The following is a 72089-nucleotide window of genomic DNA, read 5'->3' on the forward strand; positions in this document are numbered from 1 at the left end:
TATTGAGATAGGATTCGATATCTTATAATCTTTGTTTTTTTTTAATAATAGATTTTAGGAGTTATTATTTATAAAAAATTTGAAAGTAAAATATGGTTAAAAAATAAAAAAAATTTAATGAAAAAAATAATAAATAAAATTTATTTAAAAAAATAAAATTAAGGAAGTAAATAAGATTGAAAAAAAAATAAACGGTAAACTAAAGAAAGTAAATAAAATTGGAAAAAAATAAAATGACTTGTTATTTTAAAGGAAAGGGTAAAAAAATCATTTAACAAGGGAGAGAGAGGGGAGTGTGCTGTCATAGGGTGGGAAAAGTAATTTACTAATTCTAATAATTTTCCATTATATACTTTTAAAAAAAAATTAGAAAATCATTTTATAAATATCTTATATTATTTTATACTTTGCGATATTCCTCTATATTCAATGCTCTTAAGCAAATGACTCAATTTATGTCCTCGGTTGATAAAAAAACTATTTTTATTTTTTTAATAAAAATATGTTTTATAATGTTATATGAATCATAATTACTAGTAGCAGTCTAGCAGATCTCGTAACTGATACATCATCATATACCCGTTATAATTTTATAAATAAATATTGATTATAATATGATATTAATTAGTTAGGAATAAATTATTATATTATAACTAGTATAATATAATGATTCTATTGGGAAGCTAAGAAGACGGAACGATCGAAATGATATGATTAGAATACTGACTAAGTCGTCATGCCCTAAAGGAAAGGGTATGATGAGATGTTCTCTATATTAACTAAGTCGTCAGAAAGCCTTTAGTCAACACTGTCTACAAACAGTGATCGGATTGCCCCGATCCTTACCACCCTGATGTTCGAGGTAGATCCTACGAATATATAAGGAACGGACTAATGGTAAAATAATGAAATGAATAAAGAATGAGTACGATGATGTATACTGACCCAGGGGGTGCCCTATGGTATATCGGTGAGCTGGTCATAAAGTCGATCGAGTCGTCGTGACCCGGAAGAGTAGATGAATTTGAACTGGATGAGGAGTTGGGTCCGGAGGCGATGGCACGGAGCTGAATGCAACATAGATCTGGAAGGCGGCACGCAGCCAGAATACGTACAACAGCAACACATAGGTCGGATCGTAATAACAGTTCACAGGCCGAATAATACCAACAACTCATAATTATAATAGTGGTGAGAAGGTCGAAACATAACAACGGCATGGAGAGAACGAAATAGTAGCTTGATGGCCGGAACATGGCAGTGGCTCGAGGGCCAGATCAGTGCCGAAAGCCCACGTCAAGGTGGATTGGATATCAGATCGGCGTCGAAAGTGCATGACAACGCAGATCGGAGCCGTCTACAACGATGGGTACGGTTGTGGCTTGGAGGTCGTCTATGACAATGGGATCTGACTACGGCATGGGGTTGATTTTGCACTGGCGCGGTCAATCGGTGACCTAGCAACGACAATAAGGTGGGTGATGACCTCAAAGGGCAGCGTTGGCTGGCTGTGGTCGGCGAAGAGAAGGGCACCGGTAAGGAGGGAGAGGGAGTCTGCGCTGGGCTGTCGGTGACTGTTGGAAGCGGTTGTGGACCCCGACGTGCCAAGAGAGAGGGAGACGACGTGCATGGTAGCGGGCTGACTCGCAGTGAGGACTACGAGGCGGTTCATGGCAGTGGTCGGAATGCTGCTGCGGTGGCCGAAGGTGATCGACGGGCAACGTGGGAGAACGGGGAGGCGACTGCGGTGTTGCAAGAGGAAACGATGACCACTAGAGGTGGTAGGGGACGACTGTGGAGAGGGCGGTGCTAGTATTGGCGTTGGAGAATAGGCGACACTGGCCAGTTCGACGAGCGACGGAGGCAGCGTGAGTGTTCGCCCTCTTTGTGTGTGCTGTATTGGAGAAAAACACGAAGAAGACCCTTGTGAGGAGTGCCTCCCCTCCCCTCTTAACCTTAAATAGTAGAATGACAAAAATACCCTCACTCTTTCCCTAATTACCATGGCCCCCTCAATACATCTGCATCATATAATATTAATTAGTATTAATGAGGAATGACTTTTATTTATTTATTTATTATTATTATTATTATTGATAAGAATTTCTTATTATTTCTAGTGATCCAATTATTTGTTTGAGTGAACACCCTAATTTCGTGAACCACCCACTAGATAAATTCGAGCACCCACTAAGTAAATTCGAAAAAGTACAAGTGGGCCACAAAGGGGACCCTAGCTGATTCTAGCTTTTATAATCCGATTAATTCTGAAAATGACCAGCCCCGATCTTCATGGAAAATTTCCACGTGTCACTAAGGTAAATCGACAAGCATAGATCAATCTTAGCAAATAAGCTAATATCACAAGTAATTCAAACTCTTCAATAATATGTCATAGGTAAAATTTAAATTCTCGACGTAGGAAGTTCATCCCACCACTTACTATCGCATGATAGCCCTAGGAGTTATCCCCTCGGGACGGTCTAGTGACTAGCATATGAGGTGTTGCCACCATGAGGTCTAGGATTTGAATCTCGACAAAGACGAGGTAAATGACTCCCTTATGTGCTAGTCACTATTCCAAAGGCTAGTAGCCACTCGTGATTTACCTCCTCCGTGTTGACCCTAGGGCGGGTTGACGGGGGCGCTGGGGGTGAGCGTATTCGCCTTTGCCACCATGATAGCCCCAGGAGCTGAATGAATGTTTATCCCGTCCGGAAGCTGAGTCGGACAAAGGTTGGTTGCACTGTCGCTGGTGTTGACGGAAAGTCGTTGAGACGCTTGGTTGACCTGGTACCTCTTGGAAAGGTTCCCACGGGTGAATGACGGGGGGTGATGACAGGAACGACAAGGCGAGGGCTCTGCACACACTCAGACAAGCCGCCCTCACGTTAGAGACCAAGAACCAGGGAAAAAGTCCCCGGGTCAGATCTTCCGACGCTCAAGTCAGGTATTTTTCCCCTAGAAGCACAGTGAAAGGACGAAAAGTAAAAGACGAGAGTGAAAAGATAAGTGAGCGTACTTGCGTAGAGACAAAGTCTCCCTTTTTATATGGCAGTGGGTACTTCTGAAGTCTGACGAGTGTTAGGGAATATCGAGTGTCAGGATTTGTCTAGCGGTGAATGACACATAACATCTTCCTATAGGTTTAAGGAGGAATCGGTGGGCAATGAGCCCTAGACCATTAGCATATTCCCTGACATGCGGTGATTATTCTCTGACGGGTTGTTACGATTCCCTGCCTTGATTGTCATATAGTGTATGCTCGCCCCGGTCTGTTGACCTCAGACTGGGTCCTCATACCTACAAATCTTGACCTGTAGGCACAGACCTGCATTCCCTGGCGCATTCCCTGGCTTGTGTTTGTTGTCCCGTAAATCCAGATTTGTACGTCCAACCCTGCATTTGTCATTCGGTCCATCCCGATAGATCCAGACCTGCTCCTACTGCCTTGCCAATCTAGGCCTTCGCTTGTCATTCTTCAAGTCTCGTCCCGTATGCACAACCCTGCTCCGTATTTTATCCTGTACGTCATGAAGCGTATATCTTAGCCCTCATTTCATGTTCTGCCTATTTCGGCCTGTAAATCCAGACCTGTAAGCCTTAGCCCGCATATCCAGACCTGTACGACCTGGTCCGTATATCCCAACCTGTACGTCCTGGTCCGTATATCCCCACCTGTACGTCTTGGTCCGTGTATCCTGTTTCGCAAGTCTGTAAGTCCTGACCTATAATCCTTGGTTTGCATATCCCGACCTGTACGCTTTGGTCCATGTATCCTGTTCCGCAAGTCTGTAAGTTCTGCCCTGTAATCCTTGGTTTGCATATCCCGACCTGTACGCCTTGGTCCGTGTATCCTGTTCCGCGAGTCCGTAAGTCCTGACCTATAATTCTTGGTTTGCATATCCCGACATGTAATCCTTGATTTGCATATCCCGACTTGTACGCCTTGGTCCGTGTATCCTGACCTGTACGCCTTAATCCGCCTATCCCGACCTGTAAGCCCTAGTTCACATATCCCAATCTGTACGCCTTTGGTTCGCGTATCCCGACCTGTACGCCTTGGTCCACGTATCCCAACCTGTACGCCTTAGTATTCCTTCTTGCCATGTAGGTCTAACCCCAGAATGCCACTTATGCCCGACCGGGACCATCCTGTAATCCAGATCTTTTACCACCACGTAGGCTCGACTTTTGACTCCCACGTAGGCTGGACTTTTGACTATTACGTAGGCTTGACTCCTGACCGCCATGTGAGCTTGATTTCTGACCGCCTCGTGGGCTTGACTTCTGACTGCCCCTGACTTCCGACCACGTCAGATATCCAACCCCCCAATCATGCACCATATCAAATGTCCTTATATTTTTTTATACCATGTATCTAGATCTTACAACCTAGACTGATCTTGAGGTAGACGGTTTGACCCCACATTCCACGTACCAAGTAAATCCAAGAAGTATAGTAGCTCCTATCTGACTAATATTAGGGTAAATGATTTGATCCCACATTCTGTCCACTAAGTAAATCCAGGAAGTACGGTGACTCATAACGTGGCGCCCCAGCTTTACCACGAGTTCAATCATTATAAGTGTGCTCTGTGTGGGAATTGAATCCTGATTACTTGAGAAATGTATCATGCCACTTACCACACCAAGCCTTGGGCATCAGATGAATGCCCATTTTTTTTAGCACTAGGTATCCAACTCTTCGGGCTAACTAATCCTAAGGATGACCGACAGAACTTACGAAAGTTTCTCACAGGCCATCAGGATAAATTTTGAAGTGACCACTCATGGAGGCCCACCACACGGCTGACTCCATAGTCATTTATAGAGAAGTAAATCAAGAAACTGAAGTTGATCAACATGTGGGAGGGCTTACATGGTATTTACCGAGATTCGATCAATGCCCATTGCAATAATACTACCACATGCTAGTCAACTCAATCATGTCCTTGGGGTACTATGAATGTTCATAATTATAGCAATTATAGTAAAAAGATGATTACGCTTACCTCAGACGACCCTTACAATCTGTCTCAGATGATGCGAGGGGAGATAAATCATGAGGACAACTTATAATCGACCACCAAGTAACAGGAGGGGGGGGGGGATTTTTTTTTTTAAGAATATGCACCTATTAAAAATTAATCTCTATCTCATTATAATAAATGTATCTCACTCTCTAATCAATTGAGCATATCTATTTGATGGATTTATAATAATAAATCCAGTTAGCCTCCTTGACTCTACTTGTCACTAAGATAAATCAGGAAGTACTCATGGTAAGTGGCCAAGAAATTTAGTATCTTTTACTTGTACGTTCTATTTAGAGATTTTTTTTTTTGATAAATTTATTATAGCGGGGGTTGAAGCACCTAATGAGACGGATTAAAAGAAAAATAGTTTTCATTTATTTTAATCAGCAGTTGTTTTTAAGTTTAAATAATAATAATAATAATAATAATAATAATATTTTTTTTTTATTGATGAGTGCCCCCAAACTTACATCTCCGCATGACATTTTAACAGAGATAATAAAAAGTCATTTGGAATTAAAAATAAATTATTGTGCTAGATTTAAAAGATTTTCAAACTTATATTTGATTTGGAAGATCATTAATAAATGTTAGAACAGAACGATAAAAGTTTGAAAATTACATAATATTTTGGCGTGAAATTCATGGAGCAATTTGAAAAGAATAAAAAAATTTGGCATAAATGGAAAATTCGTCCACGTAGAGAATAGAACGATGGGTCGGATACGAAGCGAGAGAGAGGCGCGAGAAGGAGAAATGCAGCGGCAGGCTATGAATAGCCATCCCGTTCCTTTCTCCGGTGACAGGAAATAGGGAGTAACGGAGTATCACGATAAAGGAAGAGGAGCTCTCCTTAAAGTTAGGAGCTTTTCAAGGCTTGACAGACTCTCCCAGGTCATGGCCTTCTCTTCCTGCTCCTCGACTTGCTTCTCGCCTTCCCATCGCACCAGAAGCACCAGGTCAACATATAGCCTCCACGGAGCTCCAGGACTTGCTCAATGCACCGAATGGAGACGCTAGGTGATCAAACGAGGGATGATTGGTCCAGACATTGATGCCAAAATGGGTGAGCGAAACTCCACGCTTTCGTTTTCCTCTTTTCCCCCAATTCGCAAATCTGAATCTCTTTCGTATTTAGATAAGAGGCGATTTGAAGTGATTGGTTGGCTCAATGATTTGTTTCCCAACCTCAACATCCCAATTGGTGCGTCTGAGGAGGAACTTAGTGCTCGATTGCTCGACGGTTCCATTTTGTGTGGGATCATAAAGAAGTTTAATCTTGGCTGCTCGAAGGAGGTTGGATCGCTGTTACCTACGTTTTCATATTTTCATATTTATTCTTCATCATAGTTGAGTTCTTTTTTCCCTTTTTTTGTGTGTGTAGATCGTATCGACAACCAATCGATTGGAGAAGATAAGAACATTTATTGAAGTTGTAGAGCAAATGAGATTGCCCAGTTTCAAAATAGAAGACTTAGAACAGGTAGAGAAATCTTGTCTTTTACATTAACGTTGCTCTAGGGTTGATGAATTTTGTGTTCTTTTCCGAACCAGGGAGCATTATCTACGGTATTGTATTGCCTTTGGTCTCTCAAGGATCACCTTGTGGGTGACCATGAAGATTTGAGCGACATGAACTCAGCGAGAGAGAGATGGAAGTCTCTTGAAAGCAGGTTGGACATCTTAAGAGGGGGTAATATTTCAAGCAGACAGGCCTCTTCTCTCTTTGGAGAGGAGAGAAGTCACAGTTTTCAGGAGTCAAGACTTCAACGTGTGCTTCAAAGTTCTATTTTGTCAGGTATGTGGATTCTTCTTGATGTTTAACTATTACTGCTACTAGAATAATCCTTCTTGGTTTAGAATGGAATCTGATGCATATTTGATATGATATTAAATTAAGATTGCCTTTGGTCTATGCAATGGTGTACTATGAAATTGCATTCTCAGACATGGGGTTCTCATCAACTAAACAGCAACTTTGTTCCTTATTGAAAGAATGAAACATTGAATTAAACATTATCTAAAATTGTCTGGGTTTTACTTTCCAACTTTAAACTTTAATGGTATTTTATAGTGCATATAAACTTTGATAATGTTATGGTTTTTGTATTTGATGTTATTATTGTTTGCATTTCCTTTGTAGAGTCATCAACACCACGAGTTCATATGGGTGGCCACAAATTCCATGAGGTTTTCCAACTGAGACCAGGGAATTATTATGATCTTCCAGCAGCCAAGATCACAGAAATGATGAAATCAAACAGCCTAGACGTAATAATCTTCATTTAATTCATCAACCAATATGATTGATTATTCTTCCACAAACTTTAGACTATTTTCATATTTACTGCAGAATGCTCCTACTCAGTCTCTTTTAAGTGTCGTAAATGGCATTCTTGATGAAAGTATTGAACGGAGAAATGGTGAAATACCACATGTGAGCAATCAAATATGAAAATATTTCTTATAGTTCATGTTTAGTTACTTGTGTTTCTCTAAAATGCTGCAGCGTGTGTCATGCTTGTTGCGAAAAGTTGTGCAAGAGATTGAACGTCGTATATCAACTCAGGCAGATCACATACGAAATGTAACTTCTCATCCATGGTTACTTATGTTCCTTTTCCAACACTTTTGTGACTCACTCATGGATCTGCAGCAAAATAATCTCATTAAAGCACGAGAGGAGAAGTACCAATCACGAATTAGGGTGCTTGAAACATTAGCTAATGGTACAATCTGTGAGATTCAGGTATGTTGTTACACATTCTTGTTTGCTATTTGTTGTTCTTTGACTTGGTCATTGCATATGCAGACTGAAAAGCAGAAAATGGAGGAGAGAAACAATAAGTATGGTGAAGAAGATATGACTGCTAAGTTGACAAAGCAGAAGGAAAAGAATGAGCAGTCAATTTCAGAGCTTAAGCGAGAGCTAGAAATCACGAAAAAGTCATATGAACAACTACTTCAAAAAATGGAGATGAACAAAGCATCAAGCGAGTATTATGTCGAATCAGATAAGGAAAAGAATGAACAAATTATTTCACAACTTAAGAAGGAGCTTGAAACAATGAAAAGGTCGTATGAACAACAACAACAACAAATGGAGACCACCAAAGCAGCAGGGGAGCACCGTGTGGAACTAGACAAGGAAAAGAATGAGCAGACTATTTCACAACTTCAGAAAGAGCTCGAAATAGTGAAAAGGTCATACGAACGACAGCTTGAACAAATGGAGACCACCAAAGCGGCAGGGGAGCATCATGTGGAACAAGATAAGGAAAATAATAAGCAGAGTATTGCACAACTTCAGAAAGAGCTCGAAACCGTGAAAAGGTCATATGAACAACAACTTAAACAAATAGAGATCACCAAAGCAGCAGGGCAAAAACAAATGGAACTACACAAGGAAAAGGATGAGCAGACTATTTCACAACTTCAGAAAGAGCTCGAAATAGTGAAAAGGTCATACGAACGACAGCTTGAACAAATGGAGACCACCAAAGCGGCAGGGGAGCATCATGTGGAACAAGATAAGGAAAATAATAAGCAGAGTATTGCACAACTTCAGAAAGAGCTCGAAACCGTGAAAAGGTCATATGAACAACAACTTAAACAAATAGAAATCACCAAAGCAGCAGGGCAAAAACAAATGGAACTACATAAGGAAAAGGATGAGAAGACTATTTCACAACTTCAGAAAGAGCTCGAAACTGTGAAAAGGTCATACGAACGACAACTTCAACAAATGGAGACCACCAAAGCGGCAGGGGAGCATCATGTGGAACTAGATAAGGAAAATAATGAGCAAAGGATTTTACAACTTCAGAAAGAGCTTGAAACTGTGAAAAGGTCATACGAACAACAACTTGAACAAATAGAGATCACTAAAGCAGGGCAAAAACAAATGGAACTACATAAGGAAAAGGATGAGCAGACTATTTCACAACTAAAGAAAGAGCTTGAAACCACGAAAAAGTCATTTGAACACCAACTTCAACAAATAGAGATAAACAAAGCAACAGGGCAGAAACATGTGGAACTAGATAAGGAAAAGAATGAGCAGACTATTTCACAACTTAAAAAAGAGCTCGAAACCGTGAAAAGGTCATACGAACAACAACTTGAACAGATAGAGATTGCCAAAGCAGCAAGGCAAACACAAATGGAACTACATAAGGAAAAGGATGAGCAGACTATTTCACAACTAAAGAAAGAACTTGAAACCACAAAAAAATCATTCGAACACCAACTTCAACAAATAGAGATCAGCAGAGCAACAGGGCAGAGACATGTGGAACTAGATAAGGAAAAGAACGAGCAGACTATTTCACAACTTAAAAAAGAGCTCGAAACAATGAAAAGATCATACCAACAACAACTTGAACAAATGGAGATTGCCAAAGCAACAGAGCAGAAACATGCAGAACTAGATATGGCTAGGTTGGTAGAGGAGAAGGAAAAGAGTGAGCATACAATTTCAGAAATTAGGCAAGAGCTTGAAATTGTAAAAAAGTCACACGAACGAGAACTTCATCAAATGGAGAATCAGGCAAGGGAACATGATGCAGAACTAGAGCAAAAGCTAAAAAATGCAGATTCCTCGTTAGCCAAATCAGAAAGGAGATTACTAGAGCTAAAAAAAAATTCAGAAACCAAGTTTCAGATATGGAATAGAAAGGAACAAGCTTATCAAAGTTATATAGATATACAATTCCAGTTAGTAAAGGTAATTTCATCCTTAATCTCATGACTTATTATTCATAACATCCAAGAGTGAGCTTCATTATTCTCCTAGGAGTTGAGGTCATCCTCTCATTCCATCAAACATGAAGTTGTAATAACACAAAAGGGATCGCGTGATGAAATCATCAGTTTTGGTAAGAATGATTTTTTTGCACTAAATTTTAATAGAAATTTTCAACTTAAACTCTTTAAGTATAAACTTTTTATTGATTCTACTGTGCAGGAAGACAGCTCAAAGTATTGACTGATGCTGTAGAGAATTACCATTCTGTTGTTGCAGAAAACAGGAAATTGTACAATGAGGTTCAGGAACTAAAAGGTACCCAATTAGCATTGAAGTTATAGCTTTTCATGCTATTTTTATTCACATAACTCTTGCTTCATGTGCAGGAAATATAAGAGTTTATTGTCGAATAAGACCATTTCTGCCTGGGGAGAACAATAAACACACTATTATCGATCATATTGGTGGTGATGGAGAAGTTGCAGTCTCAAATCCCTCCAAATCTGGAAAAGATGGACAAAAGATGTTCAAGTTCAACAAGGCATATGGTCAAACTGCTACTCAAGGTCTTTTAGTTCAGAAACTCACATGAAAAATTTTCCTTTGAGAGAACAATAGATATGAAATTTATACCTTCGGTTTGATTTGTGCCAGAGCAAGTTTATTTGGATACTCAACCATTAGTTCGATCAGTTCTTGATGGCTTCAACGTATGTATTTTTGCATATGGTCAGACTGGATCAGGAAAAACCTATACCATGGTCAGCATGCTTTGTACTGATTGGTTACATTTGTATGAATGTTGTGCTGATTATACATCTTTGTTCAGACTGGACCAGATATAGCAACTGAAAAGGAATGGGGTGTCAATTATCGAGCTTTAAATGACCTATTTCAGATATCACTCAAAAGGAAAGATACTTACATGTATGAAGTTGGTGTTCAGATGGTTGAAATATATAATGAACAAGTCCGTGATTTACTTGCAACTGGTGGCTCACAAAAGAAATATCCTTTTCCTTCTAAAGAATATTCATGTTTTATTTATCAGATCACTTCATCAGATTTTAGTTGCTAACTAAATGTTGAATTGTTTGCTCTTTAACTTTGCTCACGCTTGGAGTATTGACTACTTCCCATCCTACTGGGCTTGCTGTCCCTGATGCATGTATGCTTCCTGTTAAATCTACTTCTGATGTTATGGACGTGATGCAAACAGGACACAGTAATAGGGCTGTGAGTTCTACATCGCTCAACGAAAGAAGTAGCCGATCACACAGGTTTTTTTTAATTGCTTATTATCCTGAAACGAATTTGTAGGTTTAGACAATTTAACATTGATTGTCTAGGTCTAACACAACCCTCAAACCGTTTTTTCTTTGGTCTTGGCAGCTAATTGACAGTTTGATCTATATACTTTTTGTGCATATGCAATAGGCATTTCTTCTTTATTGTGTGTGTATACGCCTATGTGAGTTTCAACTTTGCATCGCCATTGTTTTACAGCGTCGTGACAATTCATGTCCGAGGTACAGATCTGAAAACCGGAGCGACTTCACGAGGGTCTCTACATCTGGTAGATCTTGCTGGAAGCGAGAGAGTTGATCGATCTGAAGTAACTGGAGATAGACTCAAGGAAGCACAACACATCAATAAATCTTTGGCAGCACTTGGAGATGTTGTTTTTGCTCTCTCGCAAAAAAGTGCTCATGTACCTTACCGCAATAGCAAACTAACTCAAGTATTGCAAAGTTCTTTAGGTACTAATTCTCTATTAAAATTAGTTGGTACTCATAAGTTTTACATGTTCTTTAATTGTAGAATTGCGTCCTTTCATGATGCAGGTGGGCATGCTAAGACACTGATGTTTATTCAGATAAATCCAGAAATAGCATCTTTTACAGAGAGTTTAAGCACCTTAAAATTTGCTGAAAGAGTGTCAGGAGTGGAGCTGGGTGCTGCAAAGAGTCAGAAGGAAGGAAAAGACATCAGAGATTTGATGGAGCAGGTTGCATCTCTCAAAGATACTATTGCAAGGAAGGATGAAGAAATTGAACAGCTTCAACAGATAAAAGGCAGTGTTTCGAAACATGGTAATGTTAGCCCATTGAGGCATTCATCCTCTCCTAGAATTTCAGTTCTCGACGGTGAGGATCCCGACCAGAAGGAAAATCTAGATGGAGAGGTAGCGGATCAAAATTCTGCAGAACTCGAGCTTTTAGGCTATGATGATGGAGATTCAGAGGAAAGATTAAGTGATATATCAGAAACTGATCAAACTGATGGTTCTGTTGGCAGTTCGGATAATCCCTTGCTGGAACAAGTGAAATCATCAGAAACTACCAAAGAGAAAATGTTAGTATTTGAATTTGCATATTCTTCAAATTAATTAGCTACCAAGCATGTGCTCACTATTATGAAACTGGTTCGTATTCCTTTTCTTCCTCCTGAAATTCTTCCTCCTGAAACAAAACTGAACTCTGCCCATAGCATCATAATCAAGTAGAACGGATGAGAAAATGCAGTGGTAGAATCATCCTTATTCAAGGTGCATTTCATATACTAAGTACTCTTCTGCTTTTGCCAAACAAAAAAGTAGTTAGTCGTCTTAGAATTCAAATGAGTTTTCATTTTGAACATAAGGAGTCAGAGTCCTTCGTGGGAAAATTGTAGTATTTTTCTAGCAATGTGAGATGATAATCAATGCTTACTTTTTTTCTACTTCAACTTTTTGTGTTTTTTCAGTGTATAACAGTTCCAGCTGATCTTCTACAGGCCCAAAATTTCATCACGAGTGTCTAAACCATTGGGACTGAAGACAATACAAACCACAGCCACATCCAGAACAAGACTAAAAGAGACGTTGAAGTCTCCAAGTAAGTCTCATACTATAGATCTACTGCAAATTAAATCTCTCTAACCTAAAGGTAGACTTTTACACATCTGTTTAGGTTGGTTCTTGATCAGAATCTCAGAATCCTGCACTGATTAATTAATTCTTTCTACAGTAAAATGCATAAGATAGCACGAATTAGCTAATTCTAATTTTCTTTTTTCTTTTTTCTTTTTCCTTTTTTTAGCAGCGTCAAGTGTAAAGAGATCTACAAGTCAAACAACTTTGTCTTCACCCAGGCCTTCAAGGCTTCAAGTAAAAGCACCAACTAAGTGATCCAAACCTTCAGTGAAGTGCAAGTAGATCTACTAGGCCCAGCTAGTGTTCATAGAATTGTAAGACTATCGATGGCAACTAATGCCTGCCAAGATGACTGAAGTTCAAGTTGGTGAGCTGTTGTTAATAGTTTAATTTAGCACACTGTTTTTTTTTATACTGGTTCAATTTTGTTAGTCTAATTACTGTATAGGTTAGTTTTGGCACAACTGCCCCAATGAAACCATACTTGTATGTTAAAATCTACAATTATATACCTTTACTTTTTGAGAGTTTTTAGGCTGGAAAGATGCACCTGTCTCATCAAGCTTCAGTTTTAGCACACTGTCTAATCATGGGTGAGTAGTACGATAACCAAAAATTAGATATTTCAATAGACATTGTCGTGTGGAAAAGATAATAACAAAAGGCAGAAATGAACAATACAGAAGATAAAGGTGTCTGAGTATTCTGGAGTAAAACAGAAACAAGTTGTTGGAAAAAAGTGAACAAAGATATGCTCTGTGGTAACTAGATACCATGTTGCACCCCCACAATTTGAAATGAAGGAATGGTTACAGAATTAGGGAGAGTGGAAGATTCACTAGTCATCCTTTTGAGGTCATCCTCTTTTCCAATTGAAGCAGTTAAATATATGGTTCCACTGAGATATTTAGATTGTTCTTGAATGATCGTATAGGCCTTCTATTCAAGCAAACGATTTGAATTGTGTGGCTGATCCAAGATGCACATGAATCTGTTTTAGTAAATACTTTTTTTTAGCATTTATAGAATGATAGTCTGTTCTATGAAAATAAAATTACATTAACGTTTTACACTAATCATAATTCATAAATGAAGTCACTGGGAACATCCAAAACAATTATATTATTTTAGTAAATATTAAGTTCGAATCTTAGTGGTAAATATTGAAAGTAAAAGATTTTAAATTTAGTACAGTAAAAGAGAGAATATATTAACTTTAAGTTTAATATTAATAGGTAAAGTAAGACAATTATTAAATAGGAGATGATGACTTATAACTAAGAACTTTATGTCTGTAGATTTATTTTTATAAGAAAAGGTTAAAAGCAATATGATTGAGACACAAGAGAGTCAGGATTAGAATCATAGAGGACAGAGAGACGTCTCCTTTCTTTTAACTTCCTCTAATCCACTCTGGGCTCTCCGTCCATTCCCTTCCATAAATCAAGTCAGAATTATTGCTTCACAGCTATGAAATTAAAAGCTTCCTAGATTAAGGTCCCAACTCATCACCCAAAATTGACCAGAACACTAACCACATTTATTGGCCCATTTCATTTCATGACCCTTGTGCTTCCAATGGTTCTGGAGATTTTATGGAACTTGTGTAGGGGACAACTTTTTCACCACATTTTGCAGCTGTGTTTCCTGTTGACGTGCGTGGAAAATGGATCAAAGCTGCCAGTGACATCTCGATGGAGACAGTCATGGACAAATTGTGGTACTCGTTGTTTAGTGGGGTTGCGAGTCCTTTATATAATTTGGTGTGGTAGGAGTCCTTTATGACATTTCCTTCCCTACCACTTTTGTTGAAAAAAAAAAAAAGTTTTTCGATGGCGAAGGAAACTTAAGCACTGCGGGCACCTGTACAACCCAGTCAACGACGCTTCTCGTTTATTATTGCACCTCCCCATTACGAACCAACAAGAAACAAGGAGGAGGAAACTAGACAATTACTTAAGAAAAGGAAGAAGTTGAGGTGTTGCATCAACTACAGAGAGAGTTTTAACCAAGAACTATAGGTACAATTGAGTTATTCATAATTATAAAAAAGGGCAAAGGAATGAAAGTTGGGGTCTGTGGCCTTTGTGGCGTTCAATGGCCCTTGACAGGGTAGCTGTCGATGCAGTCGGTCCAGGGGTTGCAGCCGCGGGCGGTGGGGACGTCGCGCAGCGCCCGCCAGACGGCGCTGTTGCACTTGAACCCGGATCCGAACCCGATCTGCCAGACCCGGTGGCCCCGGCGCACTCGCCCCTTGGCCTCCGCGTACGCTAACTCGTACCACAGCGAGCTGCTGCTGGTGTTGCCGAACCGGTGGAGCGCGGAGCGGGACGCCTCCATGTCGGACGGAGCGAGGCCGAGGTTCTTCTGGATCTCCTCCAGCACAGCCCTCCCGCCGGCGTGGACGCAGAAGTGCTCGAAGGCCCGGCGGAAGTCGGGGATGTAGGGGCGCACCCCGCGGAGGCGGAGGACGCGGCGGCCCGCCAGAGATGCCAGGAACTTGAGCTGCTCTGACAGCGGGAGCACCAGCGGGCCCAGGGTGGTGATGTTGGTCTTTAAGGCGTCGCCGGCCACCGCCATGAGCTCCCTCGCCAGCGACACCCCCACCGAGCCGCGCTCGTCCTCCCGCTGGTACACGCACCCGAAGCACCCGTCGTCGGCGCCCTTGTGCGTGCGCACCGCGTGCACGAGCCGGTACTTGGCGCGCCGCGCGTCGCGGCGGCGGTTGGAGAGAAGCAGGGCGGCGCCGCCCATGCGGAAGATGCAGTTGGAGAGGAGCATGGAGCGGTCGTTGCCGAAGTACCAATTCAGGGTGACGTTCTCGGTGCTGAGCACCACGGCGTAAGAGTTGGGGTGGGCCTGGAGGAGGTCCTTGGCGAGGTCGACGGCGATGAGCCCCGCGCTGCAGCCCATCCCACCGAGGTTGAAGCTCTTCACGTCCTCCCGCATCTTGTACCGGTTGACAATCATGGCAGAGAGCGACGGCGTGGGGTTGAAGAGGCTGCAGTTGACTATGAGGATGCGGACGTCGCGGCTCGGGTCGACGCCGGTGGCGGAGAACAGAGCGTCGAGGCAGCCGAACATAACAGCCTCTGCTTCGAGGCGCGCCTCCTCCATGCAGAGGCGCGGCGGCCGGGCCTGGATTCCCTGCGGCAGGTACGTCTCGTCTCCGAGGCCGGAGCGGAGGGTAATCTTTGTCTGGAAATCTAGCGACTCCCTATTGAACACGCCGGTGCACTCGGTCATGTCGAGGAATCCTTCCTTGGAGATCTTGTGCTCGTCGTCGGGCTTGTAGCACGCAAAGTCGACCAAATAAACAGGGCGCGGCCGCTTGAGGTAGTAAGCGGCGAGGAGGAGCAGCGCCAGAGCAGCAGAGGCGATCCCGGTGGCGGGGTCGACGGACACCGGCCGGGGCGGCGTCAATGCCAAGCGGTCGAGGCGGAGCGCCGCCGCGAGGGCGGCGGCTAGGACGGGGACGAGGACGGCGGCGGTAGGTATGGAGGCATAGCGGAGGCCAAGCTTGACGTACTTGAGGTTGACCGACTGCAGGAAGTCCGGGAGACGGCGCCGGATCTTGATCACAATAGAATCGTCGTCCCTGAACGCCATGATCTCCGCCGTCAGCCGCTCCCGGTCCATCGGCGCCGGTTCCAGCACCGCCATTAACTACCAACTATATATTTATATCTATAAATATATGTATATGAACATTAGCAAGCAGCTAGCATTTGAGAATGGAGCGGCTTGTGATTGTAAGATATATAGAGTGATGGACCTGCCAATCTGCAAGATTAAAAAGAAGGAAAAAACCCAACAGAACAATTAAAGAAATACAAAGATGAGAGCGAGAGGTAGGAGAAGCAGCGGCAATAAATTGATATGGTTGGAAAGTGAGGAGGGAGGGATTTTGATCTTGTGCTGGTGAATGGATGGAGAAAACGTTGAGGTGGTCGAAGCGGTGAAGTCATAGGGCTGGTGTGTCTGCGTGAGAGAGAGAGAGAGAGAGAGAGAGAGAGAGAGAGAGAGGATGTGGTTGGGTGGAGTAGTTCGCCAGAATTAAATGGACGAGGGGAAGAAAAGCGCTCAACCACCGGGGAATTAAAACCCAGGCAGCAACAGCATCAGCAACAGCAACAGCAACAGCAACAGGCACGCATAAGCCATTGCAGTGCAGTGATGCGTACGTATTTAAGCATGCAGCGCACGCGGCCTATATATATATATATATATATATAATCTTCTACAGTGATCATCCTGTAGTTTCGTGACGTGACAAGTTCCACGTTGCATCTGCTGTGGTGTGAAGTCGTTAACGCGTGCAGAAAACTTTTGACGCGTAGAAATCCTTCCTTGCGTTTTCCTGTCCGTAGAACCCTAGTCGTCGCTCCTCTCTCTTGAAATCACCTCTCCCGCCGTGATTTATTGGTGATCTCTATTCTCGCCTACCCAAACTCTCCCTACGCCATGATCAGCTCTCTGCGCCAAACTGCACATCTAAGTTTTCTTTTGTCTTGAAAATCCTTCTCCGATAAAAGTGTTTTATTGAGTGGTGATTTTTTTTAGGATTGTCGTCGGTAAAAACACCCTCTTTATGTTTAGTGTTGATTGTGGGTATTAGGCTTTATGATTTTGCCAGTAAAAGCTCCTATTTTACTATCTATTTTTTCTTTAACATATTTTATGTTTGGATCATCTTCATTCTCTGATTTAACAGTAAGAAATTTATTTGGATCATGCTTTCTAATTTGTGTCACATACTTCATGTTTAGATGATGATTTAAATTAAAAGAGGACTAGTTCTAGATTTCCCTTCCTTCCCGCATTTATATTTTCTAGCCTCATCTGAACATGTAGAGAGCAATGAGAAATTGCTTGAATCATTTTTTTTTTTTAGAATAGACCTTGTAGTTTTCTTTTGAACGTTGAATCCAAGTGGCTCTGCAATCTCTTTGATCTGGAATTTGTTAACTTTTAGATGTTTGAACGTAACCTTTGCATTACTTTACTATTTCTTTCTTGAGAATTTGTTTTTGAATATCAGAATCGCTTCTATTTTATACCGACATCAATACTCTCTCGCTTCTGTTTTATTCTGTTATTATGCTTTAGACAACTGTTAGAGTTTAGTGTCTCTGTCAAGTTAATTGGAACAGTTTTTATTTATTTATCTATTATCAAATATAATGTGAGGGTGTCCAAAAATGAAAGAAAATAGAGTTGATGATCAAGAATTCATTCCCCAAGTTACAGATGATCGAAAGTCAAAATTGGAATGGAATTTTCATCTCTAGAGGATGCATATTCGTTCTATAACTAATATACACGAGAAGCCGAATTTAGTTCAAGGAATAGCATGAGCAGGAAAAACAAGATGACAAATGAAGTGACGTGCAAACAAATTGTATGCTTTAAAGAAGGACATACAGATCTAATGCGGTACAAGGGAAAGACCACGTGGTGCAGTTAGAATGGGCTATAAGTAAAATATTGTATTTGTCAAGAAACAGACGGGACCTGATTGAGTTGTCTGTAACTTCATAGAAATCTATAATCATCCACTCTCGACTCCATCAAAGGTGTATTTGCTATGCTCACATCGTAGTATTTTGACAGCTAAGAAGCATTGACAAAATAGTTTTCAGAGGTCAATGTATTAACTTGTCAACAAACGCGTTTATTGGAGATAGAGTATAGAGGCCCGGAGTCGGTAGGTTGCACAGAAATTGATATTAGAAACTTTGAAAGAAATTTAAGGGATGAACAAAAAGATATTGATGTCGAAATATTGATCGAGTTATTTACATCTAAGCAAGAGAAGAATTCAGTTTTTTTCTTTAATTATGAGATTGATTCAGATAACAGATTTTGTAGATACTTTTGGGCTGATCATGTATCAAGAAGGGCATATAGTATATTTGGTGATGTAATTATATTTGATACGACATATAACACCAACAAATATGGTTTGATTTTGGCACCATTTGTAGGAGTTAATCATCATCATAAAACAATTCTATTTGGTTGTGAGTTTCTTAGTGATGAGAAAATTGAGTCTTTTATTTGGTTGCTTGCAAAGTTCTTAGAAGCCATGCCTAAAGGTGCACTCAATATTATCATCACTGATCAGGATCCTACTATAACAAAAGCTATTGCACTGGTTTTCCCTCAAATAGTACATCAATATTGTTTGTGGCATATATTGAATAAATTCTTAGATAAATTAGATCTTTTTACTTTTTGAAACCACTATCACAGCATAAAGAATGTCATTTCAAATTTTACAACACCTGATGATTTTGAGAAGTCGTGGGAAGAGACTATCAAGTGTGCTAACTTAGAGAAAAATAATTGCTTGTCCTTGATGTATGAATTATGACACAGATGGGTGCCAACATATTTTAGTCATATATTTTCTGTAGGAATGTCAAGTAGTTAACAATCTGAATGTTCACATGCATTTTTCAAGAAATATGTCTCAAATAAGAACTCATTAATGAATTTTATCACCTATTTTAATAGAGCACTGAGACACCAAAGACACAATGAATTAGTTATGGACCATATTGATATGAATGAGCATCCCAAGATTAAGACAACCTGGCCAATGGGAACTTGAATGGTTAAGCTATACACAAAAAAGAAATAGCCGAAGTTTCAAAATGAAATGACTGAGAGTCATAGTGATTATGTGCAATAGACATTTATAGGAGTTACCTCAGCGATTTACCATGTGATGAAATTTCAAAGTTCTTTTTCCTCAAAATCAAGAGTGCTCACGCATGACAAACAAAGGGACTACATATCAAGTAACTACATGAAATTTGAGTTTGAGGGAATTCCATGCAGACATATATTAGTTTTTTTTCGTATCAATTCAAGTGTTTCATTTTCTTGATACATATATACTCAAACGATTAACACGAGATGCAAAAGTTGGAGCAATATATGATTTAGGGGAGCAAAATGTCTTGATGATCCAGAATCAGAAAGATATTTGATGTTGAGGCACTCGAGGTTATCCTATAAAGTTTCAGTATTAGTTGATGATGCATCTATGAGTAATGGGAGGACAACCTTCTTGGATGAACAATTCGATTGTATCTACAATAAAATGAAAGAGATGTCCATTAATACAACATGCAATGATAGAAGTAAAAAAAAAGAAATCCATTGATGAGGGTCTTGGTATTATTAATCCTTTTGCAGTAAGAACTAAGGGATGCGGAAAGAGATTGAAATCATCAAAGGAGAAAATTAACCTCAAATTCCAAGCTTTGTTGTGGATGCAGACATCGAGGAGTGTCACATAACAAGCGTAACTGTCCTAATTTGCATCAAGGGCATGTGTTGATTCTATTTTACATTTTTATTAAATTTTTTCTTGCAAACACAAATTAGTTTTATTATATTTTGTATATAACAATGTGTCAATTATCAGATCAATTGAAGATAATAATCATATTAGTCTTGACGACACATATGAACTTGATTCGGGATCTATAGTGGGTAATATTAAAGTTTTATTTTGTTAAATTATAGTGGTTTATTGTTTATTGAGAAAATGAAATTAATAAATTATCTTTATTTTGCAGGTTCTAACAACATGTGATAGAATGTTGTAATTATCTATGATTGGTATTCATCTATTTCCTTTCTAGCAAATTGTCTTTCTTTTTCACTGAATTCCTAGTCTTTAACAAATTATCTTTCTAACAAATTATCTATGCATACTGTCATTTTCCTTCTTGATGTAAACACTTACATGGTTATGGATCACATATTATGTGAAAAGTTAATCTTTCTACAACCCTCTTAGGTTAAGGCTTTGCTATATCTAATTTCACTTCAAAATGATCACATATGAATGACAAGAATTCTGGAACCTCATGGAGGGATGATTGAATTGAATTCTTTGGTTCCAAACGGAGGACAACCTGAGTGAAAGACTATTGTTATTATGCAATTTGGGGACTTTGTTTTCAACTGTGCTGTCATGGGTTGCTGATTTTGTTCTTATTTAAGGCATAATTGTATTTTACTTCTTGCAAGAAAGATGTACAATGTTGGCTTGTAAGGAGGGGGCATAAAACACTAATTTTACCTAATTGGTAGTTTCTACCTTCTCTGATATTTTGGTTGAGCTGATGAATCAATTGACATTTACCACATCTGTAACATAAATTTGCATCATTACTTTTTGAATTCCTTTTATTCACATCATGCTATCTCTATAAAACTATTAAGTTGTTGTGCTTTGTGTGTCAATCACTATCGTTAAACTATTACTTCTAGTTGCATCCTTCTGTTAAGTGTTTGCTCTGTGAAGTCCATTAGTTCCATATAAATGATAAGCTAAAGTGAACTGTTACATCTACTTCCAATAAAAAGTGTAGGGTTTACTAAATGCTAAATACAGGCAAACATTTAATAGCTCAACTTGATCCAAAATTACAAGGGTGACAATTGTGGATGGGGAAAAGGTTTAGATTGTGGTTTTTAATGAAAGGATTGCAAGCACTCATGTGGGTCTTCAAGAGTCGATCGAGATTCATGGAGAAACAAGTACTCAGCCTGAGCAAGGAATTATAGCAGTATACAAGTTGAAATTACAACACCAATATTATTCAACAGTGTTTAATGATATAAACTAATAAATTAAGTTTGCATCCATAATTATAAACATATAGTCAGTTACATTACAATACCAACATTACTTAACACTAACTAACCAGATGAACTAACAACTAAATCAGGATTATCGCTAAGAGAATCAAGTCCACCATCACTAATATCCAAATGAATTTCGGTACTTTGATTATTCCTGGATTATGTTCATGAGAAGAAATGTGTTCACTTTCAATTTTACAGGATGAACTAGTATTAGTAGTCACCCACTTTTACCATCCATGTTGCCCACATCTGTAATACTATTTTCCAGGATTCTTGGTTGATTTAGAAACACACATAAATGTTCTTTGCCTGCAGCCCCTACATATTATAGGTTGAAGTCTCATATTGTCGATGATGCTATAACTTGATGATGTCATAAAATAGCAACGTAATAATCAAACTTTCATTAATTAGATTAAGTTTTTTTTACAACATTCATAGATTAAAATTTACAACATTCAAATGAAGGAAGGGACTTATGTTCATGTTCAATCTCTCTTAACTATCACATTCATTACTGGTTGAACATACATCTTCAAGTCTAATCAATTTTAAATACAAGGATAGAATCAAGTGAGACATCTAAACTTGCAAAGTTAGAGTTAATTTTAGAACTTCAACATTCATAGAGATTCAAAGTACTATATCCTTAGCTAGATCTATTATATCTCAATAGCTAACATTCTGATCTATTCTATCTCAATAGCTAACATTCTGATATATTCTATCTCAATAGCTAACATTATGAAAAGAAAGAGCATTCCAAAGCAGAGGAGCAGAGAAGCCACAAAACTTTGAAACCAGGCACCACAACCATTCAAATCAATGCTCTAAGTTGCCATACACTTGACGACACATCCATCAAAAAACATATCCATCAAACAGTAGCAATATCAGAAGAAGCTAAGTTTCATGAAAAGTTAAAAAAATTGAATTTGCAAGGGAGAATCCCCAAGCTCAATCCCTTAGCACAATTAAATGTTTGGATCATATGTTTGACAAGGCACCAAATGAACTTCCTGCATCAATAAATGAGAGGAGATTTTACCAATCAACTTCTTGCTCCATTGAGGCGAAACCGTGGTTCGGCGGAGAGTGATGCCCTAGTTCATCGGTGAGTGATGAGAGACAGGAAGGAGAGGGTTCGCGTTGAGGGCACGAAACCGCTGGACTATCACCGCAAGAGATCAAAATTATATATATATATATATATATATATATATATATATATATATATATATATATATATATATATATATATATCATTTTGCTCTGTGCAGATGGTTTACTGTGCGTTTGTACGGAACTAGGGCACCTGGATTGATTCAGGCGCCCTGGGTTGAATCCAAGCACTTGGATTCAATCTAGGCAACCCTGGATTCAATCAGAATATTATTTTTTTAGGGTTCAAAATTCCAGGATTTAGGTATATATATATATATATCATTTTGCTCTGTGCAGATGGTTTACTGTGCGTTTGTACGGAATTAGGGCGCCTGGATTGATTCAGGCATCCTGGGTTGAATCCAAGCACTTGGATTCAATCTAGGCACCCTGGATTCAATCAGAATATTATTTTTTTAGGGTTCAAAATTTCAGGATTTTGGTGTTGGGTTATAATGAGTTTGAGCCAATAAAATTTTTCCTCGAGGGTTCAGGCTTCCCTTTTGGATTATAATATTCAAAATTAAAAATTTTAGATACTCACGGGGTATATTATATGTATTTAGAATTTAAGATTTTAGGATTTAGGGGTTGAGTTATAATGGGTTAAAATAAGATTTTCCCTCTCAGGTTTAGACTTCCCTCTTGAGTCATAGTGTCTAGATAAAAAATGTTAGATGCTCACAAGGTATAATGTTTTATGAGGAGATGTTGATTTAAAAAAATAAAAAAAAATTAATGAATCCAAGTGCCTGGACAGTGGTCAAGGCGCCTGGACCACTGTTGCGCACGGGCACATAGTGTACAGTCCGCAACATAGTTAATCTCTATCTCTCTCTCTATATAGGCTTGATAGCCTGGGCGATGCCGGTGGGCGTTGCCCATGGGCGCCTCTCACATTGGGAGGCATCTTTGATGATTGGAGACACCTTCGCATGTGAGGTGCCCATGAGTGTCGCCTAGCAATGTCGCCCAGGCTATTAAAGCCATATATATATATATATATAGCCGGTTGTTAGCGTGCACATCCACGGTGGGCGACAACTATGGGTGCCTCTCATGCGCAGAGGTGCCTCCAATGATTAGAGACGCCTCCCGATTGTTAACCTGCACACCCATGGTGCGCGACCACCATGGGCACCTCTCACACACTGAGGTGCCTCCGATCACAATTTACTGTACTATGGTACACAATTGAGACATAACAAGTCAGATTTTTTAAAGTTTTTTTCTCTCCTCTCTCTCTATATACTTGCAACTTCTCTTTTCTCTTTTGAATGCATGCAATAAAAAAACTCTCTTTCCTCCTTTCTCTCTTTTGCATGCATGCAATAAAAAAATAGTTTAGTTTCGAAAATCAACAATATTATGTTACTGATTTTCGAAAACCAACAACACAATATTGCTAATTATTGTTGGTGTTGTTGGTTTTCAAACACCAACAACAATGTATTGTTTTGTTAGTCTCGGTAGGTCGGTAAGAGGGGATGAATTGCTTGAAATCATAGTTAGAAAAATATCTCTTGCTTTTGCTTTAGCAAGGATGCACAATTAAATTAAGCAAATATAAACAATTAACATTAAGGAAAACAACTTAAAAAGAATAGGTAAAAATGTCAGAGTTTACTTGGTCACAACCTAGGTGGTTGTTAATCCAATGTATTGAAAAGCTCACTAAAACTTCTTTGTTGAAGGTGGAGAAGCCCTTTACATACGTTGATAGCTCAGAAAAGATTAGGAAAGTTAATACAGAAGTTGTTGTTCAAGTGATGTCTAATTCCTAGTTCTAGGGGCTTTTTATAGCCTTTTGGATTAAGTGGTCGTTGATTTTTGTCGCTTGGAGGTGTCTCCAAAGAGGTTCATGGCTCCTCCAAGAGGATAGAGTTTATCCTCTATCCATTGGAGTTTTTATCCTCTCCAATGGGTGCTTAACGACTGTTGGAGGCACCTCCAACTAGCTTGAGGGCGCCTTCCATGAAGGCACGAGGGCACCTTCAATCTTCCTTGAGGGTGCCTTCCATGACGGTGTGTGGGCGCCTTCCATCTCCCTTGAGGGCGCCTTCTATAAAGGCATAAGGGCACCTTCCATCTTCCTTGAGGGTGTCTTCTATCAGTCAGCTTGATTAGTTAACCTTCAAGAAAGGTTAACTCTTCCTAGTTCATCCTTTTGGGTGATTCTTCAGCCATCTAGAGTTGAGCTTGTTGGGGTTGCAAGGTTGCAAACATAGTCCCATATTGAAAACACATGGAAAAGATCATGGGTTTATAAGAAAAAGATATCTCCATTGGCATGAGGCCTTTTGGGGAGAGCCCAAGAGCAAAATCATGAGGGCTTAGGCCCAAAGTGGACAATATCATGCAATTGTGGAGATATATAAATTCTTTTCGATCCTACAATTGGTATCAGAGCCCGGACTGCCAGAAGGTTTAACCGCCGACTGTGCACAAGAGCTATGGTCTGATTGAACCATGTGAGTACAATATTGACCTCGAACAAAGAAAGTGGGGGCTCCTATGTTCGGATCAAGAGGACCAGACACCAGGCAGGAAGTCCTAGTAGGTCGGGTGGACCGAGGGGCAGGAAGTTCTAGTTGTGGCTAGGCAAGGAAGTCCTAGTAGGTCGGGTAGACCGAGGGGCAGGAAGTCCTAGTAGGTCGGGTAGACCGAGGGGCAGGAAGTCCTAGTAGGTCGAGTAGACCGAGAGGCAGGAAGACCTGGTGGGTCGAGGATCGGACGTGGGAAGCCCATGGTCCTTTGTTTGAGGGGGGGATTGTTGGGGTTGCAAGGTTGCAAACATAGTCCCATATTGAAAACACATGGAAAAGATCATGGGTTTATAAGAAAAAGATATCTCCATTGGCATGAGGCCTTTTGGGGAGAGCCCAAGAGCAAAATCATGAGGGCTTAGGCCCAAAGTGGACAATATCATGCAATTGTGGAGATATCTAAATTCTTTTCGATCCTACAGAGCTCACCCGAACCCAACTCCAACCTTCTTCGAGCAGACTTTCTCCTCGAGTACTTCTTGCCCCTCGAACGTTGCGGTTGCATTCTTGTTGTTCACTGGTATACTCTTTCACAACCTCTTCGTCCCTCGAATGCATCTGTTAGCTAGAGCCCTAGAGCCAATCATTTGATGATTGTATTTTGGACTTGTTGTATCATATTCTATATAAATAAAAGGCATTTGTTTTGGTTATTATACTTACTTGTATTGGTGCCAGATAAACTAAGTATAATAGCGTCCTTGAGTAGAAGGTTCTCACCTATATCAATCGGTTAGTTGAACCGATAGTGAGATGATATAGGGAACACTACTCTTAATCATTCCTAGTCGAGTATTAACATTCAGGGACAATGTTAATGCAATAAGACTAGCATGTAGGTCAACTCGATGACTTGATCTCACAAGTCATGGATATAGAGATATCAAGTTGACACATGGGTATGCATTAGAGAATGTATACTGAATGACCCGCCATGAGAAAGTATCATGGATCGTTATATGAGTGTCATATACTTTCTCATGTGACTATTAGTATGACTACTAGTCCTTAGACCTGAAGTCACCATGGATCCCTACATAAGGAGTTATGTACTTTGGTTTCGTCAAACGTCACCCGTAACTGGGTGGACTATAAAGGCGATTACTGGGTATGTAACGAATTATGCAGAGGGATGTGAGTGATGTAGATGAGATCTATCCCTCCTATATGACGGGAGTGACATCGATATTCTTGATAGAGTGAGACCACGAAGTGTATGGCCATACCCAAATGAGTCAATATAAGATATTGAGCTCATTTGATTGAGTCTACTTGGAGTTCAAGATTTAGATTGGTCAGAGAATGACATGGTCTATGCCTCACATTGATCAATCTAGATGTCTAGGATAGAAGGACACTTGTCATATATTGTGAGGAGTCACAATTAGTAGTCACAAGGTGATGTTGGATCTCAACATTCTTGTAACTTGGGTAGTAATGATGTATTGCTAGATGCCGCTCATTGCTTATGTTTTTAAAGGAGTTTAGAAACATTGCCAACGTTACAAGAACCTATTGGGTCACACACAAAGAACAAGTGGATGGAGATTAGGTTCATATGATGAACCAATTGGATTAGGTTCATATGATGCACCAAAGATTGGATTCAAATTAGACTTATTGAGTTAGACTCAATTAGATTCAATTGTTGAATGAGTCTAATTTAAATTTGATTCATTAAGTCAATTTATATTAATGAATTGAGATTCATTAAATTGAAATTGACTTGAATCAAAGGTTGGATTTGACTCAACAAGGAAGAGAATTGGTCAATTTGACTTGACCAAATGGAAGTTGAAACATCAAGTTTGACTTGATGCATTGCCACATCATGAAGGTTGACTCATCCTACATGGCATGACTAATCTTGCCACATCATCTCCACCTCATGAGGTGTGCCACCTCATGGAGGTTACAACACCTCCCATTCCATTTAATGTGGCCGACCACATTAAATGAGGGAGTTATGAGTGTGTGGCCGGCCACACTAAAGGGTGAGAATGTTTTCATTTAGTTGTATTGATGTGTGGTAATTGTCTCATCTTCTTCCTTGCTTCTTCCTTCTCTTCTCTTGTGGTTGCCGAGAGCTTTTGATGAAAAGAGAAGGTGGTTGAGTGGGTTCCAACACAAAGGAAGGGTGAAGGTCACAAAGGAGGATACTACTTCTTGAGTGTAAGAGATTCTTTTGCATCCTCTCTTTTTCTTCCTTTCAAATCCTACCCGAGAGCTCTAGAAAGTGCTAGCACACTTGGGGTGCTCTCCTCTCCATCCTTGAGTGTTAGAGAACACATCTTGTTCGTGTGGATATCACTAGAGAGTTGTCTACGTTGACAACTTCGAGATCCGGCGTACCTTGGACTTGCGGGATTGCGAGAGCACGCATCGAAGGTATATAACTCTTATCTACTGTAGATCTAGAGTGTGAAACTCATATTCGTAGTTTTAGAAATTTTTCTTTGCACGGATCCGTTGGCTTTGGGGCTTTCGGGGTTTCCGCGACGCGAAAATGCGGTTTTCGCGGCCCGAAAAACCCAACAGTGGTATCAGAGCCACGTGCAAAGATGAATACGAGTTTATTTTGTGTTTTATGAAAAATTTTCAGTTCTGTAATATTCTGTAAATTTAGGTTTTTATAGTTTTTATGGGTAATTTTCTCGTAGAAGCGAAGCACAAGTGTTTCGGCGTTTGTAGGCTTCCGCTACCGGGAAGATTTTTCTAAAACGGCCAAGTTTCGCCCCAAAACTTTTTGGGACAGCGGGCTAAGGCGCTGTTAGATCGCAATGGAACCCTCGCGATGGTTAGATCGCGGGTAGGGGCGCTGCCCTTGGCCCCGCAAGGGGATTCGCTCCGCGATTGTGCCCGAAAACCACTAAACGGAACCGCCGGGAAATTGTACTCGTAAAAATTGTAAAAATTATAGAAAAATTACAGAAAATTATAGAAATATATAATTTTGAATTATATATTATTTTTGTGATAGTCATGGCCCAAAGACCCAATTCGATTGGATTATTCGTGTTGTAATTCATAATACGGCCTGCGAGCCGTGATGTGATGTGCGTGTTGTATGTTTTTATTTTTCCGCGACCTGCGCGTTGTGCCTTTCTCTTTTATTCTTGTTATAAATTAGATTTAGACTCGAATGTAAATCGAGTTTCAAAATGTAATGTAAATTTTGAAGCGGTGGAAGGTCCACTCGAGACGGAGTTACGAGGAGGGCGCGAGCAACACGAGGTGGTCAAAGGAAGGAGCTTGAGAAGCTGTTGACCTTAGGTTGACCATCCGATCTTCTCATTAGCTTGAGAAGATCGTAGTAGGGCCATGACATAGTCACAAAAATATTTGATTAATTATTTAATTAATTGTTATGTGTGTATGTGATGCATGCTAGTTAATTGAGTAATTAATTAGTGCCTTACGATTAGATTAGATCTAAGTCGTGCACATGATGCACCCTTCAATTAGATTAGATCTATCGAGTATATGATACACATCATCGTTTAGATTAGATCTAAATCACGTCAACTCGTAATGCCTACCATGTCGTGATACCTACCACTACCTCGATCGCATGTTGTTGTTGAATCTGCCAAACCAGAGCAACACATACTATCTTGGTAGGGTACGGAGGGACAATCTTGGTCCCGCCTATCAACGCATGGGTGAGTACAACTCAATTAGATTGAGTATTCCTAGTTAACTCGGTTGGATCGAGTATAACTATAGGCATTCATCCAACGGTTGGAAAGATAGGTCAAAATCACATATATATTAACTCTCGGGCGTATTAGCCAAAGCTAACTCGAGTTTTAATATCAATGCGGATCTTGATCCTATAAACAAGAGTTGCATAGAGATGTAATTGGTAATCGTTACCTACCGATCATACTAAAACTTGGGCGTATTAGCCAAAGCTAACTCAAGGGTTAGTATGATGTGGATCTTGTCCCACATGAATTATAGAATTCAGTGGGAGCATCATTTAGTTAAAGGCCTAATTAAATGATTAAGAATATGATACTTATTTCTGTATTTATTTCTGTTGTAGATTACCATGACGTCGAATATGAACACCTTCTCCCTGCGATATGTCCTTAAGAAGGACAAGCTCAACGGAGCAAATTTCCTGGACTGGTACAGGAACCTGAGAATAGTTCTCACCCAAGAACGTAAACTGTATGTTCTGGAGCAGCCCATTCCGGAGGCTCCTCCTGCCACTGCCACGCGAGCAGACCGAGATGCTTACAAGAAGCATCAAGATAACGCATTAGATGTGTCTTGTCTTATGCTCGCGACCATGAACTCTGAGCTTCAGAAGCAACATGAGTTGATGAGCGCTTACGATATGGTTGAACATCTTTGTCACCTATATCAAGGACAAGCAAGGCACTGGAAGAGGAACTCCAAAGAATACCTGGAAGATCTTAAGAAGAAGAATAAGATTTCTACTTCAGGTATACATGTTATAGAAGTCAACCTCTCTATTTCTTCATCGTGGGTATTAGATACCGGATGTGCTTCGCACATTTGTACTAATGTACAAGCGCTGAGAAATAGCAGGGCATTGACGAAGGGTGAGATAGACCTACGAGTAGGCAATGGAGCACGGGTTGCTGCTATTGCTGTAGGAACTTACCATCTATCTCTACCCTCTGGGCTTGTACTAGAATTAGATGATTGTTGTTATGTGTCTGCCTTGACTAAGAACATAATTTCAGTTTCTTGTTTGGACAAGAAAGGATTTTCGTTTACAATAAAGAACAAATGTTGTTCCGTCTATTTAAACGATATGTTCTATTGTAGTGCACCTCTGATAAACGGACTCTACATTCTAGACCTTGAAAGCCCCATCTATAACGTAAATACCAAGAGGTTCAAGTCAAATGACATGAACCAAACCTATCTCTGACACTGTCGCTTAGGTCATATAAATGACAAGTGCTTATCCCAGTTCCATAAGGATGGGTTGCTGGACTCATTTGATTTTGAATCATATGAGATATGCGAGTCATGCCTACGAGGCAAGATGACCAAGACTCCCTTTAGTGGGTACAGCGAGAGAGCGACTGATTTGTTAGGACTCATACATAGTGATGTATGTGGCCCTTTCAATGTCGCTGCTAGAGGCGGTTATAGGTACTTCATCACATTTACTGATGACTTCAGTAGATATGGTTATGTGTACTTGATGACACATAAGTCTGAATCCTTTGAAAAGTTCAAAGAATTCAAGAATGAAGTACAGAACCAACTTGGCAAGAGTATTAAGATACTTCTATCAGATCGAGATGGAGAATACCTTAGCCATGAGTTTCGTGACTACCTAGCTGAGTGTGGGATTCTATCCCAACTCACTCCTCCTGGAACACCACAGTGGAATGGTGTATCCGAAAGGAGGAATCGTACCCTATTAGATATGGTACGATCTATGATGAGTCATACAGATCTTCCGACATACCTTTGGGGCTATGCTCTAGACACGATAGCTTTTATACTCAACCGAGTTCCATCCAAGGTCGTGATAAAGACACCATATAGGATATGGACTGGGAGAGATGCCCAGGTGTCTTTCATGAGGATTTGGGGTTGTGAGGCTTACGTTCGACGTCAAGTCTCAGATAAATTAGGACCCAAATTCGACAAGTGCTTTTTCATTGGATATCCCAAGGAAACTAAGGGATATTACTTCTATATTCCCAGTCAGCACAAGGTAGTTGTGGCAAAAACTGGGGTCTTTCTAGAAAGGGATTTTGTTTCTAGAAAGACTAGTGGGAGCGCGTTCGATCTTGAAGAAGTTCAAGATGCGAACAATAGCACTGATGCCTCGATGGAAATTGAACTGGAACCATAAAGTGTTGTGGATGATGTTGTTCCACAAGGAGTTGAGGAACAACAACCAGTTCAAGTAGACATACCTCTTCGCAGGTCTGATAGGGTACGTCGTCAGCCTGAGAGATACTCATTTTTCTTGTCTGACCATGATGATGTTATGCTCATAGAGGATGAGCCTACCACCTATTAGGAAGTTGTGATGAGACCAGATTCCGAGAAATGGCTAGAAGCCATGAGATCCGAAATGGAATCCATGTACACCAACCAAGTATGGACTTTGGTTGATCCACCTGAAGGGGTAAAACCCATTGGGTGTAAGTGAGTCTTTAAGAGAAAGACTGACATGGATGGACTTATCTATAAGGGTCGCTTGGTAGCTAAAGGTTTCAAGCAGATTCATGATATTGACTATGATGAAACCTTTTCTCCAGTAGCGATGTTTAAGTCCATTCGGATCATGCTTGCTATTGCAGCTTACCACGATTACGAGATCTGGCAGATGGATGTCAAAACCGTGTTTCTGAATGGAAACCTACTCGAGGATGTGTATATGACACAACCTGAGGGTTTTGTAGATCCACAGCATACTAGCAGAGTATGCAAGCTGCATAGGTCCATTTATGGACTAAAGCAAGCTTCTCGGAGCTAGAATCTTCGATTCGATGATGCAATCAAACAATTTGGTTTTATCAAGAACGAAGATGAGCCTTGTGTCTACAAGAAGGTTGTAGGGGATATAGTTGTCTTCCTCATATTGTATGTGGATGACATACTACTCATTGGGAAGGACATCCCTATGCTTCAGTCTGTCAAGACCTGGCTAGGGAGTTGCTTCTCAATAAAGGACTTAGGTGAGACATCCCGCATTCTAGGGATACAGATCTATAGAGATAGATCTAAGAGATTGCTTGGCCTAAGTCAGAGTACATACATTGACAAGGTACTCCTTCGCTTTGCCATGCAGAACTCCAAGAAGGGATTTCTGCCGATGTCACATGGCGTGAGTCTTTCGAAGACTCAGGGTCCCTCTTCTAGAGAGGAGAGAGACCGCATGGATCAGATCCCTTATGCTTCAGCCATAGGATCGATCATGTACGCTATGCTATGTACTCGACCTGATGTCTAGTATGCTTTGAGCATGACGAGCAGATACCAGTCAGATCCAGGTGAAAGTCACTGGATAGAGGTCAAGAATATTCTTAAGTACTTAAGAAGGACTAAAAAATATTTCTTGATATATGGAGGCGATGATGAGCTAGCTGTAAAGGGTTACAGTGATGCTAGCTTCCAGATCGACCAGGATGATTATCGATCGCAGTCAGGGTTCGTGTTTAGCATAAATGGTGGTGCTGTGAGCTAGAAGAGTTCGAAGCAGAACACAGTAGCTGATTCTATGACAGAGGCCGAGTATATTGCTACATCAGAGGCAGCAAAGGAGGCAGTTTGGATTCGTAAGTTCATCACTGAACTTGGGGTGGTTCCTAGCATTGCTGACCCTATTGAGCTCTATTGTGACAACAATGGAGCTATAGCACAGGCGAAGGAACCTCGCTCACACCAGCGGACCAAACATATACTACGGCGCTTCCATCTCATTCGAGAGATCATCGAGAGAGGAGATGTGAAGATTTGCAGAGTACCTACAGAGGCTAACATCGCAGATCCCTTGACCAAGGCTTTGGCACAGAGGAAGCATGATGGTCACACTAGGTCATTGGGGCTTAGAGCCTACACTGATTGACACTAGTGCTAGTGGGAGATTGTTAGCTAGAGCCCTAGAGGCAATCATTTGATGATTATATTTTGGACTTGTTGTATCATATTCTATATAAATAAAAGACATTTGTTTTGGTTATTATACTTACTTGTATTGGTGCCAGATAAACTAAGTATAATAGCGTCCTTGAGTAGAAGGTTCTCACCTATATCAATTGGTTAGTTGAACCGATAGTGAGATGATATAGGGAACACTACTCTTAATCATTCCTAGTCGAGTATTAACATTCAGGGACAATGTTAATGCAATAAGACTAGCATGTAGGTCAACTCGATGACTTGATCTCACAAGTCATGGATATAGAGATATCAAGTTGACACATGGGTATGCATTAGAGAATGTATACTGAATGACCCGCCATGAGAAAGTATCATGGATCGTTATATGAGTGTCATATACTTTCTCATGTGGCTATTAGTATGACTACTAGTCCTTAGACCTGAAGTCACCATGGATCCCTACATAAGGAGTTATGTACTTTGGTTTCGTCAAACGTCACCCGTAACTGGGTGGACTATAAAGGCGATTACTGGGTATGTAACGAATTATGCAGAGGGATGTGAGTGATGTAGATGAGATCTATCCCTCCTATATGATGGGAGTGACATCGATATTCTTGATAGAGTGAGACCACGAAGTGTATGGCCATACCCAAATGAGTCAATATTAGATATTGAGCTCATTTGATTGAGTGAGTCTACTTGGAGTTCAAGATTTAGATTGGTCAGAGGATGACACGGTCTATGCCTCACATTGATCAATCTAGATGTCTAGGATAGAAGGACACTTGTCATATATTGTGAGGAGTCACAATTAGTAGTCACAAGGTGATGTTGGATCTCAACATTCTTGTAACTTGGGTAGTAATGATGTATTGCTAGATGCCGCTCATTGCTTATGTTTTTAAAGGAGTTTAGAAACATTGCCAACGTTCCAAGAACCTATTGGGTCACACACAAAGAACAAGTGGATGGAGATTAGGTTTATATGATGAACCAATTGGATTAGGTTCATATGATGCACCAAAGATTGGATTCAAATTAGACTTATTGAGTTAGACTCAATTAGATTCAATTGTTGAATGAGTCTAATTTAAATTTGATTCATTAAGTCAATTTATATTAATGAATTGAGATTCATTAAATTGAAATTGACTTGAATCAAAGGTTGGATTTGACTCAACAAGGAAGAGAATTGGTCAATTTGACTTGACCAAATGGAAGTTGAAACATCAAGTTTGACTTGATGCATTGCCACATCATGAAGGTTGACTCATCCTACATGGCATGACTAACCTTGCCACATCATCTCCACCTCATGAGGTGTGCCACCTCATGGAGGTTACAACACCTCCCATTCCATTTAATGTGGCTGGCCACATTAAATGAGGGAGTTATGAGTGTGTGGCCGACCACACTAAAGGGTGAGAATGTTTTCATTTAGTTGTATTGATGTGTGGTAATTGTCTCATCTTCTTCCTTGCTTCTTCCTTCTCTTCTCTTGTGGTTGCCGAGAGCTTTTGATGAAAAGAGAAGGTGGTTGAGTGGGTTCCAACACAAAGGAAGGGTGAAGGTCACAAAGGAGGATACTACTTCTTGAGTGTAAGAGATTCTTTTGCATCCTCTCTTTTTCTTCCTTTCAAATCCTACCCGAGAGCCCTAGAAAGTGCTAGCACACTTGGGGTGCTCTCCTCTCCATCCTTGAGTGTTAGAGAACACATCTTGTTCGTGTGGATATCACTAGAGAGTTGTCTACGTTGACAACTTCGAGATCCGGCGCACCTTGGACTTGCGGGATTGCGAGGGCACGCATCGAAGGTATATAACTCTTATTTACTGTAGATCTAGAGTGTGAAACTCGTATTCGTAGTTTTAGAAATTTTTCTTTGCACGGATCCGTTGGCTTTGGGGCTTTCGGGGTTTCCGCGACGCGAAAATGCGGTTTTCGCGGCCCGAAAAATCCAACAACATCGAGCTTGTTGACTCACTTGTCATGTCATCCTTTTCGTTTGCTACGTCTTCTGCTCGACTTCTTGTGTTCTTAAGCTCTTTTACACTTATACACAAAGTATCAAAGACAACAGGACCTACAATCTCCTTTTTGATGTGCATCAACCCAAGTTGAGTTAGAGTTAAACAAATAATAAAATATTAAAATTTGCAATTTAATACAAAATAAATTTGCATTTAAGTACAAAATAAAATTTGCAGTAATGCAAACATGCAATGCAATTTAAGTTAATTTAAGTTAATCTCCCCTATAACTTAACTCTTTACTTTTCTCCCCCTTTGATCACATCAAAAAATAGAGAAAAATTCAAAAAATAGTTATAAAAATTTTAAAAAATTTTCTAGGGTTCGTGAACAGATTTAATAGTTAACTAATATTTTTCAAAAATATCCCAATTTTACTAATTAATTCTCTATTTTGACGAAACTAATTTTAAAAATTATTTTTCAATTTTGAAAAATCCTGATTTTTTTTCAAAATAAAAAAGTAGTTAAATCAAAACAAATTTTTTCAGAAAAAATATATTTTATTTTAATAGAAATAAATTGTTTTATGGTAGAACCCTATTTTTAGAGAAATAAATATTTAATGTAGATTTTCATCTCTAAAAATTCACTTAATTTTTTTGAATATGTAAAATAGAATGTATAACTGCAAAATTTTTTTTTTTTTAAAATTTGATTTCTAATAATTTTTAATATTAAAAATTAATATTTTTTGTAAAAAATTCATGAAAAATTCATTATTTAATAAAAAATTTAGAAAATATTTATTTCAATAGAAAATCTATTGTCCTATCAGTATTCAACATTTGAATAGAAAATATTAATAGAAGAATTAGAAATAAATATTTTTCTAAGTTAAGAAATTCTATCCTTATAAATCATTTTTTTAAATATGAAGATTTAGTTTAAATATGTTTTTGGAACCCAATAAAAGTTCCTACCTACTAGATTTATCAAGAATTTTGGTGGAACATAATTTTTAAAATTTTTTTAATTTAACCCCTATAGTTCTTGATATACTAACTAAGTCCTTCGTATTTTTTAAATTTTGAATTTTGAGAAATGTTTGTATTTACGCATGCATAGTCATTTCTTAATTTTTCTAGTTGATCTTTTATCTTTTCATTTTCCACCTTTAGATTATTATACATTTCTAATGGACATATTTTTGTTAAAATTAATTTTAATCGTGTATTCTCTTTATCTAACTTACACATATTTATATAAAGTATTTTAATGAACTTAAACAACTCTTCAGGAGATCGGAAATGTATCTTACTTACCGTGATGATTTCGTTATGCAATGCTCCCCCTTTGTCGTTGCTTTCTTCCGAAAACTCTCCCCCTTCGTCAATGCTCATTTTTGAGGTACTTTCTTCATCCCTTTGATGATTCTCCATTAGTGCCAGTCTGGCATACGCTTCGATCCCGGACTCAGAAGATGATGATTCATCCCACGTAGCTTTTAAGTTTCTTTGCTTTGTTCATCTTGGCCCTTTTTCTTTCTCTTTCTTCTTTAGTTTAGGATAGTTATCCTTGATGTTCCCTTCTTCCTGGAAATTATAACATCAAACCTTCCTTTTGCTTCGAAGGTGTGTCTTTGCCTATGACTTATAAAATTTGTTAGATTTAAGAAATTTACTAAAGTTTCTTACCATGAGGGCTGCTTTATCTTCGTCGATAGAAGCTTCGGAGTCTTGTTCATCTATTTTTACCTTTTTGACAATGTTTTGATTAGGATCCTTCCTTAGTCATGCATATCTAGATTCATGAAGTTCTAAAGTAGGAAATAAACTTTCTAACAAACTTACCTTTAGATCCTTGGAGATATAATAAGAGTCAACTATAGACGTCCACTTGGGTATTCTTGGGAAAGCGTTTAGTGTATACCTTAGTGTAACACCCGAAAATTCTCAAAATAAATTTTAGAAATATTCTATGATTTTTCTGGAATTTTAGGATATTTTTACAGAATTTTTAGAGTAGCGGAAGTGGCAAAAACAAATAGAAAACGAAAACGGCCTAAGCGGGAATTGAACCCGAGACCTATGGTTTACGGATAATTCTAGTAACCAATTGAACCCAGCAGGGCCGTGCTGAAAGGAAAGGGAGGCAATTAAATTTATATTAGAGTTGGGCCGAATTACCCACTTAATATAAATAAAGATTTAAGTGAGGAATTGTTATTTTTTCTAAAAGGAGAAAAACCTTTCCCTCACCCTAGTCACGCCGCCCCCTCCTCCTTTTCTTCTTCCTTCGGCGCCAACCACAAGGAAGACCTAGGGTTCCATCCCTAGGGCCATAGGAGTGGTTTCCGGCAACGTCAAAGGCACGAGGACGCTCCTCTCCGCGAGAGGAACGCGTAGACGCGAGGAGATTGTCGAAGAGATCTGTCCTCCGGAAAACCTCGCGATTAGAATCGTAAGAAATTACGAACAGGAGGTAAGAAACCCCTCACCTACAGTATAAGTAGCTTCCGTGTGAATTCCATGATTTAGTTAGTAGTATATAGCTTTTCGGCACAAAGGATGTGAATTAGCGCATACCAAGTGTTCGATTAAATTACTAGCACAGCTAAAATGCAACTTAGGCATTGTGATAGCTTAGTTAAATGCAATAGGAGCATTTCACAGCTCATATAGTCTTGCTACAGCTTTTACAGGACTAGACGTCCAATGGGTGGGCTCCCACAGTCGCCTCTAGGTTTAGATAACCTAGTTCTGGGTTTGGACAATCTAGTAAAAGAAAGACAAGAATTTAATAGCTTATGTTCAGTATTTTACTTTCTCAGAGGCACTGTACTGGATTAGATATCCATTGGGTTGGACTCCCATAGTCGTCCCTAGGTTCAGCTAACCTAGTAACCCTACTAAATTCGGGACTTGCAAACCCGGGTCTAGTTGGGGATGCGTGCACAGCAAAGTACAGTTGCCGGGCCCAAACAGCAGCTTGATTATTATTTTAATCTACTTATGAATATAATTTTCAAACATCACAAATTAGTCATGTGAGTTCAGTCAGCTTTAGCATCAGATTAGTATTAGCTTAGCTCAGTTTTGTATCAGTTTAGTTTTCTGTTGATACAACATGATAATTCATGATTAGTTCTATTGCTATGATCAGTTTTATTTCTATGTGTTGTATGCCATGCCATGTTTAGCATATTCAGTATGTTCTTTTCAAATAGCATGTTTTCAAAGCATGATCTGCATCGATTGCATGTTTTAGTGAGGTAGATGGTTTCTTACTAAGCGAAAGCTTACAGGTACTTTCTTTTCCTTATACTGCAGATAAAGGTAAAGGAAAGATGGACTAGCGGAGGATGGAGGGCAATGCTACGAAGATGTGTGTGGATGGAACTTGGAATAGAGATCTTAGGGAATTTCAGCAAGCTTGTTTAAGCATTAGAACCTTTTAGCATTTTATTGTTTTGCACCTTAGTATGTTAATTGCTATGAATTAGTTGGTCATGCACCCTATCATGCTTAAAATACTATTTGTGTGATGTTAGAATGTTTTACATTTAGTTTAGGATTGACATGGGAAGTTTTGGCACGAACAAGTGCTGAAATCAGACTTCTGGTACGAAATCAGAAACCCCAATCGATCGGCCGATCGATTGGAGGCTTCTCAATCGATCAGCCGATCGATTGAGAAGTTCGTACCGCGAACAGTAGGCCTCTGGATCGATCAGCCGATCGATCCAGCAAATTCTGTCGCGAACAGAAGGCTCTGGGATCGATCACTGGATCGATTGGCCAGTCTGGATCGATCAGCCGATCGATCCAGAATATTGCCCGAGCACAGTAACGTGTTGGATCAATCACTGGATCGATCCAACCTAAGCCCCACATACAGTAGCCACCTGGATCGATCCACGGATCGATCCGGTCATTCCAATCGATCCGTGGATCGATTGGGAGGCCTGATAATAGCAGAGAAACCTTTAGTTCAGCTCCTTGACCATCCGGGGAGGTAGAACATATTATGAATAGCTTAGACTACACCCCCTAGCACATATAGAATAAAGAAATGATAATAGTTTAGCAAGATTTTGATATGTACAGCTTCCGCATCTATATTTAGTAATGGTCAGGGAATAGTTTAGCACAGATTAATGTAACGATCGGCCTCACAGACTAGTCAGTAGAAGGTGGGTCGTTACACTTAGTGAATCTCAATTTGTTACCATTTCTTTGAGATTCACGAGTCCGGTGATCAACTCCTTCAGTTTGATGTGTAGTTGAGCGACCGATTCTCCTTCTTTCAGCCGAAGGTTCGTTAGTTGATTCTGGAGTAGGTCCTATTTTACGAGCTTAGCTTCGGAAGTCCCTTTGTGCAACTCCAAAAATTTCTCCCAAAATTCTTTTACTAATCCGTAGGCATCGATTCTGTTGCGGTAGTAGCACATTTAGGAGGTGGAATTCTACTCGTCTGTTTGCTACGAGGTCAACTTGTTCCTTCTTGGTCTATAGATATTCTTCTTTTTCCTCTCTTTATTGATCTTTGGGAGCTATAAAATCATATTTAACTATTAATAACATTTCAAAATTAGTTTTGAAAAATACCTACATTCACTTTTTTCATATTGCGAACTCCTCCTAAAATTTTGTCAGGTAGATGCTTGGTCTGGCCATTATTTTGGTGCTTTAGTCAGTAGTTAATCCTTCTTAGGCTGTTAGGCTCTGATACCAATTATTGGTCCCGGTAGGCAGGCAAGAGGGGGTGAATTACCTTAAATCAGAGTTAGAAAAATATCTCTTGCTTTTACTTTAGCAAGGATGCACAATTAAATTAAGCAAATATAAACAATTAACATTAAGGAAAATAACTTAAAAAGAATAGGTAAAAATGCTAGAGTTTACTTGGTCACAACCTAGGTGGTTGTTAATCCAATGCATTGAAAAGCTCACTAAAACTTCTTTGTTGAAGGTGGAGAAGCCCTTTATACACGTTGATAGCTCAGAAACGACTAGGAAAGTTAATACAGAAGTTATTGTTCAAGTGATGTTTAATTCCTAATACCAAGGGGCTTTTTATAACCTTTTGGGATTAAGTGGCCGTTGGTTTTCATCGCTTAGAGGTGCCTCCAAAGAGGACCATGGAACCTCCAAGAGGATAAAGTTTATCCTCTATTCGTTGGTGTTTTTATCCTCTCCAATGGGTGCTTAACGACTATTGGAAGCGCCTCCACCCAACTTGGGGGCGCCTTCCATGAAGGCGTGAGGGTGGCTTCCATCTCCTTTGAGGGTACCTTCCATGAAAGCGTGAGGGCACCTTCCATTAGTAAGCTTGACCAATTAACCTTTAAGAAAGGTTAACTCTTCCTAGTTATTCCTTTTGGGTGATTCTCCGATCGTCTGAAGTTGAGCTCACCCGAACCCAACTCTGACCTTCCTCTAGCAGATTTCCTCCCCAACTTCTCTTCCCTCAAATGCACTGGATGCATTCTTGTTATTCACTGGTGTACTCTTCTATAGCTTCTTCATCCCTCGGATGCACCAAGCCCATTGACTCGCTTTCCGTGCCATCTTTCTCATCCGCTATATTTTTCGCTTGACTTCTTGTGTTCTTAAGCTTCTGTACACTTATACATAAGACATCAAACACAACAGGACCTAACGCGAGCTCCAAAGATACTCCTGCGACGCTGTGAAGCTTCACCGACAACCTACGGCTCAGTTTTTATTTTCCTTGTTGTCGGTAAAATTATTTTATAGTTCTTGTACTTATTGTGTAACTGTTTTACGAACTATTAGTGAATTGCCCAACGAAAGCACTCTCACGTGCGAGCCTTGGAGTAGGAGTCGATGAAGGCTCTGAACCAAGTAAAACTTGGTGTGTTAGCGTTGTTTTCGTTATTATTTTCTGCTGCGTACTTTGACTCGATAACGATTTTTCAACGATCGCTATTTACCCCCCTCTAGCGCTCTTTTTGATCCAACAAGTGGTATTAGAGCAGGTATCGCTCTGATTTGGTGCAACCACCAATTAGGTAAAGGGGGTGAAATTTTTTGTTTTCTTATTTTCGATTTTAAGTTTTTCGACATAATCCAAATTGGTACAATTACCTCTTTAGAAACATTTTCTTGTAGCAAACCAATCTGAATTGGTGCACCACCAATTCAGTCTTAATATTTTTATTTTTATCCCACACTACTAATCCAAGACAAAAAGTTTTGGAATTTTTCTTTATTGTGCGCAAGAGCAATGACCAAAAATGAGGGATACAGCACTATCCGTCCTCCCCTCTTCAACGACGACGACTTCCCGTACTGAAAGAAGCAAATGGAAGTCTATCTGAAGATCGACTTCGACCAGTGGTCGAGAAAGCCCAAATAGATTCAAGGCTCTCAACATCCTCCAGTGCGGGCTAACGAAAGAAGAATTAAACCGCGTTGGCCCACATGAAAATGTGAAGGAACTGTGGGACAAGCTCATCGAATTGCACGAGGGAACCAGCGACGCGAAGGTAACCAAAAGAGACCTCTATATGAATAAACTATTTAATATAAAAATGCAAGAAGGAGAAACCGTGAGTCAACTCCACGTGAGGATAAAGGACATCCTCAACGGGCTTCACAACATCGGCCACCAGATGGAGAACCGCGACCTGATAAGGTATGCCCTTAACGCGTTTCCTCAAAATGCACTATGGGCATCCATCGTGGATGCTTACAAGATTTCGAAGAATCTTTCTAAATTAAAGCTAGATGAACTATTTTATGAACTCGAACTCCATGAACAAACTAACTCAAAACAGGTTGAGAAAGGAATTGCCCTTTTTGTAGGTTCCTCCAAAGGCAAGTCAAGAACCAAACCTGAACTTGAAGGTGAGTTTGACCAAGACCCAGAAGACGAAGAATACCTGGTGAACTTGGTAAGAAAAATGTTCACCAGGAGAAAGAAGAACTTCAGCAGAAATGACCTGCAGAAGATCAACTCCACCACCAATCCTAACAATAAAAATATGACCTGCTTCGGATGCAACAAGAAGTGGCACTATAAGAACGAATGCCCAAAGCTGAAGAATGACAAAACTAAGAAGAAAGCACTTAAGGTGACGTGGGACGAATCATCTTCGGATGAATCGAATGCCGAAGAACAGAAGCACTGAAGTTACCTCGCATTGATGGTCTGCGAATCAAAATCAGAAGGTGAATTAGAAGACGGTGTAGGATCGAAAAGAATTTAGATATCTCCACATTTGCATGATATTGTCCACTTTAGGCCTAGACCCTCATGACTTTGCTCTTAGGCTCTCCCCAAAAGGCCTCATGTCAATGGAGATATCTTTTCTCTTTATAAACCCATGATCTTTCCCATGTGTTTTACAATGTAGGACTATGTTTGTAACCTTGCAAACCCAACAGACGGGTCCAAACCCGAATTGAGCCACGAGTCCGTATTCGTTTCCAAAGGTTCCGATGAGGTATACCTTAATTTAAGCAAAAAAAATTTCAAAATCATTGCATGCTTAAATAAAAAATTAATCAAAAATAAAAATTAAAATAAAATGCTCCTTGAGAAAAATCAACACCTCAAGGAACAGATCGAAAATTCTAATCCAAATCAAGTTGTAAAACTTGAGGAGGAAAACTCAACATTAAAAATTAAAATTAACAAACTTAAAGGGTTGTTAGAAAATTTTACAACTAGATCTAAAAACTTGGATCTAATCCTTAAAACTCAAAAAGCTATATACAACAAATCTGGGCTTGGATACAAGTCCAATTCGACAAATAAATCATTCATGTCACTCGTAACTCAAAATAAAACATAAACTAAAGCTTGGGTTCCAAAAGCATGCCTAACCACGCAAGTAGGAATTAACCAATACTATATATCCAAAAATAAAATATATTATGTAAAATCAAATAACCCTAATCAAAATTCAAAACATAAAACTAAATCAACTAAACCAAAGGCAAATCATAGAGAGAATTACAGAACCAACTCAAACCCAAACTATCATCAAGTCTAATATAATTATAAAAGTAACCGACATAAACCCAAAATAAAAACTTAAAAAATCCAGATAAATAATTTAGGAGGAGGCTCCAAACTAATTGGTACCTCCAAAAATAACCTACCTGACAGGGTAATTAGGATTAGAATAAAAAGGGACAAAAGTTTAACTTGACCTACGGTACTGTGAAGTTTTGGATGATAATAGGTTAGGGAAGCTCTGTCTATGCATGAATAGGAAGATATGACTTCGACCTGGTGCATTTAGCTTAGTGAAACTAACTGAAGCTATACTTTATGAATCCTAACTAGTTAGACCAAAGTTTAATACTAAGTTTAGTGGATGAGACTATTTGGAAAACCTCGAAGACATGATTACTCTAATGATGTCTAGGTGACTCACCATAGCCCAGAAGTTTATCCAAAAAATGCTCGTTTGTTGAACCCAAAGTTAAACCTGAATCTAACACAAGGTTAAACCAAACCCTGAAATTGAAATTAACCTATCTCACAAAATTATAGGATTCCCTGATTGAAAACAAAGATCGGGTGAGATGACTAAGAACTTAAAATTAACTTAAACTTAAAGTTAAAAATTAAATTCAACTTAAAACAAAAAATTAATTTAAACTTGAAGTTAAAAATTAAATTCAACTTAAAAGTAAAAATAAAATTAAACTTAAACTTAAAAATTAAACTTAAACGTAAACTTAAAAATTAAATTAAACTTAACTTAAACTTAAAAATTAAACTTAACTTAAACTTAAAAATTAAATTAAATTAAAAACTAAAACTAAAAAATTAAATTAAAACCTAAGACTTAAAATTAAAAATAAAAAATATAAGTTAAACTTAAAATTAAAAATTAAATTAAAAACTTAAAAAAAATAAATTAAACTTAAAATTAAAAATTAAATTAAAAACTTAAAAAAATTAAATTAAAAACTTAAAAAAATTAAATTAAACTTAACTTAAACTTAAAAATTAAATTAAACTTAACTTAAACTTAAAAATTAAATTAAAAACTTAAACTTAAAAATTAAATTAAAACTTAAAAATTGAATTAAAAAACTTAGACTTAAAATTAAATTAAACTTAAAGTTAAAAATTAAAATTAAAATTAAATTAAACTTAAACTTAAAATTAAATTATACTTAAAAGTAAAAAATAAATTAAACTTAAAATTAAAAATTAAATTAAACTTAAAATTAAAAATTAAATTAAACTTAAAACTTAAAATTAAATTAAACTTAAACTTAAAATTAGCTTAATTAAAAATTAACTTAAATAAAACTTAACTTAAAAATTTAAATTAACCTAAATTGACTTAAATCAAATTTAAATTAAAATTAACTTAAAATTAAAATTAAATAAAACCTAAATGAACTTAAATTGACTTAAATTAAATTAACTTAAAATTATCTTAAATTTAACTTTAAAAGTAAAATTAACTTAAAATAAAACTAATCTTAACTCCTACCTGTTGTAGGAAATCAAGTGGATATTGAATAGTGCTTGCTCCAAACACATGACTGAGGATCATACCAAATTCACTCAATTAACCTATAAAAGCTTAGGAACAGTTGTCTTTGAAAACAACGACAAACTCAAGGTAATTGGGATAGGTAATATTGAACTCAAAACTGATTTCATTATTAAGAAAGTATTACTTATTGAAAAACTCAAATACAACCTTCTTAGTATAAGTTAATTGTGTGATTCTGGATATAAGGTTAAGCTTCTTTTTTCTGAATGTTTAATTAAGCACTTAAATAACCCTACTATAAGCCTAAAAGGGTTTAGAAAGGACAATATCTATGCAATTAACCTAAAATCTTCCTCACTTAAGTGTTACTTAACACAAAAAGAAGAAACCTGGTTATGACATAGAAGAATGTTACACACAAACTTTAGAAATCTAAGTAAATTAAATGGATTAGTTAGAGACCTACCAAAATTACCTAATTTAGACTCAACAATCTGTAATTCTTGTCAACAAGAAAAATAAACAAAATCTACTCACAAATCAATTAATCAACTTCAAATAGATTTAATACTAGAACTATTGTACTTAGACCTATTTGATTTTCATGGGGTCAAATCAATAAATGGAAGCCTAAATTGCCTAATAATAATAGATGACTACTCTAGATTCACCTGAGTAAAATTCTTAAAAAATAAAGATAAAACATTTTAAATCTTTACTAATTTTTGCAAACAAGTTGAAAATGAAAAAGACCTAAAAATTAAAAGCATTAGAAGTGACAACGGAGGTGAATTTAAAAATCATAACTTTAACCAATTTTACCTTAAAAACGGTTACCATCATGAATATTCATGTCCTGAAACATTTCAACAAAATGGAATAGTAGAAAGAAAAAACAGAACCCTACTTGAAGCCTCTAGGATAATGCTAAATGAGTATAACCTACCAAAATATTTTTGGGCAAAAGCTGTTAGCACAGCCTACTATGTACAAAATCGAACCATAATAAATAAAACTCATAATAAAACTTTATTTGAAATATATTATAATAAACAACCTAATATTAAATACTTTAAAGTATTTGGATGCCTAGCCTACATACTAAATACAAGAGAACACTTAGGAAAATTTGCATCAAAAATAGAAAATGGGTTCTTTATAGGATACTCATTAAATAGTAGAGGTTATAGAATATATAATAAAATTACACTAAGAATTGAAGAAATCTCAAATGTAAAATTTGAAGAGTCCAACCAAAACTTAGACCAAATCCAGATTAAACCAATTGATTTTGTTCAAAGTAACACTAGTCAAGGGGGAGCCAGTGAAAATCTAAGTCAAGAAGAAGAAGATCAACCTCGAATGAATGAACCTACTAGAACCATAAGAGTCAACCTAAATCATCCAATTGACCAAATAATTGGTGACACAGACCTAAGAGTTCAGACTAGGTCATCTTCAGAAATTTAAGTTAGATATCCATAATCTCAAAAATTGAACCCAAATCAATAGCTAAATATTTACTTGACCCAGATTGGATCATAGCTATGCAAGAAGAGTTATCCCAATTTGACATAAACGAAGTCTGAGACTTAGTACCACCACCTAAAATAAAAAGATAATAGAAACAAATGGGTATTCAGAAATAAATTAAGTAAAAATGGAGAGATTATTAGAAACAACGCTAGATTAGTTGCTAAAGTGTTTAGTCAAGTAGAGGGACTTGACTATGATGAAACATATGCCCCAGTAGTTAGACTAGAGTATATTATAATGCTACTTAGATATGCATCCCATAAAGGATTTAAACTTTATCAAATGGATATAAAATTTGCCTTTTTAAATTGGCTAATAAAAGAGAAAGTGTATGTAGGTCAGCTACCTGGGTTTGAGAGTTTAGATCATCCTGACCATGTATTTAAACTTAAGAAAGCCTTATATGGTCTTAAACAAGCACCTAGGGCATGGTATGAAAGGTTAACCTCTTACCTAAATTCCAAAGGGTTCAACCAAAGACAAATTGATCCAACTCTATTTGTCAAATCAATCAACCAAGATATTTTTATAGCTCAAGTATATGTAGATGATATAATCTTTGGGTCAACCAATTCAGAATTTTTATATGAATTTATACCCTAATGGAACAAGAATTTGAAATGAGCTTAGTAGGTAAATTAACTTACTTTTTAGGGTTACAAATTAAACAAACAAATGAAGGCAATTACATTTATCAACAAAAATATAGTAAGAAATTACTTAAAAAATTTGGAATGGAAAATACTAAAGAAATAAAGACACCTATGCCAACTAACACAACTTTAGATGGTGACCCAAATGAAAAATCAGTTGACCTAAAGTACTATAGGAGTGTCATAGGTAGCCTTCTATACTTAACTGCAAGTCGACCAGATATTTTATTTGTAGTTAGTATATGTGCTAGATACCAAACTTGTGCTAAAGAGTCACATTTAACTAACGTCAAAAGAATTTTTAGATATCTCAAAGGAACATCAAATGTAGGAATCTGGTATCCTAGAACATCCAATTTAGAACTCATAGGCTACTCTGACTCAAACTATACTGACTGTGAACTGGACCGTAAAAGTACAAGTGGCGGGCGTCAACTACTTGGCCCATCACTTGTCAGCTGGTTTAATAGGAAGCAACACTGTGTTGTCTTATCTACTACTGAGGTAGAATATATAGCTATAGGAGAATGTGTTATCCAATTATTATGAATGATATATACTTTAAAAGACTTTAATTTAAACTTTACAAATACAAAAGTACTAGTTGATAATGTCAGTATAATTAATTTAACCAAAAATCCTATGCATCATTCAAGAACTAAACACATCGAAATTAGACATCACTTTATCAGGGATCATGTCACTAAAGGTGACATTAAACTCAAATACATTGAGTCCAAGTTAAACCTAGCTGACATATTCACTAAATCCCTCCCTGAAAGTGAATTTAGTAACTTGCGTCGATAATTAGGAATGTGCTTAATAGACTAGGACTCTTAATTTCAAAATTACTTTAAAAAATTATTCTTTAAAATTCTAGGGTAAAATTCGTTATTTATTTTTCTCAAAACTTTCCTTATTTTTAGAATTTTAAAAATTACTCTTAGCCTTAGTCTAGATCAAACCCTTAGAAAGCATGCTCCTATAGATCTAGAACTTGAGCATCTCACCAACACACCAGGACTACCTTGTTTGTGTATTGTTAAACTTAGAAAGGGGTGAGATGCATAGGCAGATTGCTTGGACTTAAGATACTTATATCAGTGTATCAATACAAGTCTGGGCATTAAATACCAAATTAATAGTAATCAGGTTAAGTTTTTCAGCTTAGTCAAATACTAACTGGATAAATTAACTTAACATGACTAACCAAGTGAAAACTATTATCTTCTGATAGTTAGTAAGTAACTAATGGTTAGACAGTTAAGAATATTTTTTAGTTGTCTATTTTGAAATAATGTCAGGTTCAGGGGGAGGATTAATAACTTAAAAATTTTGAAAATTGCTTCATTTTTTTTACTACTAGCATTTTCAAAATTGTAAAGTTTGTAGACACTTCAACTTATCACCCTTAGTGTTTTTAGATGATAGCTTTGAAAATCAGTTTGACCACTATTTAAGTTTTTAAAATATTATTCTAAATACATTTTTGAAAAAAAAATTTCAAATGTTTTTAAAAGTTATCTTAAAAAAAACCTAGCTATTTTCAAAATATTTCTTATTTTTATTTTGAAAAATAATTTTGAATCTTCTAACCTTAAAGTTATTTTTGCAAAAAAATTTCTTTTGAAAACCTTATGAAAAATTAGTAGATTTTGAAAATAATTTCAAATTTTCTAATCTTTAAAGTTGTTTTTACAAAAACTTAGAATTATCAATTTTTTTTATCTTTTAAAAATCTTATATTTTGAAAACTTTGTAGATTTGGAAAATAATTTCAAAATCACCTTATTTTTAGAAATCCTGACATAAAGTTTTTATTTTTAAAAATCACTTAACAAAGATGTCTTTAAAAATTCGCTTCAAGTTAATTAACTTATTTTCTAAGATGTTTTTAACTCCCCCAAGTAATCCTGAAAAGTTTCTATTGTCAAAGTTTTTTTTGGTTACTTTACTTGGCAAATTTTTTCCATGTATTGTCTATTCATATTTTTTGATGAATGTCAAAAGGGGAGGGTTAGATAGATTAAGTTAGCAAAATACCAAGCAACATCAAAACAAGACTAACTTAAAAACCATGTCATTTAATTTTGCATATTATGTTTTTTCCTAACTTAACCCAGGTTGTCATTACATCAAAAAGGGGGAGATTGTTGGTGCAGGTTGCACTAACGGTCTAACTCAGGTTTTGATGAATGATAAAGTAAGTTAAGTTAGATTTAATGTGATCTAACGATTTAACTAAGTGTGCAGGAGAAGTCTAGATAGGTCAACGAGTTGACCGGATATCTGGCAAGAAATCTAGCTAGGTCGACGAGCTAACTGGATAGTTGGTATGAAGTTCAGATAGGTCGACAGGTTGACCGGATATCTGGCATGAAGTGCATCTTGGTCAACAGGCTGATCGGATAGCTAGCATTAAGTCTAGGCAGGTCGACGGGCTAACTGGATGTCTGACAAAGCAGTAAGTTAAGGTAAGTCACTGGAGGAGAGTGACCGGATATCTAGCATAAAGTACGACTTGGTCAACAGGCTGACCGAAAGCATGAAGTCAAGGTAGGTCGACGGGCTAATTGGATGTCTGACAAAGCGGTAAGTTAAGGTAAGTCACTGGAGGAGAGTGACTTGGTGAGGACGCATTTCCCGTTTGAGGGAACAGTAGGCGTCGATCCAACTTAGATCCATTTGAGAAATCTAAGTTGAGATCTTGACAGATTCTGGTCTCGAGGAAACAGAATCTAGATATTACTCTAGACTATAATTGTGCTAACACTTATTTTTCAGGGTAATATAAGTTTTATTGTCTCAGACTAACTTCATTTTGCATGAAATAAAGGCTACTGGAAAAGTTGGTTTGAGCGCCCGGAAGCGGTCCAGGCGACCAGAATGCCAAAAATCAATCTTGTCGCCAGCTTGGAGCACGTTGATTAGATGGCTGACATCACGATCTAGGCGTCCGGAAGGGATCCAGGCGCCCAGAACTGCCTATATAAGCAGGCTTCCACTAGGAGCACAACACAACTTCTCTATGCAACTGCTTTCTTGTGCACTGCTCCAAAGACGCTCCTGTGACGCTGTAAAGCTTCTCCAACAACCTGCGACTCAGTTTTTATTTTCCTTATTGTTGGTAAATTTATTTTATAGTTCTTGTACTTATTGTGTAACTCTTTTGCGAACTATTAGTGGATTGCCCAACGAAAGCACTCTCACGTGCGAGCCTTAGAGTAGGAGTCGACAAAGGCTCCGGACCAAGTAAAACTTAGTGTGTTAGCATTGTTTTCGTTATTATTTTCCGCTGCGTACTTTGGCTTGATAACGGTTTTTTCAATGATCGCTATTCACCCCCCTCTAGCGCTCTTTTCGATCCAACACAATGTATTATTGTTGGTGTTCAAAAACTAGTAACATATTATTGATGGTGTTATAGATTTTTGAAAATCAACAACACATTGTTGCTAATTTTTGAAAACCAGTAACACATTGTTGTTGGTGTTCAAAAATTAGAAATACATTGTTGCAGATTTTTGAAACCCATCAACACATTATTGTTGGTGTTGCTGATTTTCGAAAACAAGCAACATTATGTTACTGAAAAATCAACAATCCCGTGTTATTGATTTTTGAAAATCAACAACACGGTGTTGCTGATTTCTAAAAAACAGCAACACCTTCAAAAAGGTAATTTTCAAAAATCAGCAACATAGTAAAAAAATAGTTTGGAAGATTTTTCATGTTGCTATTTTTCAAAAATCAACAATATCGCAATATCGTGTTGCTAATTTTTGAAAATCAACAACATAATGTTGTTGATGGTTTTCAAAAGACCATAATTTTTTATTAGAATTAAACCACAGATGCATAATATATCGAAGTTCATTCAGAGATCTTTGATTGGATATATTATGAGTCTCGTGATTCTGGTTTAATCAAAAGTTATGATCGCTCAAAGTTTAAGTCAATAACAACATTATTGTTGGTCTACATGTTGCTAATTTTTAAAAATCAACAACAACGTTGTTGCTGACTTAAACTTTGAGAGTCCATAACTTTTAACTAAGATTGAACCATGGGATGCACAATATATTAAATTGAAGTTTGTTCAGAGATCTTTGATTTGATATATTGTACGTCTCATGGTTAAATCTGAGTCAAAAGTTATGATCTCTCAAAATTTACTCAACATACACGTTATAATAGCTACGAAACCGTAGCTGCTACAACTACAAGTTCAACTTTAATAGATGATAACTTATAGTTGTAGCAACTATGATTTCATAGCTGCTACAACGTGTTGCTGATCTTTGAAAGACCAACAATAATGTATTGCTGACTTAAACTTTGAGAGACCATAACTTTTGACCTGGACTGAATCACAAAACATACAATATATCAAATCAAAGATCTCTGAATGAGCTTCCATTAATATTTTATACCTCTCATAAATTTAATCCCAATCAAAAGTTATGGTCTTTTGAAAATCAACAATAACAACATGTTGCTATTGATTTTTCAAAAGCTGATTTTCAAAAATTAGCAACACAATAAAATAAAATAGTTCAAAAGATTTTTGGTGTTGCTGATTTATAAAAATCAACTTTCTGAAGGTGTTGCTGATTTTCGAAAACCAGCAACACATTGTTGTTGGTGTTATTGATTTTGGAAAACTAATAACACTATGTTACTGATTTCTAAAAATCAGTAATACGGAAAATCTTTTGAACTACTATTTTTTACTGTGTCACTAATTTTTGAAATTAGCAACACCGTGTTGTTGATTTTTCAAAAATCACCAATATCATGTTGCTGATTTTTGAAAATCAACGACATAGTATTACTGATTTTTTAGCAACATAATGTTGCTGATTTCTAAAATACAATGTTGCTAGTTTTTGAAACTTAGCAACACTAGTAACAATATTTTGCGAATTTTTGAAAATTAGCAACAATGTGTTGTTGGTTTTCAAAAATCACCAACACCGGCAACAATGAGTTGCTAGTTTTCCAAAATTATCAACACCAACAAAAAATGTGGAACCGCCACATCAGCGGCCCCCCTAGAGCCGGTCCCACGGATATGGAGAGAGGTAAATGCAGGTACACAGGTGGAAAGTGCATGGCGAAGACGTTAACCCCAGGCAGTGACACCCCGGGGATCGACCCCTAGACCTTTCAGCCACAGAACCATGCACTCCCCATCTGTGCTATGCCCTGGGGACAGCAACACCAACAACAATGTATTGCTAGTGGTTTTTGAACACCAACAACACATGTTTTTGAAAATCAACAACACAAGCAACAATCAGCAATATTGTGTTGCTAGTTTTTGAAAATCAGCAACACCAACAACAATAAGCAACATTGTGTTGTTGGTTTTTGAAAATCAACAACATAATGTTGTTGATTTTCAAAACTTAGCTGATTTTTTTATTGCATGAATGTAAAAGAGAGAGAATGAAGAAAAGAGAGTTTTTTTTATTGCATGCATGCAAATGAGAGAGAAGGGAGGAAAGAGAAGAGATGTTATAGGCATAGGTGAGAGGAAAAAATTAAAAAAACCTGACGTGGCAGGTGCCACATCTTAGTCGCGTATTGTCGTACATCCAATGGTACACAACATATCAGGATTGTGTGTGTGTGTGTGTATATATATATATATATATATGCCTGACGCCTCTTACTTGATAGTAAGCACGCGCTTACTTGGCATTGCTAGCTCAATTTCTTTACATTATTAAATTCCTTTTATTCTCTCTCTCATTCCACCCTCTATTCAAAACCCCACCCTCGACTTTTAATCTCTCAACTTTCCCAAATTTAAATTTCCTTCACTCTCTCTACTTCCTTGGCCTCTGTCATCTGCTCTATCTTGCTCCTACCAACAAGCAAAGCAAAGAAAAGCAAAGCAAAGGTGAGCGGCATGCTAATTGATGAGGAGACATGAGCAGTATATACAAAGGTCATGGACGATGTTGATTGATACCTCAGCTTCGGTATCTCATACTAAGGATGAGTAGACAACCAACATGTGTAGCAAAGACTGTGAGAGATGGTACACGAGTGAGCACATATACGTGATCACGGTTTCCCTCCAGATTTGACAGATTGTCAGATATGACATAAGGGGCTCCATGATTATTTTTTTTTTATGTTTGTGCACTTTTGATGATATATATTTACCTTTCATAAAAAAAAAGGTGTTGCAAGCTAAGCAGTTGAATGCTTGTTCTTGAGCTAGCTGGAAGCTCAATAATATTTTTTATTAAGATTTAACCTACAATGTATAAGCCCTATATGCTACAATGTGTAGTAGCTACTTGGACCTTCTAAACAATATTTTCTTACCATTTTTTGGTTATATAATTTACAGGGAATTTGCCTAATATCATTTTTCAAATTTCATAACCAATAGCAAGTTATTTCATTTTAAGTTGTAATTTCCTCTAATCCTAATATATTATTAGGATTTATACTACAATATACAAGCCCGACGCTTGCTACAACGTATATCAGCTACTTGGATTTTTTTCTGCTACAACGTGTAGTAACTACTTGGATAGTTAGCTACCACACGTTGTAGCAGCTACGTGGGCATTTTGCAGCTACAATGTATAGAAGCTACGTAACGACCCAAATTTCCTTGTCTTAAGCTCTGAAAGTCCTTATTAATACTTAGAAATGCTATAGAAATATTCTAGAGATTTTTAGAAATTTTTAGAGTATTTTTATGAAATTTTTGGAGGTCGTTTGGTATTTTTACTAAACAAAAGAAGTTTCGACAAAAATAATATCCAAGCCAAGATTCGAACCGCGACCTTTGACCGAACCAAGTCTTAGGAGGAATCCGGCTGACCAAGTGTTCCGTAGGTATTTCGTGAAAGTGTAAGGCACGAAATATTCTTAAGCAATAATTGATAACAGAAATAACCTAGGTTATAAAAAGGGAATCATTTTCTCTCCTCGAACCCTAACTCCTTTTCCTCTCCTCTCTCGCGACGGCGCCGGCTCCTCTCGGGCGAAAACGACCAAGGAACTAGCATCTTTCCGGTGGCCGGCTAAGGGGGATTCCGCGAGCTCTTCTCCGATTAGAGGCCCTCCCGTCGAAGAGAAAACACGGACACAGAGGAATCGCCGAGATTTAGAGCTCACCCGAAACCCTAGAACCTTCCTTCCTTGGTTGTAAGTTCAGGAGTAGTCGGTAAGTTGCTACTCACCTGTAGTAGGATAGCTCTGAATTTCTATGGTTCCTCACTTTGCTTCCGAAGCAAACATGAACCCTAGAATTGTTTCTTCACTGTACAACAAGCTTTTCTTTCACCGTGAACCCTAGTTTTCAGTTGGTATGCACATTAAGGTGCTTTAGTGCTTAAAACTTAGTATTATGAAGTTGTGGTGATGAATGCAGTTTTATTGGTTGCTGTAAAATAATATTTGTAATTAGCATGCATTGTTGGTGGAAGTGCTTTGGCTATAAAAAGGAAGAACTCAGAACCGTGATTTTATATGATAGATGGATTTAAAGTTGTTATTGCTGGAGTAGCTCTTAGAATTCTTTCATTTCCACTGCTATGCACAATAGTCCTCTTTATTTGAGTTGTCCTTATAAACTGTAGCATTTCAGTATTCTTTCAGTAGCATTTCATGTAGTTTAGCATTTCAGTATTCTTCTGTTACTGCCGTGGGCATGAACAACAAACATGCCATGAACATGCGGATTTATGATTCCTTTGCATTTTTACCAAGTATTAACAGCCTATATTCAGCATTTCAGTACAGTTTTATTAAGTATTTTCATACAATTCTGTTGAGCATTTCAGTATAGTTTTATTAAGTATTTCCATGCAATTCTGTTAAGCATTTCAGTACAGTTTTATTAAGTATTTCCATGCAATTCTGTTAAGCATTCCAGTACAGTTTTATTAAGTATTTCCATGCAATTCTGTTAAGCATTTCAGTGCAATGTTAATAAGCATTTTAGTGCAGTTTTGTATGAGACATCCTTTTATTAGAGGTATTAACAAGTATAAGAAAGATAAAGAAAAGAAAGAAAAAGGCCAAGGCCTTAAGTAGATCCCAAAGTCAAGACTTTAGGGATTTTGGCACACAAGGTGCTTGTTAAAATGTCAAGACATTTAAAGAAGAAGTAATTAAGATATTTTGCTTTGAAGAGGCTAGTACCCGACTTCCAAGGTTGTCGTTAAACAAATCCAGGTGACCAATTCCAATGTCTTGGCCTTGGTAAGACCAAGGTCTTTACCCTCATAGAACTTGTGACTAGCTACCACAGTCTCTATTAGGGAGCGCGCTTTGGTACTACGCCTGGGCCCAAGAGAAGTTGATTATTATTTTGAAGTATTAAAGTATAAGTTTTGGAACAAATGACACAAGCTTCACTTATGTTTAGAGTCAGCAAGTTTATTTTCTTTTAATTCAAAGCATGCAGTATTAGTTTTATTTGTTTCCTGATTAATTTATTGAGCATGATTAGCCTTGTCTTCCAGCATGCAGTTTTATTCTTGTATATCATGAGTATGCAAATTTTAGTGCTTTGCTACTAGATGAGCACGAATAGTTTTCTTCCTACAGATTCAGTTTGACATTTCTGTATTTATATGCACATTCGAGTTTTTGTGAGTTAGGCAGTGCTTACTAAGCATTTTGCTTATAGTTTGCATTTCCTCCTATTGCAGATAAAGGAGCTAAAGTATATGAAGGAAGGCGACAAGGCGGTGGTGATGGTGTGTGATGCTGACCGATGGAAGCCTTGGGATTTTTGTTAAGAGTTTATTAGGAATTTTTCCTTTAAATTGTTGGAGTAGTTAGAAGTTACTAGAAATTAGTTTATTTCGCATAATTAGCTGTATTTTTGTTTCTTACTGCTGGGACGGTTTCCTTTTGCTATTCCTGGAATTGCATGCTAGATTTTATTTTCTTGAATTGCATTGGTTTATTGTAGTTAAGGTAAATTAGATGTTGATGTATATGTGTTGCTGTAATGTTCTCGGTAAAACTGGAAACACTCTTATCCTAGTTGCTGAAACGTCTCTATACTGCTAGAAATGATTAGTTAGATAGTTTCCCTCTGCAATTTGATATGCTAGTCCTATTATTGGAATAGATCTTCTATTAATGAGTTTAAGGGTGGCTGCAGTTTAGATGTGTACATCATTTTTGGTAGTGTGTGTTAATAAGAGTTTTAGTTGTTGTACACCTGGGGAATCCATGATAAACCGTAGGCCACTCTTCTAATTGGGTATGCTTTAATTGCTTTAGTATGATGAGTTGAGTTTTGAGACAAGCACTTGTTTTTTTCCAAGGGTTTCTTGACAATGCAGTAAGCTTAAATTCGTAATGCAACATACTTGTTTATGCCTTATTCATTGAGGAATTGTATGGTGGAACCGTAGTATGTCTGAACCTGCTTGTAGGTTTGAGCGCAACATGTTGAAATTAATTTTGATGCTTAACATGTAAACAAAAGTAGAAACATTCATATATATATATATATATATATATATATATATATATGTTGTTGTCGTTTTCTTAGAGAACCAAAATCAGTATAAGGTATGGCACTAGATTTCTTTTGAAATACTTTAGTATCACTATCATCGGCATAAGAAATAATATTTAAGTGGAGATGATAGTAAAGAATAGTTAGTAGATAAGTAGCGTCCATTCTTGTTAGTAGTAAGGAGGGTGGGCGTTACAAGCTACTTGGACAGTTAGTTGCTGCACGTTGTAGTAATTACCAGGACATTTAGCTGTTACAATGTTTAGCAACTACTTGGTAAGTCATTTTATTTTAATTTGTAATTTTCTCTAATCCTAATATATTGTTTATACGTAATTATAAATGATGTATTTAATTAATATAAGAAAAAATATATGTTATCTTTATTGGGCATTAGCCAGGTGTTTATGACACATGGATAGAAGTATCTACATAAGTTAATCATTTTAAGGACGCTATATACCTGTCCTTCGAGAGTAAAGAGGATGCAATAATAGCTTTTGAAGTTTACAATGTACAATCTTACAATATTAATTATTTTTTTTAATAAATTTTTTTATTATATAATTTATAGAAAACTTGCCAATTTAAGTTGTTTTAATTTCGCACAATTAATTCAATGGTAAGTCATTTCAATTTATGTTGTAATTTCCTCTAATCCTAATATATCATTAGGATTTATTCTATAATATAAAATTTTTAGCTACTACAATGTGTAGCAACTACTTGGATAGTTAACTGCTACACATTGTAGCAACTACTTCGATAGTTAGTGATCCGGTAGTAAGAACAGGGGACCCCGTCCTGTGGAGTCAACGCCACGTGGAAGTCAAAGTGGCAGTTGTCCATCTGGAGAGGGCCGGGTCCGACCGGCCGGCCGGCCGACCGGTGGAATCGAACGTCCGGAGAGGGATGGGTCCGATCGGCTGGCCGACCGCCCGGTGTTCGGCTGATGGTTAAAGGCGCCCTGTCGAAATCAGGGTTCCGGCGCTCAGTGGAGAAGGTCGCAGGGCAGAGCGGACTGCACGCTCGGCCAAAGCCATAAGGTAACATACTGCTAATAGTCTCCACAAAGCACGTGATGGAGAATCTCCCCAAGTAAACCACCGCATATGGCCGGTCGGATGTTGAGGGAGCTGTCCGGCCAGACGCCAGAACTGGAGTAAAGGGGAAAAGGACAAGGGACATCTTTTTCTGACAGCAGGTATGTTTCACGTGTAGGCCATACTCCAAATCTTATGACAGGGGGTTCCGCTGTCCCATCGAGGACATGCTTGGACTGTAGCAGTATGGGTTAGGTAAGCTCACTGACAAGCCCTTACTAGGGTATGGGCCATGGACACGTGTACACCTCGATATGTGTACACTCGCTTCTTCGCTGCCCTATATAAAGGCCCTCATCCTTCGCCGGAGGTACGCATGCTATGAGTTTTGGAGCCACTTTTTCTCTGTTGAGCTTCGCCTGACTTGAGCGTCGGAGGGTCGACGCCGGGAACCCCTTCCCGGCCCGACTTCTGTGCAGGTTCGCCGGAGCTTCGTGCCATCAGTCGAAGATCCACGTCAGCAGTCGGAGAGCGCCCCGTGCCCAGCGTCCGTTGATTCAGCATTTGGACAGGATCAATTTGGCGTCGTCTGTGGGAACGCTCCTACATCCGAACGGAAACAATGGACGAGGCTGGACGACAACACACGATGACGCTTTCTAATGAGGAACTCAACGCTCTGATCGAGATAAGGGCCGCCAAGCTCGTGGAGCAAAAACAGAAAGCAACAGCCGAGCGGCCGAAGCAGCAAGCAACGTCAGCGTCTGGTGGTCGAGCGGAAGCACCGCCGGCCACCGTTGCATTTCATCGAGCCCTATTCCGTACCCCTGAAGCCGTAGCAGCTCATAGAGATCGGGGATCTTCTTCGGACGAAATGGCCAGACGAGACGACAGAAAAGGGAAAGCCCCCCGAGCGGACGCATCGCCCGAGCGGATCAATCGCCAATTTTCAGAGGCTTCTACGAGACCCTTTGCCCAAGCATTACGTACCTCCGACGACCGGCGAATACGATGGGACCACCGATCCGGATGATCATTTGGGCAAGTTTGATAACACGACCACCCTGCATCAGTACATAGATGGAGTAAAGTGCCGAGTTTTTCTTACCACTCTCTCGGGATCGGCTCAACGGTGGTTTCGGAGGCTGCCGGACGGATCCATCACAAGCTTCAAGGACTTCCGAACGGCCTTCCTACATCATTTTGCGAGCAGTCGGCGCTATCAAAAAACCAGCGTTAGTCTGTTCGCCATCAAACAAGAAGCCCGTGAATCGCTCCGAGCTTACATCCAGCGGTTCAACAAAGTGGCCATGGATATTCCAACGGCCACCTCGGAGACCATGATGAATGCCTTCACACAAGGCCTAGTGGATGGGGACTTCTTCCGATCGCTCATCCGAAAGCCGCCCCGAGATTATGATCACATGCTACACCGGGCTAACGAATACATCAACGTGGAAGAAGCGCAAGCGGCCAAGAAAAAAGAAACTCCAACCGAGCGGGCTCCTCCTGCCGAGCGGAAACAGCACGCCGCTCATCAGCCGCCCAGAGGACCGCGGGCCGAAGCAATCCGATCCCCCCATGCCAGATCCCACGTGCAAGAGGTAGTTACCGCTCGGCCCAAGCCAAAGAAGAAATGGACCCCGATGTTCTGCTCCTTCCACCGGACGGATACGCACAATACAAGGGATTGTCGGAGTCTTCCCTTCGTGGCTCATCCCGTGCCCCGGAATGGTGGACGACGGTCTTCCTCAGTCGACAGGCGATAGAGAACTCATGAAGCCGATCGAACTCAAACCGATAGACGACAGCAACAGACGCCCGATCGGCATCGCTCTCCAGGGCAGGAGGATCACCGAAAGTCACGAGAACGGTCTCGACCATCCGCTCGGGAGGAAGAAAATAGAAGCAATGCTTCCCGAGGCGAGATGAACATCATAGCAGGCGGGCTGACCGGAGGTGACTCTAACCGAGCTAGGAAGGCGAGCGTCCGGCAGCTCCAAATACATGCAGTCGGCTGCAGCCAAGAGTGAGCGAGCGGACCCGAAATCAGTTTCGGGCCTGGGAACTTGGAAGGAGTTGAAGTACCCCACGACGACGCTCTCCTCATCAAAGCGGTAATAGCCAATTACACTATTCACCATGTATTTGTTGACACAGGAAGCTCAGTCAACATCCTGTTCAAGAAGGCGTTCGATCAACTACAAATTGACCAAGCCGAGCTGCTGCCCATGACAACCCCCCTCTACGGGTTCACGGGCAACGAAGTTCAGCCGGTCGGACAGATTCGGCTGGCTATCTCGCTGGGAGAAGAGCCACTCAGAAGGACGAGGACAGCAAACTTCGTGGTGGTCGACTCTCCCTCGTCCTACAACGTCATTTTGGGACGACCGGCGCTCAGCGAGTTCCGAGCGGCCGTTTCCACCTTCTATCAAAAGATCAAGTTCCCTGTGGAAGACAGAGTGGGAGAAGTGCAGGGAGATCAACTTGCAGCTCGGCGATGTTACGTCGAGATGATCCGAGCAGAAGCCAATTCCGCTTGGAAAGCACCCCGGATCGAGGTAAACGCCATCACTGAAAAGCCACCCTCTTTAACTTACGAAGAAAAAGAGGAAGTGCAGATTCATCCAACCCGATCGGAGGCCACGACCTTTATTGTGTCCGATCTGGAGGCCAACCAGAAGGACGAAGTGATCAAATGCCTCCAGAGAAATTGTGATGTCTTCGTCTGGTCGACACATGAGCTGCCTGGAATTTCGCCTAGCATAGCGCAGCACGAGCTACATGTCCGACCGGGCGCTCGGCCGGTGAAACAGAGAAAAAGAGATTTCAGCGCCGAGCAGAATGCCATTATCCGGGCGGAAGTTGAGAAGCTTCTGGAGGCCGGCCATATACGCGAGGTGCAGTTCCCGAGCTGGCTGGCTAACATAGTATTAGTCTCCAAGCCGGGCAACAAGTGGAGAGTATGCATAGATTTCCGGGATCTCAACAAAGCTTGCCCGAAAGATTTTTATCCCCTGCCCCGGATAGATCAGCTGGTGGACTCTACGGCCGGCTGCGAATTAATCTGTATGCTCGATGTTTACCAAGGTTATCATCAAGTACCACTCGCCCGTGAAGATCAAGAAAAAGTCAGCTTTGTGACGGCCGACGGCACCTATTGCTATAAGGTAATGCCGTTCGGATTGAAGAACGCAGGGGCCACGTATCAGCGCTTAATGAACAAAGTGTTCAAAGAGCAGATCGGGCGGAATCTAGAAGTATACGTAGACGACATTCTCATCAAATCCGTCCGAGCGACTGATCTCCTGGAGGACATGGAGGAGACTTTCTGAACACTGAGGAGGTATGACGTCAAACTAAATCCCCAGAAGTGTCTGTTCGGAGCAAGAGGAGGACGTTTCTTGGGTTACGTCGTGACCGAGCGGGGTATTGAAGCAAATCCCAGCAAGGTGAAAGCTCTACAAGACATGCCGCCCCCAAGAAGCACGAGGGAGGTGCAGCATTTGACCGGTCGGATAACGGCTCTCTCCAGGTTCATCTCCAAAACTGCCGACCGGAGCCTTCCTTTTTTCAAAATCTTGCGCAAGGCCACCAAGTTTCACTGGGATGAAGAGTGCGACCGGGCGTTCGAAGATTTGAAAGCATATCTGAACTCTCTCCCGGTATTAGCTAAGCCAGCTGCAGGTGAGCCACTTTGTATCTATCTATCTTCGACCGAGCAGGCAATCGGCTCGGCACTAGTGAGGGCGAGCGGAGAAGAGCCGGTGTATTTCCTTAGTCATATTTTAAAAGATGCTGAATCTCGCTACACTGGGCTCGAAAAGCTAGCTTTTGCTCTGGTCCTCGCCGCTCGGCGCCTCCGCCCATACTTCCTGGCGCATACCATCATTGTCAAAACCAATAGTCCGCTCGGGTGTGTCTTACTGAATCCAGAAGCATCCGGGCGGCTCATCAAATGGACGACGGAGTTAAGTGAATTTGACATCCAATACCAGCCCCGCTCGGCGATCAAAGCGCAGTCCTTGGTTGATTTTGTGACTGAGGTGCAAAAGCCGGAGCCGGAAGCTATGTGGAGAATATATGTGGATGGGTCGTCCACTCGGCTCGGAAGCGGGATCGGAATATTGTTGCTCTCCCCTTAAGAAGAAAAGATGCACTTATCCGTCCGACTGGATTATAAAGCTACAAACAATGAAGCAGAGTATGAGGCCCTCATAGCCGGCTTGCAGGCGGCTCGGCATGTTGGCGCCGGTCGGGTAACGCTCCATTCAGATTCGCAGCTGGCCGCGCAGCAGCTCACTGGTACCTTCGAAATCAACAATGCTCGGCTCAAGCTCTACGCTGAAGCCTTTGAAAGGCTTAAAGCCGATTTTAGAGAAGTTATTGTCCAGAAGATACCCAGAGCAGAAAATCAAGCGGCCGATGAGTTAGCCAAACTCGCGAGCTCAATAAGGCCGATCGCCATTCAGCAGCCAATTGAACAAGTGTTGTTGGTGGCGCACGTCGACCGCAAAGAAGGCCTTACATTTCCGAGCGACTGGAGGGCACCCATTACGTAGTTTCTGCGCTCGGGCACCAGACCGTCCGATTAGAATGAAGCCCAGCTGCTAAGGAGGAGAGCCGGTCGGTTCACACTCATCGGCGATCAGCTTTACAAGAAGGCTTTCTTACGCCCGCTGTTAAAATGCGTGAGCTTGGAGGACTCGGCTTACATCCTCCAAGAAGTACATCAAGGATCGTGCAGAGGGCATCCGGGCGGACGATCGCTGGCTAAGAAGATCCTGCTGCCCGGGTACTTCTGGCCAACCTTACAAGCAGACGCCACTCGGACTGTGTCGACGTGCCTTTCGTGGCAGAAGTACCATGACTTCTACCACCGACCGGCAGAGGAAATGAAGGCATCCACAGTCTCATGTCCGTTCGATCAATGGGGGATGGATATTGTTGGTCCATTTCCAATGGCGACCGGACAGCGGAAATTTCTGCTAGTGGCGGTCGATTATTTTTCCAAGTGGGTGGAGGCCGAGCCGTTAGCCAGGATCACCGAACAGATGGTCAAAAAATTCATCTAGCAACACATCATCTGCCGGTTCGGCATTCCTCGCCGACTGGTTTCCGACAATGGGCGGCAATTCACAGGGAAGTTGCTCGAGGACTGGTGCAAAAGCTATGATATTGAGCAACACTTCACGTCCGTGGCCTATCCCCAAAGCAACGGTCAAGCCGAAGTAGCCAATCGGGAAATTCTTCGTATTCTGCGCTCTCGGCTCGATCATTTGGGAGGAAGTTGGGTAGATGAAGTGCCGGGCGTCCTATGGGCCATCCGAACGACTCCGAAGGAAGGGACGAGAGTCACGTCGTTCCACCTGGTGTATGGCGGTAAGGCGGTCATTCCGGTTGAAGTGGGAGTTGAGTCCGCTCGGATCCAAAATTACGATGAAGACAACGCCGAGCAGAGGAACATGGAGCTGGATTTGGTTGACGAAGAAAGGGCCAAGGCGTCCGTTCGGCTGATGGCGTACCGGCAGCGGATGAAGCAAAACTACAACCGCCGCGTAATCCCCAGATCATTCCAGGTCGGCGACCTTGTCCGGAAGAAAGTCAAGCCGGTTGGCGACGTCGGCAAGCTGGAGGCACCGTGGGCGGGCCCCTTCAAGGTTATTTAAAAGCTCCGCTCGGGCACTTATTATTTGGAGGATGAAGACGGGCGCCAGCTGGACCGGCCGTGGAGCGCGAATCATCTCCAGCCTTATCGGGCAGGGTGAAAGGTGCACTAATGTAACTTATTTTTGCATATATTTTGGTCGCCCGTACCCTTGTAATGCAGGAAGCAAAATTAATTCAAAGGATGGCCAATGGGTTCGCCGAGCGGCTGTATTGAAGTTAGCCTTAAAAAAAAAGGCCGTCGAGCTCCGACGTTAAAAATCGAGAGACGAGCCGGCGTCTATAAACCCTCCGAGCGGAAGACCGTCGAGCTCCGACGTAAAAAATTGAGAGACGAGCAGGCGTCTATAAACTTCCGAGCGGAAGACCGTCGAGCTCCGACGTTAAAAATCGAGAGACGAGCCAGCGTCTATAAACTTCCGAGCGGAAGACCATCGAGCTCCGACGTTAAAAATCGAGAGACGAGCCGGCGTCTATAAACTTCCGGCGGAAGACCGTCCGAGCTCCGGCGTTAAAATCGAGACGAGCGGCGTCTATAAACTTCGGCGGAAGACCGTCGAGCTCCGATGTTAAATATCGAGGGACGAGCTACAAACTCCGAGCGGAAGACCGTCGAGCTCCGGCGTTAAAATCGAGAGACAAGTCTATAAACTTCTGAGCGGAAGATCGTCGAGCTCCGACGTTAAATATCTAGAGACGAGCCGGCGTCTATAAACTTCCGAGCGGAAGGCCGTCGAGCTCCGACGTTAAAAATCGAGAGACGAGCCGGCGTCTATAAACTTCCGAGCGGAAGACCGTCGGGCTCCGACGTTAAAAATCGAGAGACGAGCCGGCGTCTATAAACTTCCGAGCGGAAGGCCGTCGAACTCCGACATTAAATATCGAGAGACGAGCCGGCGTCTATAAACCCACCGAGCGGGAAGATCATGATGATTACTTTGCGAAAATCACTTTTGGCAGCATAAGGAGTAATAATGGGCGAGCGGATAAACACACATATTGGTTATGTAAAAAGACAGCGAATACAAAGAGAACATTGCATTAAAGTCAAAACTTTAGGCCGAGCGGCCTAATTACAAAAAAGGATGGTTCAGTCAAGTGAACGAATTACAGAAACTACTCAATATATTCATAAAGGGTCTTTGGGATGTTATCCAGAAGCGCCACCTGATCGCCGGCCGGGATATGGGTAGACTCCGGAAGAAGGCCCTTCGACTTCAGATAGGTCATGGTGGCAGTCATGGCCAAGTTGAAAGCTGTGTACATCCGCTCGCAGATTTTCTCCGAGAATTCGGGCGAGCGGATGCAGCCTTGTCTTAAAGCTGCAACCCGACTCGGCTCAGCCTCTTGGTACTCTTTGAAGGCCGATTGAGCTGCAGCAAGAGATTCTTGCAAAGTGGTCAGCTCGTCCTTATGCTTGGTGGTGTCGGCCGAGCGGCTCACTTTCTCTTGGTCGAGTTGCTCCATCAACTCCTTGACCTTCAGCTCCAGGCCTCGAGCCTCCACATTCTTCTTCTCCAAGTCAGAAATGGCCGTATTCTTTCGAGTGGTGGCCTGGGTAAATTTTTGGTCGAGCGACTTGACTTGTCGCTCGAGCTCGGCCAAATGATGAGCCTGATCGGCTGTTCTCTTCTGTTCAACCGTCAGCATATCTTGGGCCTTTTTCAGCTCCTTCTGCAGATCGGAATATGAAGGGCCCTGAAGGCCGGACGGACCAACCGCTGCCTTCAGTTGTCGCAGCTCTTCATCCACCAGGGCCAAGCGATTGGAAACCGCAATTTCTTCTACCCATCTCTGACAAGAAGAATTAGAAGCTGTTAGTGGCCGATTGGGAGGAAGGAAGATAAAACTTTGGTAGATTACAAACTTACCCCCGTAGCCTGCTGCATATGGCTGTTAGCCAGATTCCCGATGGGGATCAGGGCGACACGTGCCCGAGCGTAGGCCCACATCTCGGCGAGAGGCCCCTTCAGGGTGATAGTGTGCTCGGGCGGGTCGGTTGGTCGGCCTCTGGCAGCAGCTCTTCAGTTGGGAGATGAAGAGTGACCCGAATCGTGCGGCCAGGGCCGTGGGTCATCCGACCGGCAGTCGGGAGGGGATTAGAAGCCGACGCAGAAAACTGCGAATGAATGGTCGAGCGTTGGACTGGTTGGCGAACGGGCGGAAGGGTGCTGACCGAAACAACCTCGATTGGCGCGGCCGGCTCGTCCCATTCAGAAGGCGTCCGGTTGGACGAAATGGCTTCGGCCTCTGGCGCCTTGCCTCGAACGGTGGCAGTGGCCCGCTCGGATGGTTGGACCGCTGAGGCAGCCGAGCGTAGGGGAGTCTCCACGCAGCGCCTCTTTTGTAGAGGCTGCTCCTCCTCCCGAGCGGAACCTTCCTCGGGGGTAGTTGGTTCTCCAGGGGGGTGACTCCGCTGGCCACGTTTTGCTGAGAAGGTTGAGCGGCCGGCTCAGCTTGAGTCCCGCTCTCTCCTTCATGGGATCCGACCGGCTGGATACCCAGCGCTTCCATCTCTTTGGCAGCTGCGGCTTCTAACGCTGCCGCCCTTCTCTTCAAAACGCCGGCCATGACCGAATCCATGATGATGTCCGCTGCAAAGAAAGGAAAAGAAATCAGCTAGCAATCAAAGCAAATGCCCAACCAAAGTTCTTACCGAAGCTGGTCAGAAGAGGAGTCCGTATAGGACTCAGGCCGAAGATGTACATCACTCCTTCGTGAAGAAGCTTATTGATGTCAAGTCGCAGACCGGCTAGCATATTTGCGGCGTGGAGATAGTCCGGTCGGGTCTTGAATTTCTTCAGCTCGGGAGTGGGGGGCAAGTTGACTTGCCACTTTGTCGGGAAGGTGGCCTGATCGGGCATACGGATGTAGAAAAAATAATCCTTCCAATGTTTATTGGAAGAAGGAAGTTTGTTGAAAAAGACCAAGCCGGGCCGAGCTTGGAACATGAAGGTGCCCGGCTCGGCTTGCTTGGGGTAATAGAAATAAAAGAAGACCTCCGGTCGGAGGGGGATGTTGTGAATCTTAAACAAAACAACAACACCGCAGAGGAGACGGAAGGTATTGGGTACTAAACTGCCGAGCGGCACACCGAAAAAATTACAGACATCAATGGTGAAAGGATGTACAGGAAAACGCAGACCGGCGGTAAACTGGTCTCGGAAGACACAAAAAGCTCCGCGCGGCGGCCTGTGCGGCCGAGCCGAAGGACCGGCTAAAAGAAGTTCAAAATCTTCGGGGATTTCGAAATTGTCTGTCAGAATATCAAAATCACGCCGGTCGAATCGGGACTGCATGGTGGTGTACCATGGACCGAGCGACTGGTCTTCGGGATTAGAAGAGCTAGCCATGGGCCGATCGGAAGGAATCAAAAGGAAAAAAGGCCAGAGAAAAACAACAGCAAACGAAAGGAGGTTTCAAGGATCAAAACTGAGAAAGAAATGCGGAGAAAACACCGGAAAGGAGGAAGGAAAGATATAAAACCTTACTGCAGGGAAAGGGACCAAGGAAAAGGCGCCGGAGAGCGTCGGAGAGCAGAAACAGGATCGCCGGAGCTCCAAAACGCAGGGGGCAGTGGTTGAAATCGCGGAGGCAAGTGAGGGAGAGAAGGAAACGAAGAATTTATAGGGTGAAGGCCGGGCGGCCTCCACCGTTGGATCCAGGTCACGGGAATCAAAGCATGCATCGAGCCGTCCATTTCGAATCACTTCGATCACATCAAAACACCATGCCACCGCCGCCGTACGCTGATGGCAGTGCTCCACGTGGCATTCAATCATTCGGAGCATTTAATGAAAGCATGCTCAACCTTAATGTCGAAGATTGGCGCAGAACACGAGGAGATCCGGTGAATGCCAGTGTTGATTCGCTTAAGGCTATCTCTATGGTTGGCCGAGCGGAGGGTACTAGCACGGAGGAGCCGTTCGGCTAGCTTCATTGTCCAGTCAGTCGGACTATTCGCCTCCTTCGAGTAGACTTGAAGGGGAGGCAAGTGATCCGGTAGTAAGAACAGGGGACCTCGTCCTGTGGAGTCAACTCCACGTGGAAGTCAAAGTGGCAGTTGTCCATCCGGAGAGGGTTGGGTCCGACCGGCCGGCCGGCCGGCCGGTGGAATCGAACGTCCGGAGAGGAATGGGTCCGATCGGCTGGACGACCGCCCGGTGTTCGGCTGATGGTTAAAGGCGCCCTGTTGAAATCAGGGTTCCGGCGCTCAGTGGAGAAGGTCGCAGGGCCGAGCGAACTGCACGCTCGGCCAAAGCCATAAGGTAACATACTGCTAATAGTCTCCACAAAGCACGTGATGGAGAATCTCCCCAAGTAAACCACCGCATATGGCCGGTCGGATGTTGAGGGAGCTGTCCGGCCGGACGCCAGAGCTGGAGTAAAGGGGAAAAGGACAAGGGACATCTTTTTCTGACAGCAAGTATGTTTCACGTGTAGGCCATACTCCAAATCTTATGACAGGGGGTTCTGTTGTCCCATCGAGGACATGCTTGGACTGTAGCAGTATGAGTTAGGTAAGCTCACTGACAAGCCCTTACTAGGGTATGGGCCATGGACACGTGTACACCTCGATATGTGTACACTCGCTTCTTCGCTGCCCTATATAAAGGCCCTCATCCTTCGCCGGAGGTACGCATGCTACGAGTTTTGGAGCCACTTTTTCTCTGTTGAGCTTCGCCTGACTTGAGCATCGGAGGGTCGACGCCGGGAACCCCTTCCCGGCCCGACTTCTGTGCAGGTTCGCCGGAGCTTCGTGCAATCAGTCGAAGATCCACGTCAGCAGTCGGAGAGCGCCCCGTGCCCAGCGTCCGTTGATTCAGCATTCGGACAGGATCAGTTAGCTACTACACGTTGTAGCAGCTACTTCGATAGTCCAAACAACCTTTTCTTACCATTTTTGGTTATATAATTTGTAGTAAACTTATCAAATATCATTTCTCACAATTCATTCGATGGTAAGGCATTTCAATTTAAATTGTAATTATTTCTAATCCTAATATATATTATTAGGATTTATGCTACAACATACAAGACCTAGCTATCATAACATGTAGTAGCTACTTGGATAGTTAGCTACTACAACATGTAGCAGCTATTTATACAGTTAACTACTTAGCTTCTATAAATTAGTTAATGTTTATATTTGTTTTGTTTTCATTTTTTATATCCAGTATTATAGTTCGCATGTTTGATACATTTTAATGTATTATAATTCAAGTTGTAACTTCTACAATGTATATCAACTATCAATCAAGTAGCTGCTACAACATGAAAGAAAAATTATATTGTGTAATTATTATTTTACCCTCATGGTTTTGGCCAAAGTTACAACCCTTAAACCAGGCGTGCAACAAATATTTCAAAAGATTATCATTGGAAGTAGATCAATGGCCTACGGTGTCTTCGTCTATCAACCTCACCATGACGACTCATTTTCTCCTCCGAAGCTTCGCCTTCATCATAAGTATTTCGTTAGGTTTTAATGTTTTGATTCTTCTCTGTTGTATCTGTTGGTTGCTACTCGGAAAACCTAGAGGTTCCACTGTACAAAAATTTTGTACAAAGGTCTGAACCTTTTCCTAGCTACCATGTGTTCTTTTAAATTAAATTTTGGATCGCCTGCGGAACTTAACACTTTTGATCCAAAACTTAATCTATTTGTTCTTTTAGGTTTTGACTTGGATCTCCTGCGGAACTTAACACGTTTGATCTAAATCACCTAGGTTATTAATTCCATTACATATTAATTTCCAAAATTGGTTCCCAGTACTGACGTGGCGAGGCACATGACCTTCTTGGATATGGGAGCAACCACCACCGACTAGACAAAACCTTTTAAGGAAAGCTAATATTTAATTTCCTATAATAACTTTAGGTCAACCGAAAAGAACAATCAAATCACAAGGAAAAGAAAAACAAAAGAACACTATATCGAAAACAAATTCGAAACACTAGAATCATATGCCTCTTGTATTTAGTATTATTTCCAAAAATAACTAGTATGATGCGGAAAGAAAAATTACTAGTTATACCTTTTAGAAAGACCTCTTGATCTTCTACCGTATTCTTCTTCTAACCTCGGACGTTGTGTGGGCAACGATCTTCCAAGATGAGAACCACCTAGGCATTATTGAACTACCGCACCAATCTCAAATTACATTTTGGGCTCCTTCTTATCATGAGTGTGTTAGTCTCCCTGTGTTTAAGATAACAAATGTCCACTAATTAAGTAAGTTACTGACAACTCACTTAATTAATATCTAGCTCCAAGAGTAGTACCACTCAACTTCATCGTCATGTCGGACTAAGTCCACCTGCAGGGTTTAACATGACAATCCTTATGAGCTCCTCTTGGGGACATTCTCAACCTAGATTACTAGGACACAATTTCCTTCTATAATCAACAACACACACTATAAGTGATATCATTTCCCAACTTATCGGGCTTATTGATTCATCAAACTAAATCTCACCCATTGATAAATTAAAGAAATAAATATCAAATATATGTGCTTGTTATTATATTAAGATTAAGAGAACACACTTCCATAATAACTGAGGTCTTTGTTCCTTTATAAAGTCAGTATAAAAGAAACGACCTCTAATGGTCCTACTCAATACACTCTTAGTGTAGTAGTGTAATTATATAGTTAAGATAAACTAACACCTAATTACACTACGACCTTCCAATGGTTTGTTCCTTTCCATCATGGTCGTGAGCTATTGTTTATAATTTATAAGGTACTGATAACATGATCTTCTGCGTGTGACACCACACACCATGTTATCTACAATATAAATTAATTGAACAACTACATTTATCACAAATGTAGACATTTGACCAATGTGATTCTTATTTCTAGATAAATGTTTTATACCAAAAGCTAGGATTTTTGTATACATTCTAACAGGATCGAGAAGCACTAGAGGGGGGGGGGGTGAATAGCGCTCGTGGCTTTCACTCATTTCGGAATCGCAAAACTCGAGTAATAAACACAGCGAAAATTAAAATAACAATCACACACAAAGACACGAGGAGTTACTTGGTTCGGAGCCTGTGACGACTCCTACTCCAAGGCCCGCGATCGTTGATCGCTTCCGGTGGGCAACAACTATAAGCTCGAAAAGTTATTACAAACTAATTACAATTTGAACTATAAAGAAAAAGTAGTACCGACAACAAGAATATCAAATCTGAAACTCGGGGTTGTCGGGATGATGTTGCAGCACTTCGGGATCGCCTCGTTAGTAGCTTGTAGCGTAAGGATTGTTTGGAAGTCGATATTTTGAGCTGCTGGTTGAGACTCCCTTATAAAGGGTGTTCAAGGCACCTCCATCAAGCTCCAAGGTGCCTTAGACCCTAAGTTTTATCCCACTTCGATCGCTGTCGATCAGGCTTTGACCGCTGCTCATTATCCACCTGAAGGCGCCCTCAATGCCGCTCCAAGGCACCTTCAGTCCCCATGAAGGCGCCTCCAGCTCCTCTGGACAGCTGGCTTCGACTTGCACTCGAAGCGCCTCCATGCTCCATGGAGGCACCTCGGACACTGTTCATCCGAGGTGAAAGTTGCTCCTTTGTTCCTGCAAAATGTGTTAGTCCCAAACACATACCCTGTAAAACAAAGTTAGCACACAATAGACATAGTAAATAAAATATTGATAGTCTCCGGACTATCCTGGGTCTGACTTCAAATTTCCAACCGGAAACCCTAGGTCGACCCGACGCCTATTGTTCCCTCTGTGGGGAACGCGTCCTCACCTACTCCTCTCAGGAGAGTTACTTGTTGCCAGTGCGATCCTCCGGATCGACTGGACTTTTGCTCAGTGCTCGATGCTTTCGAACTTTCTGCTGGACGCCCACTCCCCGACCCGTCCAGTCTTCCACCTGGTTCGCGACACCAAGACTTTCCACCAAGGGTTACCACCCCCTAGGACTTTTGCCTGAAGCCCTCGACCCACCAAGACTTTCCACATAGGGTTACCACCCCCTATGACCTAGGGTTACCACCCCCTATGACCTAAGGTTACCACCCCTAGGGTTTTCCACCTGCTTAACCTCAGTTAGGACTTTTGGCTAAGTACACTTAGGTCTTTCCTGCAAGCTCATTCAGACTGTTAGATCACAACATAACCTTAACTTTGAATCCTTTTCCATTATCAAAACACTGGTTCGATCGTCGGATGCTTCCCGCACTAACAATCTCCCCCTTTTTTATTATGGCAACTTAAATTCAAAGTTAAGTAAAACAAACAAAAGTAAACGAATGTATCAATAAACATAAGAAAGCTTTTTAAATAAAAAGTTCAAGTAAGAACATAAGCAAGCTAAATGTCTAAGGCAATTTCTAAGTCTCCCTCTTAATAAAAGCTCTCTTTCTCTTATCCTTAATTTGAATTTTGAATAATTTGTATTTGAATTTATCTTACTCTCCCCCTTTTCCATATATCAAAAAAACTTTTGTATGGAATAGTAAAAAGACAACAAGAAAGGACTAAGTTCTTTTAACAACTTACATTTTCAGCTTACAAAGTTATATTTTAAAACACTTTAAAGCAATATTTCTTGTAAGTTCTTTGAAATACACAAGTTAAAGCCTGAGAATTATTTTAAGCAAGAACTACGTTTTGTAACTAATTTAGCTAAAAATTATTTTAAGGCTTTGAAAAATATTTTGTTAAAATTTTTAAAGCCTTTTTAAAAGACATTAATTTTGAAAAGCTTTTCGAATAATTTTTAAAGGCAAAAAAAATAAACTGAGATTTTTTGTAAAATGCTTGAACAGAACATTTTGGAAAAATTGTTAGTTAAGTTGGAGGAAAAAAGATCTTTTGATTTGACGTAGTTAATTTTGAAGATGACTATGGAAATCGTAATAAAGAATTTTAAATTAATGGCAAAGGAGGAACAATTAATTAAGAACCTAATGTCCAAGCATGAGTCAAGTTAAATGGATTTCAAATTAACCAATTTTCTTTAGTGAGGTATCAGAGCCCTAAAGTGCAAGCATGAGTCAACTTGAAATTTTAATATCCTTAACCAACTGTCTAACCTTTAGTTACTGGCTGAATACCTAGAGGGTAACAATTTTCACTTGGTTAGTCAAGTTAAGTTAGTAATCCAGTTAGATTTGACTAGGACTGGATTATTTAACTTTATTAATGTAAAGTTAGTTTTTAACGCCCAGACTCACTATGATGCACAGAAATAAGCATTCTGGAGTCCAGGCTGTTCCCTATGCATCTCACGCTGTTCTAAGTTTCTTTCAAAACACAAACAAGTTATGCCTAGTGTGTTTGTGAGATCCTCTGGCTGAAACTAGGAGAACATGATTTCTAGGGGGAAGATCCTAGGCTAAGTCCAAATTTTGAAAAACTAATAAGATTGGAATTTTGAAAACATTATTTTTCCTAAAATTTTAAAAGATAATTTTAAGATTAAGCAATTTTGAAGATCAAGAAAAAAAAATTTAAAATTAGATGTAGGAAATTTGTTTGAAAATCAAGATCTATTCTAC

General features: G+C 40.1%; 2 protein-coding genes across 2 annotated transcripts; one reads left to right on the top strand and one right to left on the bottom strand.

The window, feature by feature from the left end:
- Positions 1-6074: 6074 nt before the first annotated feature.
- Positions 6075-14472, top strand: LOC121991114 (kinesin-like protein KIN-14C). Its single transcript, XM_042545138.1, has 18 exons — positions 6075-6335; positions 6424-6522; positions 6636-6837; positions 7183-7310; positions 7393-7476; positions 7549-7626; positions 7696-7788; positions 7852-9765; positions 9835-9916; positions 10006-10101; positions 10173-10352; positions 10441-10547; positions 10616-10794; positions 10902-11066; positions 11293-11546; positions 11631-12141; positions 12867-12934; positions 14339-14472. The coding sequence occupies exons 1-18, from the start codon at positions 6075-6077 to the stop codon at positions 14470-14472; spliced, it is 4635 nt and encodes a 1544-aa protein (XP_042401072.1).
- A 96-nt stretch (positions 14473-14568) lies between these two features.
- On the bottom strand, positions 14569-16788 carry LOC121992700 (3-ketoacyl-CoA synthase 1-like). Its single transcript, XM_042547225.1, has one exon. The coding sequence runs from the start codon at positions 16361-16363 to the stop codon at positions 14795-14797; it is 1569 nt and encodes a 522-aa protein (XP_042403159.1). The 5' UTR covers positions 16364-16788; the 3' UTR covers positions 14569-14794.
- Positions 16789-72089: the final 55301 nt, after the last annotated feature.

This window comes from Zingiber officinale, chromosome 6B (genome assembly GCF_018446385.1).
Source record: "Zingiber officinale cultivar Zhangliang chromosome 6B, Zo_v1.1, whole genome shotgun sequence".
NCBI classification, from domain to species: domain Eukaryota; kingdom Viridiplantae; phylum Streptophyta; class Magnoliopsida; order Zingiberales; family Zingiberaceae; genus Zingiber; species Zingiber officinale.

Excerpts from the sequence above, each read along its gene's own strand:
- LOC121991114 (XM_042545138.1), top strand. The coding sequence starts at position 6,075 with ATGATTGGTCCAGACATTGATGCCAAAATGGGTGAGCGAAACTCCACG. Across the intron at positions 9,766-9,834 it reads TACAATTCCAGTTAGTAAAG|GAGTTGAGGTCATCCTCTCA; the intron begins GTAATTTCATCC and ends TTATTCTCCTAG. Across the intron at positions 10,795-10,901 it reads ACTGGTGGCTCACAAAAGAA|GCTTGGAGTATTGACTACTT; the intron begins ATATCCTTTTCC and ends AACTTTGCTCAC.
- LOC121992700 (XM_042547225.1), bottom strand. The coding sequence starts at position 16,363 with ATGGCGGTGCTGGAACCGGCGCCGATGGACCGGGAGCGGCTGACGGCG.